The sequence below is a fragment of the Carex rostrata genome, chromosome 9 (assembly GCF_964058835.1).
Source record: "Carex rostrata chromosome 9, lpCarRost1.2, whole genome shotgun sequence".
NCBI classification, from domain to species: domain Eukaryota; kingdom Viridiplantae; phylum Streptophyta; class Magnoliopsida; order Poales; family Cyperaceae; genus Carex; species Carex rostrata.
The window spans coordinates 13,294,417-13,366,505 of NC_135926.1; the positions used below are offsets into that span (position 1 = coordinate 13,294,417).

General features: G+C 33.6%; 5 protein-coding genes and 2 long non-coding RNA genes across 10 annotated transcripts in view; 5 read left to right on the forward strand and 2 right to left on the reverse strand.

The window, feature by feature from the left end:
- Positions 1 to 6,391: 6,391 nt before the first annotated feature.
- LOC144559598 (uncharacterized) lies at positions 6,392 to 11,834 on the forward strand. The gene is made up of 3 exons (XM_078308667.1): positions 6,392 to 6,693; positions 7,131 to 7,415; positions 11,279 to 11,834. Exons 1-3 carry the CDS (start codon positions 6,434 to 6,436, stop codon positions 11,445 to 11,447), a joined length of 714 nt encoding a protein of 237 aa, XP_078164793.1. The 5' UTR covers positions 6,392 to 6,433; the 3' UTR covers positions 11,448 to 11,834.
- Positions 11,835 to 24,815: 12,981 nt separating this feature from the next.
- Positions 24,816 to 33,334, forward strand: GI (gigantea protein (GI)). 4 transcript variants are annotated; one of them, XM_078308070.1, is made up of 16 exons: positions 24,816 to 25,009; positions 25,341 to 25,416; positions 25,517 to 25,621; positions 25,791 to 25,862; positions 26,080 to 26,134; positions 26,229 to 26,371; positions 26,980 to 27,260; positions 27,408 to 27,466; positions 28,065 to 28,305; positions 28,438 to 28,588; positions 28,892 to 29,101; positions 29,575 to 31,152; positions 31,436 to 31,504; positions 32,075 to 32,293; positions 32,688 to 32,780; positions 32,933 to 33,334. In XM_078308070.1, the coding sequence occupies exons 3-16, from the start codon at positions 25,535 to 25,537 to the stop codon at positions 33,218 to 33,220; spliced, it is 3,546 nt and encodes a 1,181-aa protein (XP_078164196.1). In that variant the 5' UTR covers positions 24,816 to 25,009; positions 25,341 to 25,416; positions 25,517 to 25,534; the 3' UTR covers positions 33,221 to 33,334. The 4 variants fall into 4 exon arrangements, 3 of the variants coding, with proteins under 3 accessions (XP_078164196.1, XP_078164195.1, XP_078164197.1); XM_078308069.1 differs by lacking the exon at positions 25,341 to 25,416; XR_013513092.1 differs by having other exon boundaries at positions 24,817 to 25,009; positions 25,341 to 25,621; positions 31,415 to 31,504.
- Positions 33,335 to 36,764: 3,430 nt separating this feature from the next.
- Positions 36,765 to 41,582, forward strand: LOC144559120 (TSL-kinase interacting protein 1-like). The gene is made up of 8 exons (XM_078308072.1): positions 36,765 to 37,029; positions 37,685 to 37,851; positions 37,933 to 38,078; positions 38,203 to 38,447; positions 38,825 to 39,011; positions 39,561 to 39,899; positions 40,548 to 40,655; positions 41,184 to 41,582. Exons 2-8 carry the CDS (start codon positions 37,728 to 37,730, stop codon positions 41,313 to 41,315), a joined length of 1,281 nt encoding a protein of 426 aa, XP_078164198.1. The 5' UTR covers positions 36,765 to 37,029; positions 37,685 to 37,727; the 3' UTR covers positions 41,316 to 41,582.
- Positions 41,583 to 45,229: 3,647 nt separating this feature from the next.
- On the forward strand, positions 45,230 to 45,565 carry LOC144559978 (uncharacterized). Its single transcript, XM_078309143.1, has one exon. It carries the CDS (start codon positions 45,230 to 45,232, stop codon positions 45,563 to 45,565), a length of 336 nt encoding a protein of 111 aa, XP_078165269.1.
- A 7,650-nt stretch (positions 45,566 to 53,215) lies between these two features.
- On the reverse strand, positions 53,216 to 54,298 carry LOC144559022 (uncharacterized). Its single transcript, XR_013513076.1, has 3 exons — positions 54,133 to 54,298; positions 53,954 to 54,047; positions 53,216 to 53,295 (listed from the first exon to the last, which is right to left on the reverse strand). It is a non-coding gene; the product is annotated as an uncharacterized LOC144559022 (long non-coding RNA).
- Positions 54,299 to 56,959: 2,661 nt separating this feature from the next.
- Positions 56,960 to 59,270, forward strand: LOC144559572 (FRIGIDA-like protein 4b). Its single transcript, XM_078308635.1, has 3 exons — positions 56,960 to 57,823; positions 58,256 to 58,431; positions 58,752 to 59,270. Exons 1-3 carry the CDS (start codon positions 56,980 to 56,982, stop codon positions 59,106 to 59,108), a joined length of 1,377 nt encoding a protein of 458 aa, XP_078164761.1. The 5' UTR covers positions 56,960 to 56,979; the 3' UTR covers positions 59,109 to 59,270.
- A 9,642-nt stretch (positions 59,271 to 68,912) lies between these two features.
- Positions 68,913 to 72,089, reverse strand: part of LOC144559724 (uncharacterized) — a 3,551-nt gene continuing 374 nt past the window's right edge. Inside the window, exons 2-3 of the long non-coding RNA XR_013513215.1 lie at positions 70,328 to 70,436; positions 68,913 to 69,175 (exon numbers count right to left, since the gene is read on the reverse strand). This is a non-coding gene — a long non-coding RNA (uncharacterized LOC144559724). The remainder of the gene's footprint in view (positions 69,176 to 70,327; positions 70,437 to 72,089) is intronic.

A 72,089-nucleotide genomic window follows, 5' to 3' on the forward strand; every position in this document is an offset into this window, starting at 1 on the left:
CAATAAGCAACACAAATCATGCAATCACACGAATAATAAAATCAACAAGAACAAGCATGCAAGCAGACAATCATCATAAAGAAAAATATCCAACTAAGGTAGATTTTAACATAAGTTCATGCTTAAAGCCTAAGTCCCTAGAGAGTAAATCTAGCTTCTCATGAGTGCGTTAACATCCAAGAGAAATACAAAAATAAACATGATAAAAACTAAGAAAAACAAGAAAGTAAATAGAATACACCCTTCTTCTTGCTCGCTACCTCTTGTCTTCACTTTGTTCGCTCGAGCAACCTTCAATCCTTCGCTCCAATCGCCTTGAATCACTTGGAGAAGATAGAAAAGATGATAGAAAGATGTGTAGAATAAAAGCTAAGTTAAAAGATGTGAATGAATCATGAATAATGGATAAATCCCTACTCTTAGTGCCTCCTCCTTCATTTATAGCAATTTTTGTGACTTTGGGAGTAAGCAAACAAGATCTGGAAGTGAATTGGCAAAGATTGCGTCAATTTGGCAATAAAATCTCTCCAAATCTAGGTTGGTGCGGCTGTACAAAATTCTACATTCCAAATTTGGACTTGTTTCCTTCATGAAAGTTGTAGATCTTTTTGTCCTGGTTCCGTCAAGCTTTCATAGGGATTGAAGCCTATATATAATTGAGGCTTATCACCTTGCTACAAGTATAGGGATTAAAGTCTATGTATCCATCATGGAAACTATCAGTGTAGACCCTATCGGTCCTTCAAATCACAAGAAAAAATTAAATTCAATTGAGAAGTAAGATATATTTTTTTATTCAAATCCCAAAATCTAGCAATAGCCAAGATTTTTGTCCCTAAAACATGAATATTCCGTACTTGCCCCCCTTTAAAAATAATTCTATCTTTGTCAAGCCATAAATTTCATAACACAACCCCTCTAATAATTTCAACAATATTAGATTTTTTTTAATGGAATACAATAATCTAACTTCCAAAGGTCACCTATAGAAACACCATCAAAACAAAAAAAAATTATACTGAACTATCCATCGCCAAATTGCTTGAGCAAATTGACAATTCGCAAAAAAGATGATCACCTGATTCCAGTTGAGAACAATATACACACTTTCTGCCACGTGTCCAACCCCTCTTACTCAACCTATTCCTAGTTAGTACTTTTTTTTTACCTTACCAACCATAAAAAAATTAATCTTCAATGGAATTTTAGCCTTCCAAATGCTTTTAAATGGATTATCAGGAACACCTCCAAACTCTAAAAATTTATACAGACAATTAACAGTAAAGTTCCCATGTGGGGTCCACCTCCATAATATTTGGTCTAAATTAGAAGTCAACATTACATTAGATAAACGAGTAACTAAAGCAACCCATTCCATCAGATAGGTACCTGTTAATTGTCTAGACAATTGAATATTTAACCTATTATCATGAAAAGCAACAACTACGATAATACCCCTATCATAAACAATCTCAAACAGATTAAGGAAATCAACACAGGATAATAAATCGCCACACCACCTATCTAACCAAAATATGACATTATCATTATTACCTAGCTGCCATGTGGTACTTACCTGTCCAATAGATCTGAATATTAATATGTCATTCCACAAGGTAGACTTTATTCTCCTTTAACCTGTAGAAGAGTATTTCTCAATAATAATATCTTTCTAAGTACTTGTTACTCTATTATCATAAAATCTAAAGAGCCATTTAGCTAGAAGAGAATTATTCATACTTTGAATATCTAAAATCTCCAAGCCACTTTGAGTCTTACTTTTGCATACTTTATATATCCCAAGCAATTGGTGAAGGTTTTTCTCCTAACCTTATTGCCACCTAACCACAAAAACTTACGTCTTAGCCTATCAAATTTATATCTGATCTTATAAGGCATTTTGTAAAGAGACGGCCAATATAATTGCTGAAACAACAACGTTTAACAATGTTACTTTCCCACCTAATTAGTGACATTAATTTATCTTTTCATATTTGTAACCGATTTTCTAACTTTTCTATTAAAGGCAACCAATCTGCTTTACTTAATTTTCTCTAATGTAATGGAACCCTAAATACCATTGTTTAATTTATTTCTCTTTTGTTTACCATTGTTTGATTTATTTATTTTCCATAATTAATTGTTTATCTTAACTATAGTCACATCGTCCATTTATTTTACTTGATTCTATCTAAAAAAATCAATCAAGTGTGGCAATTTAGATAAAAAGTTATTATACTTAATTGATTACATCTGCGTTTGTAGCAATGATTCAGTTGACAAGAGATGTAAAAAAAATAATGAAACAAAGAATCAATCATTCACAATATCTCGTTATTATAATAAATAGTTAAATACTGACAAAATAGATATAAAGGTTGGCAGAAATCTCATCTTGGGTTTCAGACTTGAGGCTTTCTCTGGAAACTGGAAAGGACTGATGAATATAATTAATAATCAATTAGCACATGCTTGCATGATTAACGGAACCATTTGATTATAATTGATTCATGCACGCAACGTGATTAAGGAAATCAGATCATGCATGGACGTGCCATAATGCCATGAACTAATTTGCTCCAAGTGGCCATGCAGGAACTAAAATTGAACATTTATAATCTTCTTCTTTGTCTAGCTAATTAATAAACATTAATTATTTTACTCTGTTTTAATTTCTCCAAGGAAACAGCTCAAATAAAAAAAGGCCGGTAGGGTGTAAACAGAGCGGATAATGCTAATACCATATTCGTATTCATCTTTCAATGAGCGGATACAGATACGGATATTAAATGCATATCAAAATTTAAAACTAAATTCGCCTTAAATAGATACGGATACTAAGTGAATAATTTACGAATATGGATATGAAACAAATAATTGTCGGATAATTGAGTTATACACTTTAAGATACAAAAGAGTGTCTTGTTGTTGTCTTGAAACAATGGTTAAAACCAATTTAAAAGAGACTAAAAGCATACTACATTTACAGGCTAAAGAATTCAATGGGAAATAATGGAGAGTGAAGAAATGAAGATAAAGAAAAAAGAAAATAGCGCTATTGTAGCACCATCACCAGCGAAAAAGAGATTAAATTGAAAAACGGATCGTATTATCATTTATCTCACAATCAAAACTGAAATGAATATAGGATAATTACATAATAACTTATATCCGGAGCAGTAAAGTTGGAGCCGGTTAGGAGCAATTTCGGATCTGAATAATTACGAATACGGATATTCATCTTCATGAAATTATCCGTATTCATATCTGCTATTATTTCACCGTATGCAAAAAAATATCTGTATCCGTATCAATAGGCAATTATCCGTATCCGTTTACACCATGGGTTTTTAAGAATAAATATATCTAAATATTAAAAAGAATCAAACATTCAAGTTTCAACCATACCATGATATCATCACTGCCAGATTTTACATGTTAAACTTTTAACTGTATAATTCTACTAGCATTTAATTTCCGGTCAAGATGCTCTCCTGGCATATCATGTTTATTCCTTCTGGCTTCTCCTATGACTGAGTAGCTAGAATAATGTCATTCACCAAGATTCAATATGATTGCTGTATATCTCACATTGGTCGTGCAGCATGTATATATGATATTTTTTTGAAAATAAAAAATATTAAAACAGAAGAGAGAAATAGAAAGAGAGTACATATAATTTTTCATTAGTAGAAACATCGTTAGAATTTTACCGATTCAAAAGTTTAAATCGGCAGAATTCCTACTGATCTAAATCCATTTATTTTTCTCTATTAAAATATAAAAGTTTTTAGAAAAATAAATAAAGTGTATTATAATTTAGATATACAAGAAAGACTCTATCTATGTTATAATTTTTTATATTTTAATAGAGAAAAGAAATTAATTAAAATTCCTACCAATCTTAACTTTTGAATTGATATATTTATCAATGGAAAACCACAGTTAGACTCTATTCCAATTGGGGGTACGCTGAGAGAAGGGAAGAGAAAAACATTGTGCGAAGGTGAGCTTTACCTCAAACTGAAGTTGACCGACGATTTCACCTGCTCTATAAGAGGGAAAAGAGAGAGAGAGAGAGAGAGTGGAGGTGAACAAACACTACGAAGGAGAGGCAAGATTAATGTTGTGTTGATTTTTGACGAAAACCTTCACTCCCAAATCAGGGTGTAATATTACTGTACAGATGAGAGCTTTCACCCCCGTCTCCTCCCTTCCCCTTCCATTAATGAGGTTTCACTATGTGTTTGTGGAGCACAACCTTACTCTTGGGAAGTAAATCAGCTGTGATTCCGAAGAATTACAGGAACTCTGCAATTCCCAATCTAACCATTCATTTCTCTTCATGTACGAATCTTAAAAACAAATAATTTACATGCACGAATCTCAAAATAGATGAATGAGTGGATTAGGAATTACAGATCCCTGTGATTATTTACTTTAGAATCACAGCAGATTTATTTCCTACTCTTGCTATAATTCTCTTTTTTTCACTAAAGAAAAAAAGTTCCTTGTATATATGATTAAATAATTTACCTTCCTATAGGTCTCAAGTCTGAACTAGTAATTGCCTGTAGATGCATGATTGCTTATGATCTGAATATTGACCAAATGTCTGAACCTCCTCACATGATTTGATCCAATCCACAACCTATATATATATATGAATGAAAGTATAATGATCCTCTACAATCATGTAATTATTTATTCATGACGACAGAAACAATTGGATTTGATGCTGCCATCAAATGCATCAACTTCGGTGCCTCTAGGGTTGCTTTTGAGAAATTTTAATAATTACATATCAAATCCAAAAGATAGTGAACTAATTTGATTGAATTGATTTTGTTATACTTCCTTGCCTTCAATATGCACACAAATAAATCTCCAAACTTTCAATTTAAAATGTCGACAGATTCAAAAATAAAATTAAAATGGCCCCTCATACCATACCTTCGGATAAAATAATCGTCATATTATTTTTTATCAAAATTGAAATGCTGATGCTGAAAATAGGCTTAAACGCTTAAAATTAACTTCCATAAAAAAATAAAAAATATATTACCACATAATTTGTAAATATACTTTGATTAAAAAATAGAATAATTATTTTAGTACTCACGCTACAGTACTCACACTTAGAGAAATGATATATTATGGTCCCACTAATTATTATTATAAAAATATATTTTATAGTTTCCACTAATTATTATTCTAAAATTCCAACAACACCCTTTCTCTGTGGTCCCTCTTTCATAGTTTCTGCACTCGTCTCCGCGTCAATCTTTCTTTAACAAAAATAGTTGACCTCATAGGAATAAATACTGCAGTGCTTAGATATAAATACTTTCAATATTTAGATATTAATACTTTCAGTGACATATATAAAAAATACTTAGATATTTATACCTTTGTAGATATAAATACTTAGAAGATAAGATATTAACACTTAAAAAAATATTAATACTTTCATGCGTTACTTGTTATGAATACTTCAAGACTTGTAAAAATTATTAATAGCTATGCACTGAAGTATTTCTCTAACAAAAATTGTTTACCTTATAGGTATAAATACTTCAGTGCATAAGTATAAATACTTTCAAGACTTAGTTATTAATAATTTCAGTGTCATATATAAAAAATACTTGCAAGTATAGGTATCAATACTTGTACGACGAGATATAAATACTTGCGTGATGACGAGCCTGAAAGTACGTCATCATGGATCTCATTTGAAAAAGAAAATTACATAGGTATTAATACTTTAGAAAAAAAAATTCAAATTGTGGAGTTTTTGCGGTCCCCGCAGGAAGTTATATTTCTGCATTTAATTTTCGGTTGTCCCTCGCGGGTACAGTGCGGATATTGTACTGTGGGTACTGTAATCTTCGTGTTACAGTACCCACGCAATAAATAATTGTTCATATCATAGGTATAAATATACTTACGTACATAGGGATAAATACTTTCGTTCATAGGTATTAATATTTTAGGAAAAAAAATTGAATTGTGGAGTTTTTGCGATCTCCGCAGAAAGTTATACTTTTACATTTAATTTTTTTTTTTTTTTGATAACTGGGCAGTAGCTGCCGAGTGGTACATTTAATTTTTTATAATTCCTTTTGCAAATATAGTGCAGATATTGTAGCGCGAGTACTCCCTAAAAAATAATCACAAGCCAATTAAAAAATATTATAACTTTACATACATTGGTCAGAAAATCTACACTAGTATATAGTATCTATATATCTAGAAAAACAAATTAAAGTACACATACCGAGGACAGTTTGGCAATTAATATTTAGTATTTTATTTTTAAAAGAGAATTATCTCTTTCATTATAAAGGCCTTTAATAAGATCTGTTCATCATATGATGACTTTCACCAAATTCCTCGGATCGATCCCATAGAAAAAGAGAGAGAGAGAGATATCATGTATCCCTTTACCTCAAGAGGAGGAGATCATCGTGGGAATGGGATAAACCATGGAGGTAATTTGGCCGAGAGTAGTCAAGATAATACCAACCAAAATCCAAACATGAATTCTCTTAGCTTCCGTACTTCTCCTTCTCTCTCCTCTCTCTCTCTTCCAACCTTTCCGCCATTAAATTATTTGAGAGATTGCACTAGCATAAGCATAGATCCGCTCAGACCTTGTTCTTCACAAACACACAGATCCATCAGTAATCCCTGGTAAATATTCATTATAATGCTACCTAGCTCTTTCTAATTCATTAATTCAACTACTTGTAACCAGATTCATTATATATCTTTTTCTAACCTAGATATAATAATTAGCATGTGTTTTCTCTCTGGTTTACTTGACTTCCTTTTCTAATTAAATTGCTCTTCAATTAAGTAAATATGATCAAGTAATATTGAGTACCTCTTTTCCTCTCTAAAAAGGAAAAAATATTTTGTTTTTCAAATTTTATTGAGTTAAAAGTTAAAACCTTGCAACTTCAAATGCATATATATACACACATGAACTTCATTGTGAGTTTGTGACCAAGAATACTATATCTCAGAAATTAACACAAATTACAGTATCTGAGGTATATATATTTACATAAAATTCTCAGTTTATAATTTATTTTCATTTGGATACCACAAATCTTAATTATATATAGGCCAAGAGATGATGAAGATAACAGCATTACAGTCCATACAAAAAGCTTATCCCCAGAAAGAGATCAAGTGCACCACATGAGCAACAACAGTACTAGTAGTGGCATGATCAATGTTGGTAGCACCTCTCTCTCCATGGGAGCTGTCAGAATGAAGAAAAAGGCGAGAAGGAAGGTGAGAGAGCCGAGATTTTGCTTCAAGACTCTAAGCGATGTAGATGTCTTAGATGACGGCTATAAATGGCGCAAGTATGGTCAGAAGGTCGTCAAGAACACTCAACACCCGAGGTACGTATGCATGCTCTATATATACATATACATTTCATGTAATTATTTTCAGCAAATGTATCTTGGAGCAAAGGATCATTGATAAATTGTTAAGACCATTTTGTTTTTCTCTTGTTTGTGTGACTTTGTGATATATATAGTATCTTTATTATATATTCAACATCTAGTATATATGTACATTGGTTAATTTGGTTCCCTGCGGTTTGGCATTATCAGCCTATCACTTATTTTTTTTATGGTATATGAACATTTAAGAAATAAGTGCACCGGATCATATTCGGTTTTGATATATAAATTAAGTTAATGTGCAAATAGACATATTCTTATCATTTCAACTTAGCGTAAGTCTAAATGTTAAAATCCTAAAAACTGTAATCTTTGTATGTGCACAATTAAACAGATTTATGCACAATTTTGTATCTGCATTTTAAAGACAAACATCGAAAGGGGGGTATTTGGGCATATAGATTGATGCATCAATTTTATCAAGATTCAAAAGTTAAATATAATTAAATCCTTAATTATGTGGCAAATGCTCTTTCTTCCCATTTTCTAAGCATCAAGATTTTAAATGATCTGTATACAACAAGAATGAGACACCTTTCGCGAGAATAAAAAAGTGACTTTTTGCGACGGACTACTCTCATTCTTCAATTTTTTCTTTTTGCGACGGTTTAGGGTAACAATTCTAGTCATTACTATGTTTTCCATCACACTAGTTCTTAATTAGTGTTACTTCTTCTGTTCTTGTAGTCACACTTTATGATATGTCTAATCCAAAGGAGCTTTTACCTGAATGTTTAGGTTTCACCAATAACATAGAAATCATTTCCCTTCAATCTTCAAATGCCTTTCTTTAGAAAAACTTAGGCTTAAAGTCAAAAGTCCTGCTGTCAAAACAAACTTTGATTGGACCAAAAGTTTATCAGGAGCAAGGAAAATGACTAGAAATAAACAGTTGATTTAATGATTTCTTTAAAATTTGTCAAAAGTCCTTCTGTCAAAACAAATTAAGTTATCAGGAGCTAGAAATGACTAGAATTCAAGATATAATATGGGCAACATAAAAGAAGGAAAGAACAAGTCAGCATAAACCACTTCCATGTTGAAGAAGTATCTAAGCTTTCCCTATTTTATAATTAATACTGATAAAATTTGATTTTTTGCCCATGTATATCAAGTAAAATTGTTTTTCCTTTTTTCAAAACTTCATGTTCCTTACCTCAAAAGAAGGGAACCTGATCATGTTTCTCAAGTAAAATTATTTTTTTCCTTTTCAAAACTTCATGTTCCTTACCTCAAAAGAAGGGAACCTGATCATGTTTCTCAAGTAAAATTATTTTTTCCTTTTCAAATACTTTGATATCTGTTCCAATTTTGGTCCATAGCCTATATAGAGAAAAGTTGTTTTTGTCCTACTTTTACTTTTTCTCTGTACCAGATGTATAATTGCATTCTTTTTTCAGAAAAAGCCAGTATAATTAGAAGCTTTCAGTCTTTCACAGTGTAAGTTAAGGAATTCATTTTTATCATAACACAAAGCGTGCAACACTTTAAGAACCCTCTAGACCTTTTTACTGTTAAATAAAAAGAGGCAAGATAGTTATCAGGATTTCTGTAGTGATGCTGCAAAGTGAGTGACTATCAAAACTGTTACACAAGATTTGCAAAGCTTAGAAAAGTTCATTTTAATTGCAATATTATATACTTGGATATTATTTTTATTTGAGTACTATTAATCATCAAATCTGATTTTTGTAAGCTCCAAATTAAATAGTAACAATAATGCACTTTTTATCATTCTCCAATATAATATTATCATCCAATGGTATTGCAAATGTTTCATATCAAGGAAAAGTAGAAAAAGGTAGGGTATAAGGTAGTTAGTTGGAAATTTAATATCTGTATTGAAGTGATATGAAGACAAGAAAAACAAAGAGGACATTGCCTAGTTTAAAAGAGCTATTTAGTGCAAGCTCCTTTAGCAAAGAAAAAAAAGGTTATTATCATATGATCAGCTTTGTAAGCCCTCTATTAAGTACTCGTTCTTTTTGAGTTAGATCTATAACCCCTTTAAAAAGGCAAGTGGTTGTTTTGTTTTGTTAGATCTCAAGCAAATCTAAAGCAAACGCAATAAGCGATGGTGACACCTTTGATCTAACGCGTAATAAAACAAACATATATATCACTTTCACCACCAATATAATAACAAGAGATGCACCTTCCATATATATATACACATGACAATTGAGTAATTGACATGTCCATTTTTTGAAAAGAAATTAAGGCTAGTATAGTATAGTATAGTATTTAGTATTGTTGAAGATGTAGTTTAACCTGGCCTGGCCTGGTGTAATTTTCAAGGGGTGTATGATTGGGGCCCCCATAGTGGGCACACAAAAGGACCATAGATGAGACACTGTCCCAGCCCTCAGTCTTATCTGATGGCTGAAGCATAAGTGCTCTCTCTGTTGTTAAGCCATTCATCATTTCTCTGGCCCCTTTTGCTGCCTCTCCACTACCTACTACTTCTATAGAGACCACTAGCTGACCATATATATCCTATGCATGCAATTTATCTACATTTCAGGACCTTGTAATTTTTTATTCTATATATAGCATTATAGCGAGCGTGAGCGTGACATATAATTAATTTTGGTGTTGGTGTAACAATAAGTTATGAGATACGTATTGGATGCATCTTTTAAATAAATGGGGAAGGCGGAAAATCAATGTACATATATTATATATAAAGTTTCTAAGAGATTAATCAGTTTTAAAATTTAAAAATAATTAACATGTCAAATATTATATATATATATATTGAATGTGGATTTCATATATATATATAGAGTAAGGCTTGGGTGCTATGGATAGCATAGAGGGCTACGGTGCTACGGCTCAATATTCGAGTTTTCAAAATCCTAACGGTTGATCCGAACCGTTCATCTTGTTCTCCATATTAATATGTGTTTGGAGACCAAATTTTACATTTTTTGAAAAAAATTTTACTATTTTTTTAGATAGGTAGAAAATCAAATATCTGAATAGTGCAGAATTTGTTAGATCAAGTGATTTTCTACCTAGCTAAAAAAATAGTAAATTTTTTTTAAAAAATGTAAAATTTGGTCTCCAAATACATATTAATATGGAGAACAAGATGAACGGTTCGGATTGACCGTTAGGATTTTAAAAACGCGAATATTGAGCCGTAGCACCGTAGTCCTCTATGCTATCCATAGCACCCAAGCCTTACTCTATATATATATATATATATATGTTGGGTCAGAAAAAACAAAGTGCACTAAGCAAGTAAAATTAAGATTTAAATATATATATATAAAAATTGCAAAGCGTGCAATTGTTGACAAGTGGGAGAGGAGAGGAGGAGAGGATTGAGACTTATGAAAGAAAGGTGGATTTGATGGCCTTGCAATCATGCACTTCTCTTCTTCCTGGGCCCCTTGCACTGTAATTTGAGTATGAGTGAGACCTCTTTTCATTTCACTTTTGCAAAGGGGTGGGGTGAGGGACATGATTTGATTCTAGTAACTTTTTGAGAATCTTACTGTAACAAGGACTTTCAAATAAGGTTTCATCATTATGAGATTCACAGGTAGATTTCAAGGGGCCGTTATATATATATATATATATATATATATATATATATATATATATTAGAGAAATATATATATAGAAGAAGAAAAAGAAAAAGAAAAAAAAACTTATTAATTACCTCTATGTTCATCATGATTTCCATTACCATTGGCACGACATTGCTACATGGAAAAGCAACTTGGTTGTATTCAAATCAATTACTTGGCTAGGTTATTATATATATTTTACTTTTTATGGATCATCAGGAGCTATTATCGGTGCACACAAGACAATTGCAGGGTGAAGAAGCGCATCGAAAGATTGGCAGAAGACCCACGAATGGTGATTACGACATACGAGGGACGACATGCTCATTCGCCATCACACGACGAGGAAGAGCCACAAACTTCTTCACAGATGAACTTCTTGTGGTAGCAGCCTCCAGCTAGCTAGCCAGTGTGTGTATGCACCAAATTTGGTTCATGTGTAAATGTTGACTCCATATATATGAATATGACCAAGGATCCATTCTCATGCATGTGGTATTATCAGTTACAACTTACAACACATGAACTTAATTGGTGCTATAAATACTGAGGTAGCATTCAAATTCTATCTCAGAGGCCAGTGCGGATATATATATTTTAATTTGCATGTGCATGTGTAATCTTGTAGATGTCCGTAGGTGAATTTTTTTTTTTTTTTGTTTAGGTGTGTCCGTAGGTGAAATTCTATGGAAATCGTTTAATTAATTTGGGTGTTTTTTATTTAGGTTAGCGGCTGTTGTCTTCTTATAATATAATAATAGTTGAATTATAAATATATTTGTGGCATTTATTATTATCTCTAACTAGTGTGTAAGTTGGACTTTTCTCAACATATATATATATATAGGAATATGTTAGCATGCTATGCATAGCATAGAGCCCCTCCGTGCAACGGCTCAATATTCGATTTTTCAAAAACCTAACGGTCGATCCGAACCATTCATCTTGTTCTCCATATTGATATGTGTTTGGAGACCAAATTTTACATTTTTTGGAATTTTTTTACTATTTTTTTAGATTTATTGAAAATCGTTGTTTTCAGCAAATCTGGACCATAACAAAAACATCGATTTTCAATAAATCTAAAGAAATAGTAAAAAAATTTCAAAAAATATAAAATTTGGTCTCCAAACACATATTAATATGGAGAACAAGATGAACGGTTCAGATCGACCATTAGGATTTTGAAAACTCGAAATCCGAGCCGTTGCACGGAGGGGCTCTATGCTATGCATAGCATGCTAGCATATTCATATATATATATAGAGAGAGAGAGAGAGAGATAGGCTAATATGCTTTCGGTAGCATATGGGCCGAAATACACACGGTCAAAATTTGAAATTTCGAAATCCAAAAAGTCGATCTGAACCATTCATCTTGTTCTCCATATTAATATATGCTTGGAGACCAAATTTTACATTTTTCTGAATTTTTTTACTATTTATTAAGCCACTTTGAAAATCGTTGATCCAACGGTTTTACTGTTTTGTTAAGCCACCGTTAAGATTTAATTTCAAACTGTAAAGTGAGAGTGATCCTCTGCAATACCTGAGAGGATACGAATTCGTGGCACAGGTACCTCCAAGAAAGAAATACGAATCAACTAATCTCTTTTTTTTTCAAAAAAATTATGTTTATATTTGATTTTCTATATAATTTCAAGTAAATGCTACAATTGATGGAGATCAATTGGCAGCATGGAAATCCGATCATTTCACAATGTGCCTCAAACGGAGATTTCCGACATGCAAGGTGTACAATCATTTCCTTCAACCTTGTTTTTCCCAACAATCAACTTTTTCCTTTTCCTATAAAACCCTAAGACGAGGACTATTTTTGTAAGTTCGATATATATGATGGATAATTTTTCTCTTTTCGATAACAAATTTACTCGTCGATATATATTTTCAATCCAACAATTTTAAATTAAAATCATCTTTAAATTCACTTTTTTAATGAAACTTCTGAATTTTTTATTTGTAGCATTTTGAAAAATTAGAAACTCGAAAGTAGTATGTTTTGGTCACTAGACAAGAGACACGTAGACTTAGTCTATTCAAAAGTGTTACACAGATTAAGAGTGTGCTTCAATGGAGGGGGAAAAATTATCATTAAAGGGAAGGAAGGGGGCATCGATGGAGGGAGGCGAACCCTTTGCACAGTAAATTTACACTCCATATCATAAGGTACATATGTTTCACACAGTACGCATACCCTCCGCTCCCTCTTTGATTCTCAGTTACATGCAGTCTAACGTCGTCGTAACTTCCGCACAATATCCTCTTCTTCCCCTCCCTCCGCGTACCCTGTTTTGGAACTTAATTAGTCTACAATGCCCCCATAGAGATGCGCAGACCGAATATATGTCTCTCTTTTATTTAAGTGGGGAGGGGGGGGTGCTCCAAAATATATTTCTTTACTTGTACTGCATCAACGTGTGTGTTTTTTTTACTGACGATATGCTTCAATATGATGTGTCAAGGTTAGTATTTTTTTTAACTAGTATCGTGTTCATGCGTTGCAATAGAGACATATTACAAGAGAATAAAAAATATCTCATACAAAATGACATACTTTCATAAAATAAAAATAGAGTAAATAACAAATAATATTTCTAAAATGATATCTACACATAAAGAACATTTCTTAAACAACATATTAAATAATATATTAGATGACATTTTTTTTATTTTTTGACATATTTTTATAAAAAAATATTCCAAACAAAATGACATATTAAATGACAAATAACATTCCTTAAATGATATATAAAATATAAAGAAATGGGGATATGACCAATTAATTATTAATAAATTAAAAAAAACTTAAATGACATTTAAAAAATAGAAAGAAATCATGACCAATTAAAAAGATGATACAATTTGCATGTGGTAAGTACATGTGGCGAGTACTTGTCTAAATAAATTTAGACTTTTACACGTAAACAAATATAAAAAAGATGCATAAAATCATAATATTTGATCGGATAGTTAATATTCAATCTAAAATCTAATATTTTAATCAAAATCGTTGGTGGATCAGAACTACTTATAGATGCTTATTGTAAGAATGGAGAAATGAAGATATTTGTAGGCCTATTTGTAAACTATAATTTGGGTATCTAGGATAAATTAAACTTATAGTTGTAGTTAAATTTAGTATTATGTTAGAAAACATTGAGACCAATTGTCCGCCCAAAATGTGTAATTGTAGACCAGTGATAGTTATCAGGGTTCTAAATAGCGCGCTACAGCATTGTTATAGTATTTTTGAACTATAAAAGCTATAGCGCGTTATAGCGACGCAATATGGTAATAACACTGTTTTTTCGACCGTTATGTTATGACACAATAAACATTATTTAAACCTTTGCTTCTTATACAACAAAACAATAGTAGCCAAAATTTAGGTATAAATATGCATCAATTGTAAACCCAAATTGTACACGAATTGAATCAAAATGCTACCAAAATTGTATACAAATTGCACCAAAATGGTATCCAACTTGCACCAAAATACAACCTAATTGAACCAAAATTCTATAGCAAAACTATAGCAAAATGTAAAAAAAATTGTATCAAAATACTTTCAAAATGGTATAAAAAATGTTGAAAGGCTTCATATGCTATATACAAAAACTACCCATTGATAAAAATATGTGTAAGGTTTAAAGGCTTGAGAAACAAAATTTTAAGTGTCTACGGATTTTTACTGTAAAAAAAAAAAAGATAAGGTACATGTAAGATCTAAATGCTTGACACAAGTACTTTAAAGAATTGTAAACATAAGTTTTAAGACTTGAGAAACAAAATTTAAAGAGCCTACATGCTTTTTATGTTTTAAAAAATTGTTAAGTTATGTGTAAGATTTAAAAACTTGACACAAATACTTTAAAGGGGTTGTAGACATATCTTTAAAGGATTGAGAAACAAAATTTACAGTGTTCACGGGTTTCACTGTAAAAAAAAATTGGTGCGATGAGGATATCGGCAATTTTGAATGTTTTAATGGGCATACAAACAATTATCCCTACAAAAAAACAATAAAAAAGAGTACCTTTAAATTTTGAAATTTTAGAAGTGCTACAAACAAAAAAATTGGATTATTTGCCATGCTCAAGTATTTGGAATGGGAGGGCATAGTTGATTAATTCCTGCAATGCATTAATTAAAAAGACATGGAAAAGGTTTTGAATAATGACAAAAGGCCAAGTTGGTTGGAAAGGTCATGGGTCCGAAAACTTGTTCTCAGCGAAATACGATAGAATGTAATCGATACATCGAATGAGGCCGACAAAAGCGAAACGGGCCCATAAATATCCCAACGACAGATCTCATCTAAGTATCTAAACCTTCGCCCATGTTTGCTTGTGGCCTAAACCTACTATAGAGGTCTAAATGATTATTTCAACTTAGGTCGGTCTAAATTATTAATATTTGATTGAAGTTTAAAGTTAAATTATAGCTTAAAGTATTCCTTATTTGGTTCGGATTGGTCGTTTAAATTTTTAAAATAAAAATATAGTGCTATGAAACACCAACGCGTTTTACTCCATGGAGTAGCGTAGCTCATCTCTTAATATATTAACAATATAACATATTAATTATATAATTACATATTAATAATAATTATGAATAAGAAAATACTAATTATATAATATTAATATATTATTATAATTATTATTTAATATATTAACTATATATTATTAATAAGATACTAATTATATAATATTAATATATTAATAATAACTATAAAATATTATAATATTATTATAATTATTATTTAATATATTAACACTGTAGCATATTAATCAGTGTTATTAAAACCGGACCGGACCGGACGGTTGGACCGAAATAAACCGGAACCGGACCTCTTTCCGGTTTGGTTTGTATAGAAGACCGTTTGTGCTATTGAACCAGTAAAAGCAGGTTTATTTTTCCGATTTTCTAGAAAATCGATAGCTAATTCTTTAAAAAAAATCGGGTTTTTACATGAGTTCAAATTTTTTGTACTTTTTCTTGCTTTAAATGAGAGAAGCTTAGGAATGACTATTAGCTAGTACCTAGGCTCTGAGATCCGTACCTTGCAACATGTGAAATTGTGAAGTCACAAATTTAATCTATTTTATAATAAAACATTTACATATAAGTCCTCAAGATTTAAGATATTCTAAAAGAACTAATTATGTATAGTATAAAGAGTTAAAATTATACGTATTTTGTGTATTTTTTTTTTGCAAAATAACATTTGTTATTATTGTTTATTTATTATTATTATTATTGTTATTTTTTGTTGAAGCACTCTTTTTTTTATTAAAAACATAATTTATTGTAATTATAATATAACGTTTAGATAATTATTAGATAAAAAATATTTTGGTTGTTATATTCTTCAACTTATTGAAAAACATTTAGTTATTTAATAAATTTAGTTAGAGGATACATATGAAATATATTTATAAATTTGATCTCACATTATATTATTGAACATGTAGATGAAAATTCACGAATAAAATATATTATTCGTGAATATATTTCATTTGTATGTGAGTATTTAAATAAACCAGTAATTGAACCGGTTGAACTATTGGTTCGACCAGTAAACCGTCAAATCGAAGCTTTACCGGTTTGATGTTCGGTCTGGTTCTGAAAACATTGATATTAATTATATAGTTATATATCGTTAATAAGATACTAATTGCATAATATTAACATATTAATAATAACTATAATGTGAGGTGGAATAAAATTAAACCGTCATGTGAGGTGGTTTAATTTAGGCCGGTTTAAAGATCGGCTTATGCCATCTTATTCCGTCTCAATTAATGCTCGTTTAGTGGAATAACGAGGCCTAAACTCCTTATTCTACCTTTAGGCCACAACCAAACATGGTTACATAATGATAGAAAATTACACATATGCTACTTATTTGTATCAGAATATTTAGATGTAATAGAAAATTATCAGATTAGTCCCTAAATATTCAGATTATTGTAAATTTGTCATTCTAAATCAGTTAGAGGATATAATTTAATTCAACACAGATTATTAAGAGTAAAGAATTCAATTGTATATATAATTTTCAGTTTGGCACATATTCTAAATCATTGTAACTGGGCTACAATTCCAACCAAAGAAAAACAATAAATATGTCCAATCTATCGTCCTTCTAAATTCAGACTATGTTCAGTAAATTTTGAAACACAAATAGTGACTGAAATGTTTTCTGAAACATAATAAAACACTTTGGATCTATAAGAAAAAAAATGATTCTAAAGTTCGGATCCATCTATGACATCGAAAAACATAGATACTCTTTTTGGGTTTTTTAATATTTAATAATAGTTTTTATAAAAAAAAAAAAAACCCTCTTGAAAGGCTCCTGATAAAATTCAGAAGTTTTGACATTATATGTGCACCCAAAATACAAAAAAATTTATATAACGCATGGCATAACTACAAATTACCCCTCCGATCTCCTATCTGGAATCAAATCTCATGCTCCTGTGTAGGCAGGAAATTCCTACACACAGGATCCATCCATCCATCTATTTGATATTTTTCTTTGATCTGAACGGTTATAATTAAAAAATAAAAAACATTTGAGTTTTGAAAAAATACAATTAATATTTAAATATGACCGTTTAGATAGATGAAATTAAGTATGAAATTGATGAATGAAATTAAATTTCCTGCCTGAGGACTGAGGAGGCAGTGATTTGATTCCCTGGTCCCTGTAGAATTTTGGGATACATGCACAAGGGCCAAGGCCATATAAAGCTCGTTTGAACTTTGAATGATTAAAACCTTTTATTAATAAAAATTAGGTAGGATATTTTGCTGAATAGTTGCCACTTGCCACTTGTCTTCTCAAATTATTGGATCTAGACCTGATTAATTTCTGCTTTTCATCCCTGCATCCTGCAGAATTCGTATCCTCTGAGATATCTCAAACTTTGCGTGACATTATGGAAAATCTCAACTGTTTAAATACGTTATACACGAATCTCAAAGTACACATAATACTGACCCCCTACATCACCCCCGAATAGGCACCGGACACGTCGGTCACGCAAAAGTTGAGATATCTCAGAGGATACGCACCCCATCCTCCATGCATAAAGCATAGTTCTTCGATACATATCTGTGAAGTAAGCGATGTATTCTTTTGTGTAACGAATTACAGCATAATTTATTTTCTAACTAGAAAAACACTATATTGGAACAAATTTAACAATCGTGATATTAATAATTTAATGGCATACTTCACATTTAAAATACATTGAAAACATAAAAAAATTCTCAGCAAAGAGAGAATCATCTTGAGTACAATATATTTCGGTTGTGAATCAGCGGGGCACGTTCGGTATATTGTTGCAGTGTATCTCTGACTAGCGTTTTCAAAAACTTGACACGACGAAAACAGACTGAACAAACTACGGGAGGGCTTAAAAAGACTAGACATAAAGATAAAATTGCTTTCCGTTGTGATAATTCTGATATTGAATTTTCTTACTATTTATTCTTTCTAACAATTTATAATTGAAAATTGATTTTAATTCCCAGATAAATTTAATTACTTTAAAAAAATTGCGTTAAATTGGTAATAAATGTCGATGAAACCAAAGTTTAGGAAATAGGGAACTCTCAGCATCAACTTTGTTAAAAGTGGAAATATATATATTCCTATACCCAAAAAGGAAAAGGAAAAGGAAAAGGAAAAGGAAAGAAAATAATAATTTATATTGTGCATCCACTCTATAGGTCAAGCCAAACAAACTACTCCATTTGCTCAAGAAAAAAAAAAAAAAATTGTTGGTTACACGATCAGTGCGGCATGACAGAAAAACAAAAATCACATGAAAATGGCCTCAAAGCTGTAATTTATTTATGGCGTATTTGGTCGCCGCATAATCGAATAAGATGGATAAAATCTTGTGCAAAGGGCTATTATATATTCCGATATTTTTTTTAATATCCAACATTAAATAAAAAATATCAAATATATTTAGATTTGATGGGTATTTTTAAAAAATGCCGACACCGGCCAAACAGGTAATTTTTTTTCTTAAACCAACTATAAAAATCGACAGTCATCAAATCAGATTTGAACCAATATATATATTTTAATAATTGACATCTGTAGATTTGTTATTTATTTTAATTTCTCAATGCTTTACATGTGTATAGAGTGAATTACATACATGAAGATCTGATGAATCCAAGATTCACGTAGTAGCCCGTTCTTGTCCCAACCTACGAATATTTCATCGTTACAAAGGCTGCACACATTTTTATTACAAAAAATATTTTAAAAGATATAAAATTTAGTGAAATGAAATCAGCTCAAGGTGTTGTAAAAAAGAACGAAAAGAAAAAAAATATAAGACTCGCCAAAAATAGTAAACGTAAGCTGCATTTCTAACAGGAGAGGGTCCTTTTAGAAAATTTGCCCCCGTTTAATTCCCTAACCCGCCATTCGAATATAATTTTACATTTTTTATGGACCTGTTGGCATTTTCGAAACGGAAAATAAGAAAATTCATTCAAAAACACCGTCAGTAGTTGTCGTGACCCATGACAAATTCCAAACTGCACAAAGGGTAAACTCGTCAAAACACACGCTCCTCTTCCGTGTCGCTTAACGGTTAAAGAACGTGGTCCCCACTCGCCAGTGAAACGCCAAATCTGCATCCATGCTATAATACCTACACCATGCGCACATGATCCATATCATGGCACTGAACGGTGGGACCCACAGCTTACCGTGTCCGATTTGCATCGCTAGTCTTCTTCTTGGGGCAACGAGAAGATATATTCCTCGCACGCCAGTGCGCCACGTTTATCTCTCGCAAATATCTATTACTGGCTCGTAATAGGCTCTCTCCTCTACCACGTCTACGTGGCACCAAAAAATCTCTTCCTACTGCTCGGATATTATTTCTAGGATTATTTATTTTTATAATTGTATAACTATTCGTGCGTGCATCTGAATGGAGCATATTAGCATAACGCAACTACGCAAGGATAAACCACTCGCTACACACACAGATTATAAATTATGGTTTATATCAAAACAAATTTGTTCATCTCGCTCTACGACAAATAATCGGAAACATGGCCGGGAGACTTTCGGCTGAATCCATATCCTCTGAGGTAACAAAATATTTCTGTTATAATTACGGCCGTCTGATCTGAGATAAAACTCACGAAGCTGCTTTAATAATCGTGCAGATGATGATTGGACAGTCCAGATTTGAACAGAAATATTATGTTACCTTAGGAGATACGAATTCCTTTCGGCCGTCCATGGTGTATTGTCGAAGGATATTCTTCTTTCCAAAAACGGTCTAAATTTTTCAATTTTTATTTTTTTAGTAAGAATTATTATTATTATTCTTTTTAGGTGACCTGATCTCACCAAAATTAAAATTGCTGGGATTCAGTTAAATACTGATTGAAGGTCGCCTTGTATAATAAGTTTGGTAAATGTTCTTAAAATGAAAATTACTCTTAAATTTTGAGGCGCCATGTGAAAATTGGTGTATTGGTAATGTATGAACCAAGTCTGATTAATCGCGTAGGCCGTAGGGTAAGAATAAAGATATTTAAAATATCTGATGCGGCTAAGTTTCAACGGCTAGGATTGCTCCGCGTTACCATTCTGTGGTCCCTGTTTTGTGGACAGCTGGACATCACTTCAAAAGTTGTGCCTAATTTTCATTAAAGAAATCTCAGTTGTTTCATTGTGCTATAAGCCTATAATGCTATTACTTTTATTAACTAATTACTTTTAGTAATTGATATATTATAAAAATTAAAGAATACTCACAAAGTCAAAATGATTTGACTTTAAATACAGAGGCTGCATCTCTTGAGAATAAAAAAAGAGAAAGAACTTACAAAGGAGGGAGAGGTAGAAACATGAAGATGCCATGCCACCATGAATTGATTCCAGAAACTTCTGTAATCACAATCACAATCACACAAAGTAATTTCATAAGCCAAAATTAAATAGGTCAAATCAAGACCACGCTTCTCACTGTCCGTTGCAAATTGTTCGGATTTAGTGCAGCTCTTTTCATGTTATTATTCTCCGAATTTTTTATTAATATTCAAAAAAATTCAAAATTTCAAAATCTGCATCTAATTTTAAATTATTTTCATATCTGTCTAAACCGAAAAATTATTTTTAAGGTTCAGCGTTTCTTTTTCAAATAAATTATCTGGATTCAAAAATTCTTATTTCGGAAAATAACTCTCAGGTTATAGATTTTTGTTAATTAACTATAAAATGTTATGATTTATTTATTTTTGTATTGAAATATTAGAAATATATTTATATTTCTTTGAAAATATATAGAATACTATATAATTTAATTTATTAGAAAAACTGCGACAAACAATCCGGATTAATACTTTTCATGTCATAATTTTTTTACGACTGTAAAAAAAAAGTAAAATATTTCTTTGTATTATATTAGAAAAAATAAAAATATTTTGAATATAAATTACTGATTCCGGTTTAAAATTACTTGTAAATAAAAATAAAAATTATCATGATCATTTTTATGTTCAGAATAAAAGTCACTTGTAACTAATTAGTAATTGATATAATCACCGCCATAATCACAATCACAAACAATAATTTCATAAGCGAAAATTAAATAGGTAACAAATCAAGACCCGGCTTCTCACGGTCGGTTGCAGATTGTTCGGCTTCAGATGTCATTATTCTCCGAAATTTATACGGCCCTGATAATTGTCTCCTCACTCTCATCTGCTATTATCTTCTCAATTTTATTTATTCAATCTTATCCACATTTCTCACAATCTATAAGAAATTTTGTGAATATAAAACCACGAACGTCTTTTACATAATTTTATCTTTCAAATGAGATCTATGATGACATATTTCTGAGCTCGTCGTCACACAAGTATTTAGAGCATCTACATCCCCGAAACTCTTGGAGTTTCTAAATAACTGTTAACCAATTTTTAGAAACTTTATCTCTGAAAGTTTATAAACCCTCACATCCCTGAAACTCAAAATTAGAGTTTCTTAATTGCCACATCAGCAAATAAATTACAAGAGAAAAGAATTTCAGCGAATTATTTGGCCACGTCAGAGTTTATAAACGGTTTCTTATTAAGAAACTTTGGAGCAAAGTTGCTAAATAAGAAACTCATCTGCATCCCTGAAACTGGTTTAGAAACTGCCACATCAGATTAGAAACTCAAATAGTTTCAGGGATGTAGATGATCTTATACCTAGTATTTTACACATATGACGCTGCTGACATTTAAAAGTATTAATATCAAATATTACAAGTATTTATACCAATGCATTACAGTATCTATACCTACGTGGTCAATTATTTTTGTTAGATAAATGTTGATGTAGAGACGATTGGAGAAGGTTGATGCGGAGATGCGGGGTCCACGATTGGAGAAGATAAATACTTACAAGTATAGGTATAAATATTTGCACGATAAGGTATAAATACTTGTGTGACGATGAGTCCGAAAGTATGTCATTATGGATCTCATTTGAAAGATAAAATTGCGTAGAATATGCTCGTGGTTTTAGATTTGCAAAATTTCTCGTAGATCATGAGAAATATGGACGACATTGAAAAAAGAAAAAAAAATCACATCTAAAAACATGCATTTGCTTTTCCAAATATTTATACCTATGAATTTAATTAAACTTGGAAGACCACAGTATTTTGAATAAATTTAATTGAACTAGTTAGTTAAGTTAGTTTATGGAAGTTGAACACGATTGGGGAAGATAAATACTTACAAGTATAAATATAAATATTTGCACGATGATGTATAAATACTTGTGTGATGATGAGGCCGAAAGTATGTCATCGTAGATCTCATTTGAAAGATAAAATTGCGTAGAATACGTTCGTGATTTTAGATTTGCAAAATTCCTTATAGACCGTGAAAAATGTGGACGACATTGAAAAATGAAAAAAAAAAAACACATCTCTAAAAACGTGTCTGGGGAATGATGGGAGGATGGATATAATTATTCAAATTTATATTAATATTAAAAAAAATTAAAATTTAAAAATTTGCATCCATTTTCACCCATTTCAACTATTTTCAGATCTGTTCAAATAATTTTCCGAATTCAACCTCTCTTTCTTAAAAATAATTCTCTTAATTTCAAAATTATTTTTCCGGAATAACTCTCCGGTTATAAGTTTTTTGTTTTTATTTTAATTTTTTTAATTAAATATGAGATGTTATGATTTATTTATGCTTTATTGAAATATTACAAATATTTTTATAGTTCTTTGAGTATAAATGAAATATTATATAATTGAATATATTAGAAAGACTGCAAAAAATAACTCGGATCAATATTTTTTAGGTCAAATTTTTTGCTCCTCTAAGAAAAATTAAAATATTTGTCTGTATGTTATTAGAAAAACAAAATTGAATATGAATTGATCCATGTTCGAAAGTCACTTCTAAGTAAAATACATATTTTATGTCTCTCATATTACTTGAACTTTACGACAAATACAAATTGCATGAAAATTGATATGCAACTAATCCACGGAGCAAAACATTTTTTTATATAAGTATTATTCTATAATGACTATAAAAGTAAAACTGTTAAAATTATGAAGGGTAGGATTATGTACTATTAGTTTTGTGTTTCGATCATGTTTTATATTTTTTTTTCATTTTCAAAATTCAAACAATTAATCTGAATCTCTCGATACGATATTCATATGAAAATGTGTTTGGAGACCAAATTTTATGTTTTTTGGAATTATTTTATTATATTTTAGATAGTTACAAAATTAATATTTTTGGATGGTCGAAAATCTTTTGTGAACTGTGATTTTATGGAATTCGGATCCTTTCAGGTACTGTAAAGGGGATTCTTTTAGAATTAATGGATCCGGACCATTCTTTTAACTTTGCACGGATCTCAAAGCACATAATACTAGCCCTCGTGCTATAAAAAAACAAAAAAGTTTCCTAAAAAAGAAAAATGAATTTGGTCTCCAAGACTCCAACTACATTAATACAAGAGATATGTTGATTGATTGTTTGGATTTTGAAACGGAGATAAAAAATATGGAAGATAATCAGAGCATTAAACTAATAATGCATTTTCAATTATTACTAATATAAAATTAAACTGTTGTTAATGAATCTCAGCCTGATAAAAATAATTAACTTAGGGGACAAATATGGGTGCAATAATATATTTTTTAAAATAAAAAAAGCGTGAAATTTAGTGACCACTTAGAAATTTGACTGTAAAAAGTAGCAATGAAAGAATTGAAAGAGACATTTTAACGTTTTGTACAAGGGGGGTCATTGGGTCAATAAGTGCTTAACCGACCCCACCAATATGCAAAATGTTAATTCGTTGAGATAACAAGGTGGTGCACCTCACCGCCGTCCAATCACCTTCACCCGTCCATCTTCCACCGTCCGCGGTACGTCAACTTGTTTTGGTGACGCTGTCCACCTAATCTTCCCACACGTGTCCTCTGTGAAAACAGGGCCATTTTCGTCATTCTACCTCATGTATGTTCCATGAGACCATGATGATGATTCCATGCGGAATGTATAAAAAAAAGTAGAAAGTTTGCTGTTTCCGGAGCACAAGTGAGAAAAACACCTGAAAGCAATTGACAATGGACGGTTCTGTGAACCGGGATCAGGGAATGAGATACGGATGCCGAAAATATCAAGGCCACATCAGCAGGAGGGAGATCAGAAGCAAGAAGCATAGCCTTCCAAACGAGCACCCCGGATCGACCAAAGTATCTCTCTCGCTCTCCACCCATATTATTTCTTCACATAAAATTAAATAAAAATCTTCTCTCTCCCCAAAAATCTCCTCTCCTCTCCTCTCTCTAGAATTAGGGTAGCTTAGAAAATCTACCTGCTTGTCGAGGGGCTGATCTAGGTAATGCCTGATTTATGAATCCAATCTAAAATTATGGACGTCAAACAAATTATTGCTGTTTTTGTCAATTCGCGGTTTTTTTAAAATAAATTTCCTTTGTTTTTGCGGGATATTTTTGGAGCGTTCCGTTTTCTTCTCGCTGCTCGAATTGAAGGAAAAAAAACTGTAAAATTTGGTGACAACTTTTCCAATTTTGGATGAGTGTTATTTTAGGATTTAGCTGAAAGTATGGTGATTACGACAATTGTACTGGAGAAATCTGTTACAGTTAGAAGCAAAATTTGAATCTAAATGTTCACTGGTTGTGTTTACTTGTGACTTGTCATTGCAGTGTTGAATAATTTAGAAAGCTCAGAGATGGGTTAAAACGGAAGCGTCAACTTTTCCAACTTTTACCAATATTAGCGGTATAGAGCAAATAATTGATGAGGCGGATGAAACTGAGTTTCTTTTATCTAGATAATAGATTGCAATTTCTAAATTGGGCTGTATCTTGAGGTAAAACAGGTGGAAACTTAGAATATTATGTCTGAATCGAATGAGAAATGGATAGATGGGCTCCAGTATTCGTCCCTTTTTTGGCCCCCGCCACACGATGAAACTCAGAGACAGGTACAATTAATTTCCTATTTTGTTTTCACTTTATTACCGGTTGAGTCTAGTACTGGCATGAACCAAACTATAATTAACAGCATTTTTTATATTCATATTTTGAAATAGAAACTTAATATGAGTTTCAGGATTTTGGTGATTTAATTTCAATTTTGGTAATTTTGTGAAGGCACAAATTTTGGCTTATGTGGAGTATTTTGGCCAGTTCACCTCGGACCAATTTCCAGATGATATAGCTCAGGTAGATAACCTTGTCAGACTCTTTCTGGATTTTTCTCTATATAAGCTGTTGGCGAAGTTTGTTATTTTTTTCTTTTTTTTTCTTTCTTTATTTATTTATCAGCCTGATCCATCTCATAAGAAGATATTGTATATTTATTGTCATTTATCATTACTCTATTTGGAATAGAAAAACCAAGTAGGAAAATTCTGACATTTTTGGGGGTTTCTTTACACAGCTAATTCAGAGCTACTATCCATCTAAAGAGAGACGCCTGATAGATGAAGTTCTAGGTAAATTGAATGTTGTATGATTACTAAATAAAGACCCTCTTGCAAAAGATCTCCAGAGGATTAATTTTTATTTATTTATTTGTGAACAAAACAGCTACATTTGTTCTTCACCATCCAGAGCATGGCCATGCTATCACACATCCCATTCTTTCAAGAATAATTGATGGAACGTTAACTTATGACCGTAATGGCGCTCCATTTAACTCTTTCATTGCTCTCTTCAGCCAAACAACTGAGGTAACTATTGGTAATGGGATAATTCTAAATCATTTATTCTCATTTTATTAAAACTTGACAATTTTGCCCTCAGGATTCTCTTTTACCTAAGTGTATAGTGAGCTGAAACCAAGCTTAACTGAAATTATATGACATCAGAGATTTCAATGGACTTCTTACCAGTTTTTGCATCTTTTATTTTGCCCTAGCCTGTATTAGTCAATCTTTACCAAAGCCTAACTGCATTCAGTGTCGGGTCTTACCTTGCATAATGGTTTGATTACATTCCTATTGAAGATGTAAGGGTAGTTTTGTCAGTTTCTGCTACCCTCCCACAACTTATTAAAATAAATGCAGTGTCATATGTGAGGACTTAGTTTTAACCCAAAGATGCGAATTTAATTTAAAATATTTTGCATTTTTGGGTCATTAATGTGATATTGCAATTTGGGTGGAGCAAATGACTGTTGGAGATGTATACGTGAAATTGATCCATTTTTTTTTTATAATTTAGTGTAGCGTCGAAATTATACAAATGTTAGGGGATGTATTTGCTTCACGGTAAAGCACTGGGAAAACTTACAAAAAAACTTATAATTATTCATGAAAAAACCTTCCTTTAATTTCAGAAAGAGTACTCAGAGCAGTGGGCTCTGGCATGTGGAGAGATCTTGCGGGTTTTGACCCACTACAATCGGCCGATTTACAAAACCGAACATCAAAACAGCAATGAAGGAGAGAGCAGCACCAGCAGTTCTAACCATGCCTCTACAAGCGGTTCAAAAGGAAAAGAAACTGACCAATCTTCTCCCAGTGAAAATGAAAGAAAGCCCTTCCGGCCTTTATCTCCTTGGATCACAGATATACTGCTAGCTGCACCTCTTGGCATCAGAAGTGACTATTTCCGATGGTACGTCAGCGTAAACATACAAAAAAGGGATAAATATATAAATTACCTGTTGGTGATGAAATGTTGGGTCATAACACTTTGTATTGATTTTGTAAAAGTTTTATGTTATATTGCACTGTTTTGAAAGAAGCTTCTTTGTGGGATCAGGTGTGGTGGGGTCATGGGGAAATATGCTGCTGGAGGGGAATTAAAGCCTCCGACGACAGGTTAGTTTTTTTTTTCTCTTTCTTTCTTTCTTTCTTTCTTTCTTTCTGTTTTTTACAGCAAGGGACAAGATTGTCTAAGCAGTAGTTTTGGTATTGATATTTGTTTGATACTTTGATTAGTAACAGTTTTCCTTTTTGTATGTTGCACTGCAACATTTATAATGAGTTTTTCAGTACTGTATCTGTACTAGCGTAACATTATTTGCTACCTGAATCAATCGAGAAAGCCCAGTAGAATCACAGATACCTGAATGACCCCAACTTAACACCAAGCTACAACCCAAACTGACCTGAACCTAATTCTGCACGACTCAACAACACACCAATGACTATGAGACCTGAAAACTCAGCAGTTTCTCCTAGTCATTTTTTCTTGTACTACCTGAATTGATTTCAGAAATTAGCCCAAACCTGGAGGTCACATGAATGTAGTGATCTCGGCCCGGAATAAAACCATCTTAAGACTGGATTTAACCTGACCTAAAGCTGTCCAAATCCCCAAATTAACTGTTACAGAATAGTTTACTTGAATCTGTTCAAATCTTCATGTTACTGGAACCCCAAAATTTCGGACTAAATATTATTTTTGCAATATCAGCTTGTAGCCGTGGGTCAGGGAAGCATCCCCAGTTGATGCCGTCAACTCCAAGATGGGCAGTGGCAAATGGCGCTGGAGTAATTTTAAGTGTGTGTGATGAGGAGGTGGCTCGATACGAAACTGCAAATCTGACAGCAGCTGCTGTTCCAGCACTTCTACTTCCACCCCCCACAACTCCTTTGGACGAGCATCTTGTGGCAGGGTTGCCTCCTCTTGAGCCATATGCTCGCTTATTTCATAGGTCAGTATATCTACACATTCAGCTTTCTAGGATATGGATGTTTGACGGCCTTTATAGTTGTTTTTTCTGCTAGTATTTTTTAGTTATGTTTTCTTGTAAATTTTCTTATACTGTTGGTTTCCAATCTGACAGATACTATGCGATTGCTACTCCAAGTGCAACACAGAGGCTACTGCTTGGGCTCCTTGAGGCCCCCCCTTCATGGGCCCCAGACGCTCTTGATGCAGCTGTGCAACTTGTTGAACTCCTCAGAGCAGCTGAAGATTACGCGAATGGCATGAGGGTATGGAATGATTCTCGAAACTTTTTGTAGTTCTAATATTGCACTTGTAAAATGTGTTATTCTGGTCTGGGTTTTTATGACTGTTCAATTTGCATTATGTGTATGAACCAACTTTCTAGGATTTAGAAGAAAATTTCTGAAAATCTCTCTATGAGTGCCTCATGGCAATAATTTCCTGCTCTTTTTCCTAAAATCTAATAACCCATGTTACCTTACTGGAACCAGAATTTTGTCTTGGCCAAGCTAGCACTCTCAAAGGTCATCATACCCTGACTAAAGTTTATATTATTGTATTTTCTCCAGTTGCCGAGAAACTGGATGCATTTGCATTTTCTACGTGCGATTGGGACTGCAATGTCAATGAGATCTGGCATTGCCGCAGATGCTGCTGCCGCTCTCCTTTTCCGTATTCTTTCTCAGCCAACCTTGCTATTCCCTCCCCTGAGGCTTGCCGAAGGCATTGAGGTGCAGCATGAACCACTAGGCGGTTATATTTCATCTTACAGAAAGCAGGTAAGAAGGATGCTGACGATTAATTTTAAATTGTAATTTTTCATTTATTATTCTGTCACATTGCTGGTTACTTCAGAGGGCTTGTCAGATTTATCTAATAATTGCAACTAACACCCAGCCTTGTAATATTTCTTTGTACCTGCTGGATTTTTTTGTTTGAAAAAAAAAGCTTAGTTGAGTAGGAGATAACTTAGTGATTCTACCTTAACTCTGATGTCAATAATCACTTCCTACAAATTAGTAACTTGCAATCTAAAATCAGCTCATCTCTTTGCTTATTTTTTTTTCTATTCAAACTCAGAGGTTAAATACTGTTAAATGCAAGGGCCACATTGTTTATAACTAGTGGACCTACATCCCAACACGTATCAAGTATGAGAAATGTAATGTCGATTTAGGTTAACAAGAAGAAAACATACGGGAATAAGCCTATACTTAACTAGTACCTCTTGATGTCAATTTAATCTGAACAGCTAGAAGTTCCAGCATCAGAAGCCACAATTGACTCCACGGCACAAGGTATAGCCTCCTTGCTATGTGCACATGGCCCTGAAGTTGAATGGCGAATTTGCACGATATGGGAAGCTGCTTATGGCCTTCTCCCTCTCAGTTCCTCTGCAATTGACTTACCAGAAATTATAGTGGCAACTCCACTTCAACCTCCCACTCTTTCCTGGAGCCTTTATTTACCACTTTTAAAAGTGTTGGAGTACCTTCCGCGTGGTAGCCCGTCAGAAGCGTGTCTCATAAGAATCTTTGTGGCAACGGTTGAAGCCATACTCAGACGTACCTTCCCAATAGAAACCTCCAGAGAACACTCTACAAAGTCGAAGGGGAGCATGCGGTCATCCACCAAGAATCTAGCTGCATCTGAGCTTCGTACCATGATCCATTCTCTGTTTCTAGAGTCGTGTGCTTCTATGGATCTTGCTTCTAGATTATTATTTGTTGTGTTGACCGTCTCTGTCAGTCATGAGACTTTGCCTGGGGGGAGCAAAAAACCAACTGGAGTTGATTTCGATTCCTCTGATGAATCTGCCAATGGGTTGAATTTAAATAATGGGACCTCATTGGCTAGAAGCAGAAACAAGAAGAGGCATGGTCCTGTTGCCACTTTTGATTCCTATGTTCTTGCAGCAGTTTTTGCACTCTCTTGTGAACTTCAGCTCTTTCCTCTGATTTCCAAAAATGGAAACCATTTAAATTCTAAAACTTCTGTAAATGTTACAAAATCTGGAAATGGGAAGAATGGAATTACTGGAAATGGGAAGATTGGAATTACTGGAAATGGGAAGAATGGAATTATTGGAAATGGGAAAAATGGAATTACCGCAGAGCTACAAACCAGCATTGGCTGTGCAATAATGCATACACGTCGAATGCTAGGGATTCTAGAGGCCCTTTTCTCATTGAAACCCTCATCAGTCGGTACCTCATGGAACTATAGTTCTGATGAGATAGTAGCTGCAGCCATGGTTGCGGCCCATGTGTCAGAACTGTTTCGCAGGTCCAAAGCATGCATGAATGCGTTGTCAAGCTTAATGCGGTGCAAATGGGATCCTGAGATTTCTACCAGATCATCTTCTCTCTACCATTTAATCGACCTACATGGAAAAACAGTTTCCTCCATTGTAAATAAGGTCGAGCCACTGGAAGCAACCTTAGTTCTGGCACCGCTGAAAAGAGATGATCCATCATGCACCGAATCTAGGCATAGAAGTGATAGTTTGCTAGGAAAAGGGGACACAGCCACCTCGTCCGAGCACAAGGGGAATTGCCCAGCAGCATTCTTGCAATGCAATGATGCGGCAAGCACATCAGGAAAGGCGATATCAAGTCTACCAATGGAGGCATCAGATCTGGCTAACTTCCTGACAATGGATAGAAACGGGGGTTACAATTGTCGGTCCCTGGCTTTCTTGAGATCTATTCTAGCTGAGAAACAGGAGCTATGCTTTTCTGTGGTTTCCCTGTTGTGGCACAAATTGATTGCAGCTCCTGAAACAAAAATGTGTGCTGAGAGTACATCAGCGCACCAGGGTTGGAGGAAGGTAGCATTTTACTTTTTGTCCTTTTCTAATTGGGAAATACTCTTTGCACCAACCAATTGGTACAGTTGGGTAGTTTTGTTAGGATACCTGCCAATTGTGGATATACTTTACTACTGTTTGTCTAGTCAACTGTATATGGTGTACCTATGCATAAAGTAGTATTTATCTTGGTGTATAATATGGTAGCTTTAGTTACTATTATAAAGTTGTATGAGTTTCATACTCCTGTATAAGTAATAATACTAGTTGTATTAACTTACAGTTAAAATGATGAATTGGTTAGGTGGTAGATGCAATATGTGACGTGGTTTCAGCTTCACCAGCAAAAGCATCAACAGCTATTGTTTTACAGGTCAAGATTTTGTCTTTAACTTTCTATTTAGACATTTACATTTGAATGGTCTGGTACGGTACCTAGAAATTAAGTCTATCATTGCCTGTCATTTCTATATGAACCCACACCATACCTTCTAAACTGAACCTGGGAGGTTGAGAATTTATGGTCAGGCCACACTTGTAGCAGACCTTTTATGACATAACAAACTGGCTGGATGTACCAATTCTTCAATTACACTTTTTTTTTTTTGTGATGAAAGTGAATTTTATGAATCATCGGTTTGCATTTCTTTAGGGAAATCATAAAGCACATAACAAAATACAAAGTGTTTTTAGGAAAAAGAAAAACGACAACCTAGAAGCCCCATAAACCACTAGCTAGACCCATGACCATAATAATTATAAACACTAGTTGCGCATTTCTATATGAAATTCTGTTACTTTATTAATTATATACCTATTAACAGTTATACATTTTCCTTAGAATCTCTTCTAAGCTGTTATATTTTTATAAACTGAAACCAAACAAAAATGTAAAATATTATGAACTCAATCATAATCTCTCTTGATTGCATGTGTGCCATAGGCAGAGAAAGACCTACAACCATGGATAGCGAGGGATGATGAGCAGGGTCAGAGCATGTGGCGGGTCAACCAACGGATAGTTAAATTAATTGTTGAGCTGATGAGAATTCCCGACAGTCCAGAGGCGTTGATCATTCTGGCAAGTGCTTCAGATCTCCTACTTCGGGCCACTGACGGGATGCTGGTAGATGGTGAAGCATGTACTCTCCCTCAATTAGAGGTAAAGTGAAGTTCCAGGAGATGTTGGTGAAAGAAAACCATAAAAATTTAAGTGCAATGCAAAAATGAATTACATTAATGGAGAAGGCTCACGAGTCTAATGTCCATTTTTTTGCTTATGGGGCTTAAACACACGGCTTTTTGGAAGGCATTCTTGTAATTCACTACTTGAGTTACATGTTCATTTGCAAAATATATAATATTTGTAAAGGTCCCTTCGTCGTTGATGAAACATAGTGAATGTAACTGTGCAAGGTATATGAAGATACTTTATACTTGTGCAGGGTTGAAATATATTTGATACCTTTTCTTCCTTTTAAATGAGTACAGATGCAATTTTCTAATTTATAAAGCAGTATTACATTTTCTGTACTAATTAAGTGCCTTGTGAGCAGTTATTAGAAGTGACGGCTCGAGCAGTGCATCTTGTGGTAGAATGGGGGGAAGCTGGTATAGCTGTTGCTGATGGCCTCTCCAATCTTTTAAAGGTAAGTCATTAGCCTTTACATAATGGCGTTTAAGCCTCCACTTGCCTTTTAGGTAGCAGGGATTAAGCAATTAAGCTCTGGGGATGGGCCAAATTAGCCAATCAGATATAAAGAACAGTTCTGACTTAGATTTCTTTTATATGATGATACAGTGTCGTCTGTCAGCCACAATACGGTGCCTTTCACACCCCAGTGCACATGTTCGTGCTCTTAGTATGTCACTTATCCGTGACATTATGCATAAAGGTCCCGTGAAAACGGGGAAATTACGTAATGGAAATGGCATAAATGGGTCGTCTTCATACAAATGCCTTGTCATCAATTGGCAAAAGGATATTGAGAGGTGCATTGATTGGGAGGCGCGTAGCAGACGAGCCACTGGGTTGACACTCTCTTTCCTTGATGAAGCTGCTAAACAATTAGGGTTTTTTCTAGGTTAAATTTAATTTCTGCCATTGTATGCAAAGTTGTGTAGTAAACTTCCATCAGCTAATTATCTTGGCGAAACATCGAGCATTTGTTGTAAGGGTTTGATTTAATTGTTGATGTTGTGAGAGTGGTAAGAATTAGACCTAATTGTGTGGACAAGGTAGGTGCAAAGGCCTGGTCCTGGTCTTTCCTTTTGTAGATACCACTTATGAAGCCACTTTTTATTCTTATTGAATAAAAAAAAACTTTTAAATAATACGATATTAATTTGGTGAAACAACACTGAACCAAGTCAAGGTCTATATATATATCACTGTTTGTGCAAACACAGCATAAAAGGATTCAGTATTAAATCCTACAGCGTACACTAAATAGTAAATACGATTGAAAAGGATTATAATGACAACACAATGGTGTTGAAAAGGAAAATTAACTATTCGGCAGCCAGCACAAAAGCTATTGGTGCATCGAAAAGACGATGCAAAAGAAAAACATAACAATGACAAAATTAGCCGGGCTACATCACAGATTGTGCCTAAAATTTATTTTCATGTAATGTGATGTGATTAAAATAGAAGAGGACAATCACATCATATAAATAGCGATCACATGTGACATGATCAAACATGACGTGACTAAAATATAAAAACTATTACAAAATAAATTATAATTAAGAAATAATATTGAAAAATCAATCACGTGACATGACTGAGTTAATTTATGTGATGTGACATGACTAAGATGGTAAAAGACAGTCATGCCATGTGATCGACACACGTGACGTAACTGGTAACGATATAGTATGGATGTACTAGACAATAGATTGAAGCCACAAGTAGAAATAACGGAAATAAAAAGTTAGCTTATGTGATTAATTATTATTTTAGAATAATAAATTTTATATATATTAAAATTGTATTGATAAATATGCGAGTTATTGAAATTTAGAATGATAAATTGTATTGATCATCTGAAATGAGGGATTTGTTATAGAAAAAAAAGTTATTTACAAAAACAAAAAGTAAATATTTACAAGGATTCTAAAATAAAAGTTTTGCTCGACTACAAGTTTCTATGTCAATCTGAAAACTCTAACGCAGTGTGGTTGACTAGATCTAGGACTATCTTGCTCTTTCCTGTAAAAAAACACCTCTGTTTCGCTCACGCTATAGCACCCAACACCTCAGTGAGGGGTTTGTTTTTGAGATTCATACCACAATTAAATAACTATTAAATTTAGAAATTTAATAATTGAATGTGTGGTACTGGCATGATCCGAATTCTGAAATTTTCCATTTATGTTTATACTTCCTGATACCACACAGTCACGCACACATGAAGAGAGTTGAATTATGAACTAATAATCTTTAATCAGTTTCTAATATTGTCAAAATCTTGAAAAAAAATCAGCTGTGCTACATTAAGAAATAAGAACATGAAGAACATAATTTCTTAAATAAAAGTGGAGATACGGAATCTCCCAGCCTAAGTCACTTTCTTTATCTGTAATATTAACCAAATTATTCGTTTAGCCTGTATCCACTTTACGCTCGAGCCTCATCGTTGAAGTACAAATTCATTTTAAAACAACCGTGATAACTCAATTGTTATTGTTAATATATAATCTCAAATCAATATAATTAATAGAGAATAGGAACACAAATATCAAATAAAATGAACTCAATTTCTAATAAGTAATAAATCTGATACAACGGCAAAGCTGTGAAATGAAAAAGAGGTAAAAAGGAAAATTGAAAGAACTGGATTCATCAACGTAAAAATCAAATCCATAAACTAATTGCTTATATATAGGTGATGCACCGTCAAAAGAGAAACTAAGATTATTCCTTTTATCGCTCAATTAATTTATAGAACAACACGTCAGTTAGCGCTTAGGACCATTTGACAAACTCGGACAAAATAATATATGTTGCTAGCTACAATCGCCTTCTTCGGTAACGACTTTATGAGTGTCATCTCATAAAGACGCATATATTTAATAGAAAACTTAAATTTGAAACTTTAGATTTCCACCAATAACTCATTGCATACTTGTGTCTAAAATAAAATAAATTAATTCATCCTAATAACCTAATTTCGAAATTTCATGTGCAAACGAAAAGTATTATATTACTTAATTTGCTGTGCATATACGCAAGGCTAGCTGTGAATGTGAAGATATATATATTAAGAAACAATCTCGCAAAAGACTAGACATTCGTTTTCCATTTTCCCGTCCGTCGAGAATCCATCTTTCACGCGTTTTTAATCCATGATTTGTTTTTTTTTTTTTATATCTCTTCGCTATTTTTGATTGAATGACTTGTATCAGTTTCATCTCTCTTCATTTAAAAGGTATGCTAATCACGTTGTTTATCATTATATGGAAATAAATCTGCTGCGATTCTTTGGAATCGTAGGTCCCTACAATTCTAAATTTCACCATCTATGTTTTATTGGAAAGTACAAATCTCAAGAGTAGTTATTTTTTCAGCACGAATCTCAAAACAAATAAAAGGGTGGATGTGAAATTGTAGGGTCCCTACGATTCCAAAGAATCGCACCAGATTTATTTCCATCATCGTATGTCTTCAAGGTTTGAAAAATTTATTGATTTGCCTTCAAAATTTTCTGAAAGTAAAATATTATAAAAATTATTTTATTTTAAATTAAAATTTATTTAATATATATTTTTTTTCGAACTGAAGTCTAAAGCAGTGTTGTAAAAAGACCATCTAGACCCATTAGTCGGCTAATTAGTTGTTAACAGCGACCAATACGTTATGGATTTTCCCGACTATCGGCCGATTATTTCCGATTATTCCCGATTAATCTCTTGACATTATCTTGTTTGTCACATGAACACATACCATTTTTTACAACACTGGTATGAAGAATAATTCTTAATTTAATAAAAATTAAAAGAGAGAGAGAGTACGTAGAATTGACAAGTGTTTTTTTAAAAATTATATTTGTTTTTATAATAAATTAAAGCAAAGAAAACAATAGCAGATGGAACTGACAAGCCTAAGAATTGATAATTGATTTTGAATGGTTGTAAACTTGGAATGAACTTAAATTATTCCAAATTAAAATCAACGTAGTTAAATTCTTGGTCAAATTTGTGCCAAATCTATTATTAAATTTTACGCAAAACATGGTTAAATCGTCTGTCAATTGTATTATAAAAATCGATTATTAAATATTTAAATTCGAGGAGTTGATTGGTCAATTTTTTGACTGGTCAAAGTAGTAACAGTAATAACAGATTAACAGTATTGCAGTAATGTCATTGATATGTCAGCCCAAATTACAAAATTACCCGGCCCAAGAAATTTCAAAGTTACCCGGCCCAAACTCCAAAGGATAGGAAGCCTGTCGGTCAGTAGCAAGCAACACTTGGCCATGTATGGTGGCCGCAACAGCGAATCCTCATCCAATGACAAAAACCCGCACCCTTTCCATTAGGGGATGTAATTAATATGTATATCCATTATCCAATCCAAATCCAATTACAGAAGTCAAGAAATCACTCAAGGCGGCAATTCAAGAAATCACTGAAAAATTGAACACGACATTTCCATTGGCGCCTCTTTCCCCCCTCCCTCGCTCAAATTGTATCTCGTATTCCACTCGGAGATCGATCTCGATCCCACAAAGTACTTCAATTCCTCCCTTCTTTCTATCTTTGGATTCTCCTGTGCGTTTCTTGATCTACAGACTACAGCTCGTCTTCTCCGTGGCTCCAGCTGGCTGCTTTAGTGCGTCTGTTCGAATCTAGGGTTTCTGATCGTGGATTAGGTGTTCGATCTCAGAGAAGGTATAGCTATGTTGTTTTTTAATTTATAATCAGATACATCTAATTTATGTTATACTGTACGAATTGTTTTGTAGTCTGCTCCCAAATTTGTAAAACAGTGGAAGGAAGTTTAAGGAGAAGGGGAGGAAGAGTTTTGTTACCCTTGCTCCTAAGTTGTAATTTCAGTAGATGAATTGATTTTAATGGAGGGGAATGGGAAGAATCATTTTGCATGTTTCTGCAATTTGGCGTGACCAAATTCACTCCTACCATTTTCTTCCCTTCCCTTCCCTTCTCTTCCCTTTTCCTTCTCAAATTGCGGTGATTGAGGTGTTTTCATGGTTTCATTATATCAGTTGTGTTAATTCACAACTTTAGTTCTTATTGTGATTCTACTTCATGCTGATTAGTATCGCAGGAGATGGATTATTCTGCAATTGAAAAATTTCCTTTTATTTGGGTGGAGTTTCATTAATAAAAAAAAAAAACCTTGAGGGAATCAGTTTGGTAAACTTTAAATTTTATTTTGCCCAAAACTACTGTACTCTCAGTAGATACCAATACCAGGTGCCAGTGCTATATTCTCAAAAGTTCATAAAAAGAAAAGATGGCGTATCCTTGTCATAATTCTTCATATTTTGATATCTTTTGTTTATTTTATTTCCCTTTGTTGTAGGAATTTGAATTGCCTGGAAGTCGTCTATCTTTTAGGAAATCAGATGAAAGAAAAGAACATGGAAGCTGCACTGAATGGATGTAAAACTGCAACTGATGTGGTTGAAAAAACCAAGCATTCTAAGGCAGATATACCAAAACCTAGCAAGCGTAAATTTAAAGCCTCAGGTAGATTTTCTCGGTATATATTTTAGACAAACTGCCTGTTGCATTGTGCTTAGAAAACTTAACAAAAATTTTAAATTCCAGGAAAAGCCAGTAACGAATCCAATAAGAAGTTAATTTCATTGGCAGCTGAACCTAGCTGTATGCCAATTCCATCTTCTACAGGTTCCAGAAAATTCAAGCTCCAACTTTTTCCTATCGACTGTGAAACTAAAAACATACTAGAGCAGGTTGATATACTAATTTACCTACTGTAAAAGCTTTAAAGTATTGTGCATTATTGCTTATAAAGCTAAACTGTATTACTTTCAGAGCTTCATGAACTTTTCCTTTCTCGTTACTTACTATTTACAGAAGGACCATAACCCATTCCTGGAATTGACTCTCGCAACCAATAAGAAAATATCTTCAGTTGTGAAGCACCTGGCAGAGAAATGGAGAGACAGCTTCGGTGCTACAGCTGGGGGTATTATGCTCTTTCCTTATAATGCGAGGTCTGACAATTTGGTTGGAGTTCATAGATGGACTTTGAATGATATCCATATAACAGCAGCTGATGTATATAATACGATCGGTACCCCATCTGTTTTTCGCCTAAGGTTAGAAAAGACTTTCTCATTTGGTACCTTTTCTTTTTAAAACCTCAAAATATTCTTTATATTTAGAATTTGGATTAAAGTGCATTATTCCCTGTAATTTTGGAAGTGGCCTAATTATTCATCCTCCATATGACGAGCTAGATGGTGAAGCTTGGTAAATTTATAGATTTACTAGAAAGGGCTTTAAAGGGTTCCATGTTTTATAGGGTGTATATTTCCTGTAAATAGACACAGGTGCAGGTTCTGTATTTTGTTGTTCTGTAAAGGATGTTTCTTGTCATGTATTGGTTATATTACATTTCTATGCAGTGCTCAAAATATTTTCCTCTCTTCACATTCTTTACAACTTCCATAACTTTGGTGGTTTCTATTCACAGATATGGTTTTTTATCAAACCCCGAATCTGTTTCCAATAAGAGGCTGCCACCTCAGCTTGAAGAGAATTTCCATTTTAAAAGGAGAGTGACTGAGACAAACCTCTCTTCACTTCCTGATTCGAAAAGAGAAAAGGGATCTTGTAGTCTGAAAGAGCTATCATTTGACAACACTGCTGGTTCACAACAGGTACATATACTAATTATCTGTTATTAAATATTGGTAGAGAAAAGTATCAGCTACTTTTGGGAAAAGCTTGATGTTATGCCGAAACGGATAACATATCGTATTCCCTTATAACACATATTAACATATATCTTCTAGCCTTTCCAATTGTTCATTTAAGTACCGAAATTAATCCTCCTCTGTCCATAATTTATTGCCTTATTGGGGATAGAAAATGAGGAGTATTTTTGGACTCGTTTGACGCAAGTAATATGTCAGCAGTGCAAGAATTATTTCTTCATTTTCTGGAAAATCATATATTTTCTAGGGGTATTCTATGCGCATGATATATCTCATTTTGCTTTGTTATATGAGATGTGATACTGTGAGATTTTTCAATCTTACACAAGATTCACCTTTTGCCCATGACTTCTTGTTTAATAATCAATTTAATAATTGTTACAGAAGTTATGCCTCTTAAATGTCTTTGACACGTTTTGCACGGCCTTTTTTGGCAACATATTTCTCAAGTGCTGACTGATCTTTGTGCCACTTTTGACATCTGTGGAGCAGAATAATATTTCAAGTAAACCAGCACCACTTCCTTCATGGCTTGATTCTATTTCCAACGTGAGCTTTGGTACCTTGTTGTCCGAGGCATCGCCATATCTAGAGGGAGGAAATCCTTCTTCACAAAACAAGAACTTGCAAGTGCTCCAGGCTTCCATCACTTGTGACTCATTCGATGCTGCCATTGGTGCCCTGATTGCACACCAGCAGCCATTAGATAATCATGTGGGAGCACCAAAGGCTACAAATCACCCTTCCATATGGGATGGTGAAGAAACATGCCATGCATTTGCCGTTCAGAAGTCAGCTCCTTTGGCCGGGACTGAACATCTTTGCCGCAAGGTATTAATATATTTTCTTCCAAATAAATTTCGTTGTCTAAAGCAATATTTTAATTGAGTTTATTTTTGTTGTTTCCATATTTGATTTTTGTTTGGTACTCAAAAATTGGATTCGAATTTAGCTGTGATTTCAATTTTTGGCATTGTTTTCTTCATCAACCAATTTTTATGAGGGTTTCTCCCAAACCGTTGTGAAATTATAGTTAATTAAAATTAAGGTCATTTTTAAGGGATTTGTTGAGGAACTGCAAATGGTCCCTTGAATTTGGGTCAAAGAAATCGCTTAGACCTGGACTATTTGAACACGTTGAACCTTTTTTTCAGTAAGATGTAGACAAAAAGAGATGTAAACTGTATCCGAAATTGCAAACTTTCAAAGTAACTACACTGAACCTTTTCTTGGTTCGCAGACCTTGTCTACGATCATGTTTCCTTGTTGTCAAATGTTATCCTGTGTAAGAAAAGGAGGTAGTAAATAAAACATGAAGTGTGCACACCAAAAGAAAGGTTTACAGACAATGGTCACAAATTTTACCGTTTGGATTCCTGCTTGTCCTAATTGTTGTTTTCATATTACTAAACCACAAAAATTTGGGCTGTTTGTGGTAGTTTTTTTGCTAGAGGGCTGATTTGCAAACATTAAATGCAGGAGGTGGCTAATTTGCAAACTGTTGATACTGACAATGCAGAAAGGAAGAATGAGATGATGCCTCCAAAAGAAGAGAGCAATCTTCTCACCAATTTGGACCTCTCTTTGGTACTTGAATCAGTCTTAGATACTTCTATTTTAGACCCTCTGACAAGCTTATTTACATTCTTATCCTATGCAAGTTACTAGTTTACATGTGCATACTCTTTGAGCCCATGTAGCGCCATGTAATCCAATGGTAATGTTGTGGTGTTCAACCTAGAATGGCAATATGGGCTTGTACATGATGTTACCTGACCTCAATTGAAGTGTAGTTGTAGTAGTTGGTATCTTTCCATTTTCAATTGTTTGCCAAAATTTGATGATTAAACAACAATGGAGCTGTTGGCTAGACTTAATATTTATTTCAGAATGGAGGAATTAGGTTGAATCTGTGTGAGAAGTGAAATTAATTTTATAGTATGCTTGCACTGGAATGAAGTAAAGCAGCATTGAATCCCCAGATTTTCTTGCACCCCCCAAGTTTCTAGTTCATGAAAGACCAGAGAAGTACCCAATGTACCTGCAGAATGTTCAGTTATTTTGAAATAGTAACATGGTTCTTTTATTTATTTATTTTTTTTCTGCATATATCAGTCAGAGCCTGTGGGCCCCTTTGAGAATGTGGTCCCTTGTTCTAGACCATCAGGTGGTGGCACTGACAGCATAGGCTTTAGTGGATTGCTTTCCACCAGTTTGGATGCTTTCCAAAACTTCTCGGTTTTCTAACAAAAGAGCAAGGTAAAAAAAAAAAAAACTTAGATTTCTTTTTTGTGTACTAGCAACCAAGTGGAGAAGCCTAATTTACTCTAAAGTAGAACCAAGCTGTTGTATTTCTTCTGTTGTAAAGCACCATTTAGGATCCCGAGGGAAGAAATACTTGGTTTGCCTCAGGATTAATGTTTGTTTGCTTTTGTATTGTATAGAGCTTACTGGCTTCTTTTCTAGCAACAAATTGGAGAACCCTAATTTACTAGTAGAACTAAGCTGTTGTATTTCTTCTGTTGTAATTGCAAATTATAGCTGGCTAATAAAGCACCATTTAGGATCCTGAGGGAAGAAATACTTGGTTTGCCTCCGGATTAATGTTTGTTTGCTTTTGTATTTGTATAGAGGTTTACTGGCTTTTGACATGAAATGACAACTCTTGATATCATTTAGAATTGTGATTTTCTTTTAGTTAATTTTACTTGAGCTTTGACAGAAAAAAATAATCTAGACATGTCCTTGCATTAATAGTAAAGAGTAAGGCTTGGGTGCTACGGTCTCAAAAACCTATCGTATAAACTTCAAACTTTGATTTAAGTAGCTCAGTAAATTGGTTATATAATGAACTTGTTGAATACCAATTTTTACTATATTTGATTTTTTTTTTTTTTTACTATTTTGTATGATTTATGAAAGATAGAAAAAATGACTTAAAAATAAAAGAAAATTGTCAATATTTTAGATTATTTTTTGCTATCTTTCATAAATCATACAAAATAGTAAAAAAAAAAAAAAAAATCAGATATAGTAAAATTGGTATTCAACAAGTTTGAAATTTATACAATAAGTTTTTAAGACCGTAGCACGGATGACCTTATGCTATCCATAGTACCCAAGCTTTACTCGATAGTAAATTGATTAGTATAATTCCAACTGACTATACTGTATCATCTTATCAATTCAGAGGGAAGCATATGGCTTTTGTAGTAAAATGATCAAATTAATTGTTATTTTAATTAATTATCGGAATAATTGCTTAAAGAGCCTTTGTTTATTAACTATTCCCTAGCAGTCCTTTCCGCTTTGTGTTATTGCAAATTGTTGTGCGGACTATTCTAACTTCAGCAAGTACTCCTGTGAAATATGAAGTCCCGTATACGTATTATAAAAACAGTGTGGTAGAGCCACATGTTAATATCTATATATTTTTTTTCCCCCTTCAAAGCATATTCCTGGTACAGTGGCACCAAGTTGTAATGTCAGACGTGTAGATCCATCAATCACTTTGCATATCTTATTGAATAGCAACAGATAATTGTCAGTACTGATGCCACTCTGGCAAAATTAGATCATGTTTCCCACTTCACTTTGTGACTTCCTTTCGTTTCGTATATCTAAAGTAACTACTAGGGAAACAGCCAACTGAAAAAGCTTCTTTTCAATATTAAATGACTAAAATCTACCACTGTGATGTCTGATCACAACTTTTAGCAATTAGCTGAGACAAGAAATATGGAAGTCTTAATCAGATCCAGCGCATATTTGGTCTAAACGGAAGAATGGTGTTCAATATTTAGTGTTTTGTTATCATATTTGGATATCTATAGTTTATTTGAAAGTGCAGAATTTTTGACCAATTTAAGCTCTTGGAAAAAACATAATATATCTCTGTATGAATGATGAATCCATTAGGTTAAGTCACGGTGAATGTCAATGAAATTCCTTTGAAGCATTGGAAGATGTAGATCTGGGAAGTGGGCCCTGTTTTTGACAATAATAGAAAATGGGCCTAAATAAAAAGTAGTAGGGAAATCTTTTCCATGGACTACACATCACATCATTAAAGGTATTTATCACTTTAGGACCATTAACGCCGCCCCATTAAACTATTCAATAATCATGGTACCTAGTACATAATTAGATTTTCTGTTGCCTTATTTATGGTTATGGATAATAACATTATGTATCCAGTTGATGATAATAATTTGAGAGACTCAGCACAGGCACAGCAATGAATGATAATAGGGTTTAGATAGATTTCGAATGCTAACCGTGTCACCTCGTCACGTCTCCCTCCAACCAAATCACTTCATTAATATAATAAATATTTATTGTCCTTTTGAGAAATGTCTACTGTCACCAGAAGACGCACCACCCAATTGCAAACTGTTAGGCACAGCACTCTTAAATTTATACCAAACCTAGAACCGATCGAGATGAACCCCACGGGCCACGGCCAGCTAGCAGAAATGAACGGTCCAGACACGCTCGCTAATATTACAATATCTATATAATATAGGTAGGTCCGTAGGTATATATATATCCGAACCGAAAGAAGTAAATCTTTTCTTTTTAAAAGAGACACAATTAATGGTCAATGCATCTCCAAAACCTATTTATACATAGAGACTAGAGAGAATCATTTTGCCTCAATTAAAGTCAAAGATGATTGATTTTATAACAATATAAATAACACAATGGTTGAATATCGCTCATTTCAGCTGTCTTATTGCAAATTGTTGTGCAGACTATATATATATTCTAACTTTTGAGAAATACTGTCTACTGTCACCACCAAAACTGTTTGAATTTGCTAGTGTTCTATATCATTCTTTGAATTTGCTAGTGCTGCCCCTCTTATTATTTTCACCGTATTATAGATAGCATCCTTTAAAGAAATACAATAATAATTAATATCTTTACTTTTAAAAATCAAAATATATATTAATTCTAAAACGAACTTTAAACAATAACAATAACTAATCCAATCCAACAGTCAAGATTTGAGCGCGTTTAGAGGGGAAAGCAGTCTTGAAATGAACGGCCCAGATACGCTCGCTACTTTATGATATTACAATTAGAGGTGATTAATGAGCGAGTTAGGGTATGCTCATGCTCGCTCATTAAGTAAATGAGCGAGTTTAAATGAGCGGATAAATGAGCGAGTTGTAAATGAGTAAGTTTTTAATGAACGAGTTATGAGCGGCTCACGAGTTATGAACGATTTACTCACCCCTAATTACAATAATAGGTAGGTATATATATATATATATATATATATATATATATCCGAATTCCGAACCGAAAGGAGGATTTGGAAGTGAATATATCTTTTCTTTTTAAGATACCACGCACCACTATCTAATGCAATACGCAATAAGTGAAGAAAAGAATTATATATTCTAGCATGTATCCAACCCAATTTTTATGATCTAAGAATATATCTTAAAAGACAATTTTTTTTATGGTTAATTGTGGTGTAATTTCTATTAAAAGAGTAAATATTGTTAAACAAAATGTTTCATTGAAATTCTAAACTAAATCGTCATGCATCTCCAAAACCTATTTATATACAGAGAAAACCATTTTTCCTTAAAGTCGAAGAGAAAACCATTTTTCCTCACTTTATAGTTTGAGATTAACTCCTAGCAGCTTTGAGATTCGGGTTAGCATAGGGATAGTATTATTAGGCTTTGAGATTCATGCCAAGTTAAAAATAACGGTCTAGATCCACTAATTGTAAAAGATTCTCTATTAGAGTACGGGGAGGACCTAAATTTAGAGATTTGAAAGTGTGTTAGTTGTGCTTGATCTCCAACCTATGATTTAAATTTTTTTTTTTTAATATTAAATACAATATGATAAGGTCACTATTCCGTTGCGTTCCAAACAGTTGACACATTTTTTTTAGAAAAAAGTAGCGCAAAAGGCAATTTCACAATCAGCTAGCTTTGACCTCTATGGATAAACTCACTTTCTTATCCTAATATACATTTTTTTAACCATACCAAAACCATCTTTCACACCTCCTCTCCTCTATATAAAGCCTCTCCATTCCAATATCATACCTCCCCCTGTTTTAATTAAGCCCTCCAAAGAGAGAGAGATAGCATCTTTTAAACCTCAACCTTAATCAACCTCCAAACAATTCTCCAATGGATTACAGCCCTCGGATTCAACGGCAGGGATCATGTCGGTGCAGCAACTTTGGGATTCGAAACGGCTATGAAGAGTTGGATCAATTTGGTGATGTCTTGACCCGACCAGCTAGAAGCAGCAAGTTTTGTGGCCTTTGGAGAAAGATAGTGAGAGAGAAGAGAAGAACACAAAGGAAACCCGGCAATGCCGTGTTAGTGCCGTATGATCCGTATAGCTATGCGCAAAATTTTGACGATGGGCCCACATGGGAGGAACCGGATAACTTGGCGAGGTCGTTCTCAGCTAGATTCGCAGTTCCGGCAAGAGTTTTTGAAGAGATTCAAGTGAATTAATCATTTTGGGGCTTTTTTGCAATTTTTTTTTTGGGTATTTTGGGGATGGATTTTAGGTGAAGGGGATAAAATGTATGAAGCGTTTGAGTTGATTGTTTGTAAATATCATTTTGATAATTGATTAATGCTGCATGGCATCTCCTTAATTCATTTTGTTATTTTTTTTTTAAATCATTAGATACCAGCAATGTTTTTTAATTCCATGGCCTACTGTCACATCATTTTTTTTGTAGTTTAAAAAAAAACACACACACTGAATTACTGCATTAATTGAAAATTTAAATGTGAAAAGAATCTTTTAGTCATCTATGATATAATCAATTTGGGAAATCTATCAAAAGAGAAATGACCAATTCTCTGAAAAGCCTGACATCCTTTTTTTCTGAATCAATCTTATAATTGCATAACTAATTCCTATAATTGCATTTATTTTGATCACTGCTGTCAAATCCTACAACCCTCCAACCTAAAATAGACTCTGATTGGATATACTTGAATTGAGAAAAGTGACATATTATTAGCTCAATGAGTGTGAACAAACCTGATAATTGAAGCATACATTAAGCAAATGAATAAAAAAAATAAAAATAAAAATAAAATGTTATTAGTCCTTGCAACTTGCAAGCATAGGCATCTTAGGTAGAAGGTGATCACATCTTGGATTTGACCCCATTTCTCTTCATGTTCCTTAAAAAAATAAAATTAACAGATTCTCCATGTTACAATAACATTTCAATTTGGTTAGCCACATGTGAGAGCAGATATATTTGACTAATATTAGTTGCATAGTTAGAGAGAGTCAGAGATAGATCTATTCGATCTGTAGCCTTTTGAATTTTTTTCCTCTTCTCTCACCATCCCATTTGTGAGCTGTTGCTCTCCATTTTATAACCAACTGACAACTGTTTGTTGCTATTGCCTTTGAAACTAAACATTGTCTCATTTTTGGATTAAAATGTACTTTGCCTGAATTGGGTTTGAAGCCAGAATGAATTAATGAGTTTTCCCTGCATTATAATATTTTTTTTATTAAACAAAGAAATTTTAAAATCTCGTGTACATACAAGTTTGAACCATTGTTATAAATAACAGCATGTGGTTATCAAATGGATAGGATGTCGCCAAGCAATTAATCAGAAATAATCGGTCATAATCAGAAATAATAGGTAGATTAATCAGAAAAATCTATGACAATTTAATTACTGCCAATGACTAATTGGCCAATTAATCGGTCTAAACGGACTTTTTTGACAACACTGGTTTGAGCAGCCTTATGGCTTTTTTTGGTTACTGCTAACGACTAATCGGCCGATTAATCGGTCTAAACGGATATTTTTTTTACAACACTGGTTTGAGCAGCCTAATGACCTTTTTTTTTGTAGTTTCATATTTATTGTTTCTTGTTTATTCCAATTAGAAAATAGGTTTAAATAAATAGGTGGTACGACTATATATGATGGAAGTAACATTAATTAATTAATTGTGGCAGTTCAGATGGATGCATGTACTTGTTTACGGCATCGATATCTTTGGTGACTGCTCATCTGATATATAATGATTGACCTAATTAAACATTTCTTATTTTTTCGGATGGTGGTCTTAATTATAATTAAGAATAACTAATCGTTTGTAAAATAATTTGGACTGGCTAAATAATTGTTTGTAACTGATCAATAGTCAAAACCTTTACAATGTAACATATATATATTGCTTCTGTTATGCTAATTTATTTAATTATTATCATACTTTGTTTATTTTTTAAAGTCCTTGAATAATCTATTGAAGAAAACTTGATATAAGGGACCAACTTTATTATTTTGATAATATCATAACTTTTATGGTATGAAAATGCTACAACAGCGCTATTTAGAACCTTGTTTATAACCAAACAAAAAAAAAAAAAGAAAAATCCATTATAACATGAAATGGAGAGGACATCAACATTGATTCTTTTATTTAAATGGGAGCATACTTCTATGACAAGGTAGGTACAAATTAATTTATTGTTGGTCCTGGTTGGAGGAATCTCATAGCCCTTTTTAACCGTTGGTTGGTTTTATACCAGTCCCAGTCGCAGTCAATCATAGATGTTTAATTACTTAATTGTTTAATCTCTCTCTTTAGTAAACCAAAGTGGCATTTGAGTCATTACTGATTTGGCATAACACCAAAATTTCACATGCTGACCTCTTTCACCTTTTTAAAGGGACATTAATTAATTAATGTAGTGTTATCTTTTCAATCATTTTGTGGATGTGGATACCAACTACAAACTACAAAGTGCTATTTTGTGGATGTGTTCTCTTTTAGTTAATTCTGTAATTTTTTTTATTTTTTATTTTGTGTTATTCTTATTGGTTGGTGGTTCGTACATGCCATGCATTAAATTCCAAACAATTTTTGATAAAACAAAAATTTTTGATACTGTGCTATTAAATGCCAGTGTTCCCTATTAAAGAATTGTTTCTCTAACAATAATAAGAGGAAAAAAAAAACAATAACTAAAAATCAAGGAGCTAGTACCATGATTTAAAAAAAAAATAAAAAAAAATAAAGGAGGTCATTAATATGAGCAGTGTTGAAAACAGTATCAAAAGGACGAACCAGAAGCATCCAAAGATGCACCATCACTGCATGCTATAATTCACATGGTTTCTTGGTTTGTTTAATTCATAACAGATAAAATTATACAAGTACTGGTACTGTTATGTGACAGTCACGTAATACATATTATGTGATCAATTTTTTCAACATTATTTTTTTATTATAGTGTTTTTTTTTTTTTTTGTAATAGTTTGTTATTTGTTTTATATATATTTATTGTTATTTTTAATAGAATAACTTAAAATCTGAAAAAAAAAGTTCATCATAATTAGTCACATCATGTTTGATCACGTAACGTGTGGTCACTAACACGTAACATGATTGTTTTTCATTATTATAAACACATCACAATATGTTAATCACACGTCACGTTTTTTTCTTTCACTAATAAAAATCAATGCTGCTCCTTAGTCGATGTGGTTTCCATGTTGGAAAATCATACAAATCGACAGTTTTTTTTGTAATTAAAATCAATTCCAGTCAATGAAATGGGCATTTGCCTCTCTTTTTTAAAAAAAAAAAGAAAAGAAAAGGAAAGAAAAGAAAAGAATCAATGCTTTATTTATGACGTGAAATTTGGTTGTTTGAAAGAAGTAAAATTTTGGTAAGATATGTAAAATTGAATGAGTGTGAATGGTCAATCAGATTAAAAAGGATAGGTTGAAATCAGATATAGAAAATAGACCCCTCCATGTGATTCCTCTTAAAAAAGCTGAAAAATGAAAAGAAGATTGATGAAATCAAGTGGTTTACCACTTCAGTTTCAGTATAAAAAATGTTTTGGAACAGAGCACTTTTTATATATTTATTTATTTATTTATTTATATTTTTTGTGAAATGCTGAACCACATGATGAGGGAGGCAGGGACCAATCGACCACTATATATCCACACTTCTTCAAAATTAAATTTAGACTATGATGTTTAACTGCTTTGCTTTTAGCATGGATGATATTTCACTTTCAATGCAGACGAGTTCTAAATTAATCGACAACCTCGATCTTCTCTTGTATAGAAGATAATATCTTAGTAGAGTGCAGGGGCGGATTCAGGATTTCGGTCAAGGGTAGGCACAAAATGCACACATTTTCAAATTTGAAATTTATACATGAAAAAAAATAGTTATCTATATGAAACTGACATAAAAAATAGACACAATTATTTATATTTAGTTTTAAAAACATAACGTAATTATTTATGTTAAAATTTATTTAAAATCCATATTTTAAAATAAGTTTTATATATTTTCTTGTAAACACACAAGATATTACAGACATGGTTTGTAGAAGTTTGTTTTGAACTACAAAAAATAGAAAAAAAATTGATAAAAAAAATAATTTGTCAAAAATAATGTTAAGACAAATTATTACACTCAACAAATTGGTCTATTCTATGAGGTAGTGCCCTGTGGTTGTTCTCATGTACTGATTGATTGTCTCGAATTTTTCGAAAAAAAATATGTTTTGTTTTAGAAAAATAAGAAATGATTTATATAATTTTAATTTAATAATACAAAGGACAAGACTCAAATATTTACTAATATAAATAATGTAGAATTAAAATTAAACTACAATATTTTATATGAATGAATAAAAACTAATTCTAATGCAATGTGCCTCTAAATTGTTGAGCCCCAAGGACTTGCGCCCAGATCAAAATTGAAACACAACATTTAAAATAAACATTAAATTAGATATGGCCCAATATAAAAATCAAAAGGTGGCCCATTAAATTAAATTGTAAATATTGGTCCCACATGTCATATTCTTCTATTTCCTTTTGTCTTCTTTCTTTTAATGAACAAACAATGTATTCTTCTTCATTTTCCCCCAAATTCTTCCTTTTTCCCCTGATTTTTCCCCCATTCACGGTGCAAATCTCAGCTGGACCGTGTTTCTTTTTTCCTTCTGAATCAGGGGTAGGCACTAACATATAATGCTAGTATATCTCCAAAAAAATTCATAATCCAGAGGTATATAGGCACTTGCCTACCCCTGGACCTCTTTGGATCCACCCCTGGTAGAGTGTAAACAGAGCCAATTCGGAGAGGATGACGTTAATACTAAATTTGTATCCGTTTTTCAATGATTGGATACGAATACAAGGAAAAAAATTTAGAAAATATAAATAAAAAATAATTATTTATCAAACCAACTTTTAGTTGATTGCTTTGCTTTTTAAAAAATCATAAGAAAGCGAAACTCAAGTGCTCAACACATTAATTAGTCCCAAAAGATAGAAATGTTTATAATATACACCTCTCGGTCCGAAGGGTTAAAACTTTTTACATTTTGGATAAAGTTTTATATTCGCGTCGTTTACGCATCAAAAAATTGAACCGTTTCCGAATTTGTATCTTTTCTTCATATATTTAATAAATATTCAGGTAATAAGCGGATCGTAGCGGATTCGAACTGATATTACCCGCTCCGTTTAAAAAATGTTTTAACTGGATGACTCCATGCATGCACATAAATGATAAATTTAACGGTGCATGCGTGAGGTAGACACAAGAAGTTGCTGGTGACATTATATATATATATATGGACATACATTAATTATGTTGACAAGGATGTGATATTCATAATTACATCAACCATCCATTAGATTATGAAAAAGACAATATATATATAGCGTAACTTGACTGGAATAAATTAAAAAAATTCAAATGATGGAATTCTTTATAAAATAAACAAAAGAAATTCAGTGATCTCAGAAAGAATGGTACTGGCCTGTTGAACCTCCCCCCTGTACTTTTCTTGTTGAAATTATATATGCGCGCGACGAATTGATATGAAAGTTAGCAAATATATTTGAAGCAATATGAATTAGTGGTTTGCTAACGGGTAGGGTACGGGTACCTCGGGTATACCCGGGTCGGGTAGTCGGGTAGGGCAGGTACGGGTAGGACGGGTAGTCGGGTAGACGGGTACGGGTAGGTCGGGTAGGTTTTTAAAAGAGTGTACCCTACCCGTTTCAAACCCGTGCCCGTCTCGGGTAACGGGTACGGGTACCTCGGGTACGGGTAGTCGGGTAGGGCGGGTAGGTTTTTAATATTGTTTTTTCTGTTTTTTAGTTTTTTTTTTTTCTGTTTTTAATACTATTTTTTTTGGCGGCAAAATAATTTTGAATTTTGAATTTTAAAAAAACGGGTAAACGGGTAAAGGTACACGGGTAAACGGGTAAAGTTGGTCGGGTAAACGGGTGCGGGTAGGCGGGTTTCGGGTACGGGTAAGACGGGTACGGATTGGGCGGGTTTTTTTTCCGAATCCTTGAGTCCAGTCCATCTCAAACCCGTACCCGTGTACCCGCCTATACCCGGGCACGGGTACCTCGGGTAACAGGTACGGGTCGGGTAAACGGGTCATACCCGTTCGGGTTTTAGCAATTGTTATTATGAATGCATGAAGCATGTGCCAATGGAGCTAACTTTAAGGTACAGTTAATTACTATATATGGACGACCAAGCAAGTTATGAACCCAAGGTTCTTAATTATACTCTCCCTATAACTCTGTTTATTTTTCTATTTCTTTGTCGCTTTTAATGGTTCATACTTAATGATTATACACGGTGATATATGTGCATACGTTTAATTTATATATAAATGTGCATACGTTGGGATTGACTATTTGAATTTTGAACTTTATAATTAGAAATATAAGTGGAAGGTAAAACACTATTTTTTATTTCTCAAAGCATCGTAGTCTCTCTCTCGCTCTCTCTCTCTATATATATTTATAGCAAAGCTAGGGTGTGATGTGCTCACCAAGAGGGTTTGGTGAGCACAACTCCAAAAATATATAAAATATATCATATCGGCTTTAAACGACAAATTCAAGCCGTTGAAATCCATGTGCTTCATGAGTGATGCATGTACATGTAAGATTTTGAAAGTTTCGAATTCATTTGCTTCATTTCTTTGATCGCTTGATCTTGTAGCAAATAAATTCGAAACTTTCAAAATTTTGCATGTACATGCATCACTCATGAAGTACATAGATTTCAACGGTTTGGAATTGTCGTTTGAAGCCGATTCGATATACTTTTTGAGTTGTGCTCACCAAACCCTCTTGGTGAGCACATCACACCCTAGCTTTGCTCTCTCTCTCTCTCTCTCTCTCTATATATATATATAGAGTTAGGCTGGGGTGCTATGGATAGCATAGTGGCCTCTATGCTACGGCTCAATATTCGAGTTTTCAAAATCCAAACGGTCGATCCGAACCGTTCATCTTATTCTCCATATTAATATCTGCTTGGAGACCAAATTTTATAATTTTCTAAATTTTTTTACTATTTATTAAGCCACTTTGAAAATCGCTAATCCAACGGTTTTACTGTTTTGTGCAGCCACCGTTGGATCAACAATTTGTAAAATACTTAATAAATAGTAAAAAAATTCAGAAAAATGTAAAATTTGGTCTCCAAGCAGATATTAATATGGAGAATAAGATGAACGGTTCGGATCGACCGTTTGGATTTTGAAAACTCGAATATTGAGCCGTAGCATAGAGGCCACTATGCTATCCATATAGGGATGGCAATGGGCCGAACCCACAGGTTTTTGTCAATCCCAGGCCTGACCTGCCTGTTAAAAATTAACGGCCCGCCTGCCTGGCCTGATTTGACGGGCCTGAAAATTGAGGCCCGGCCCGCCCATGGGCTTCCCCATCATTCCTGTGCCTGCCTGCACCTGCCTGTCTGCGCCAATGGGCCGCCTTACCCGGCCCGGCCCGGCCTGCCTGATCCCAATTTACACAGCATACAAAGCAATTTACACAGCATACACAGCAAATCGATACAAGTGCAGAATACGAGTTAACACTAAAACACATACACAGCAAATTATAATTTAACACTAAAATTCATACAAACAGTGATAAAATAGAGAATACGAGTTAGCAAATACAAAACAAATACAAACAGTGCAGAATACGAGTTAACACTAAAATCCATACAAACAAAATAGGGGAAGAGTTTGCTTCCTCTTGATACCGGTGTCGGTGTTGCAGCACTTGCTACCGGTGTTGCAGCAGAGCACTCTCTAGGGGAAGAGTTTGCTTCCTCTTGATTAGTGGGTTCTTGCAAAGTTTCCATTACAATATCTTGTGGGGTTTCCATTTTTCCTATCAAAATAGAAGTATTTGATCAGTTGCTGCTGAACATTAATAAAAAAAAAATTCAGATAAGCAATTTCATTCAAATTAGTCACTGCCTTACTATCTAAAATAACATGATCCTATATTGTCTTAACATTTCAGAATAAAACAATAGTAAAAAAATAACTTATAACAGATTACTACTATGTAAAACTTAACAAATAAGAAAACTATACAACAAATATTATTAAACTAACTATATATGTTTACCTAAGCTCTCACTACTACATATAAAGATGACATTTGATATCATAGAATTGTGCAATTTGAAAATTAGTTGTTTGAGACAGTAAGGCAGTGACTAATTAATTCAGCAAACATTAATCTCCTCTAATCAAAGTATAAATTCACCCTTATTAACCATCTAATATTTCAGATATCAAATTAATATTCACACTACAATATTTAGTATATGAACAAATTTAACAAGTCACAACATTTACATTTTAAATAATTAAAAATAACTATGAACACAACATTTACATTTACATTTTACTAATTTATTTTCCCTGTTCTTACTTTTAGCGAGTTTATTTTTCTTTTATTGCAGTATAGTTTTATGTGCCAGAAAATATAGCAAATAAAGCTAAAAAAAATATAAAAGTAACAAAGCTAGAAAACCAACCTGATTGCAATCAACGACTCCAGATAAATGTTGATAAACCTCTGTATATTGTAATCTTTGGATAGCTCAGATAGTACTTCAAAATATTGAATCCCTTTAGAAAAAGAAAAAGCGAAACCCTATTAGAATGCCAATGGTGATTAGGAGCGAGGGGGCAGAGTTGGGAATAGAGCAAATACCTAATTTCTTGTAGAACTGTAACAGTCTTCTTAGGGAAAATTTGGGAGCCGTGGAGGAAGAACCGTGGCGGAGACTAATGGCGGGGCAGATCGGTGGTATTTGATCGATGATGAAGCTTGTCGGAGAAAGGCGCAGCCGCGCAGATCGGTAGTTTTTGATCGACTGTGGTGGACCTGGTGGTCGCCGTGGAGGAACCGAGGAAGAGCGGCTAGGTTTAGGAGATGGCTTTTGATTTTCGGAAAGAGAGAAAGAGCGGCTAGGTTTAGGAATTAGGAGACTCAGTAAGGCTACGCTAAAATTTTTGGGTAAGGGTAATGAATTGGGCTGTGCTAAAAATTTTGGAAGACATATTATAAAAGAAAGGCCCGTCAGGCAGCCTTTGGGCTTTGATAAAATCCTAAGCCTGGCCTGGCCTGTTTCGAAGCCTGGCCTTACCTGGCCCATTACAGTGTCGGGCTGACCAGGTAATGGGCGGGACAGGCAGGTATGACCGGGCCGCCGGGCCGAACGGGCTTTTTTGCCATCCCTATATCCATAGCACCCCAGCCTAACTCTATATATATATATATATATATATATATATATATATATATATATGAGATGAGCTACGCTACTCCATGGAGTAAAACGTGTTTGTACTCCACGCCGTATTTTCATTTTGAAAGTCCAAACGACCGATCCGAACTATTAGATGTGATCTCCATATTGAAATGTGCTTGGAGACCAAATTTTACATTTTTTGTAATTTTTTTACTATTTATTAAGCAATTTTGAAAATTGTTGTGAACAGTAAAAACAGTAAAAATTTCTGAACCATCGGATCATCGATTTTCAAAATTGCTTAATAAATAGTAAAAAAAATTCCAAAAAATGTAAAATTTGGTCTCCAAGCACATTTCAATATGGAGATCATGTTGAGTGGTTCGAATCGGTCGTTTGGATTTTCAAAATAAAAATATAGTTCCATGGAGCACCAACGCGTTTACTCCATGGAGTAGCGTAGCTCATCTCATATATATATATATATGAAGAGGGTTCAAATGCTTTCATTTTTTGTGTCTCCATCATATCTCCATTTTTAAAAACTTTAATAACTCAAAATTTAAAACTTAAAAGTCAACATAAAACCGTTGGATATGATCTACATCATTTTATCTATGCATGTGTAAATGATTACATTTCAACTTTGTTTTGGTTGTCATCAAGAGCTTGTGAAAATGTAATAATGTTGATAATTTCTAGACGTTGATTTTTTAACTTATTGATTCATATATAAACAAAACCGAAATGTGATAATTTTTTATGAGCACATAGAGAAAATAACATCGATCACATCTAACGTTTTATTTTTGAAGTTTATGTTTAAATTTTGAGTTATTAACGTTTTAAAAATAGAGAATTGGTGGAGGCACAAAAAATGAAGGCATTTAAACCCTCTTTTCTCTATCACACACACTAGGGCTGCAAACGAATCGAACCAAATCGAATTTGTCCTAGTTCGAATTCGAATTCGAAATTATTTCAAACCGAACGCAGTTCAAAATTGAAATAGATTTCAAACCTAAAAAGCTAGTTCGAATTCGGTTCGGTATAATTCGAACTAGTTTGATTTGATTCGAAATTGAAAGCTTAAAGGGAAAGAAAAAGCTTAAAGCAGCATAAAGGGAAAGCTTAGTTCGAATTGCATTAAAATTTTCGAATTCATGAAAGTAGAGGAGGGGATAAAAAATTTTTGGGCTTGTAACTTCAGGAAGAAGGCGTGAGAGGAAGAAGAGGTGGGGAGTGGGGACCATTACTCCACAGGAAATAAATCTGCTGTTATTCTAGAAGAATAACAGGAACCTGTTATTGCAATTTCAACGATTGATCTTCATTGAGATTCGTGCATAAAAAACATTCTTTCTTAGGATTCGTATATGAAAAGATTTGAACGATTGAGATCAGAATAACAGGTTCTTGTTATTCCTTTAGAATAATAGCAGATTTATTTCTTACTCCACAAGCGTGCGTGCCTTGGTTTTCGAATCGAACTGGACCACACAAAATCGAACTGGGCCTGGGCCAATTTATTGCGAAAATCCTCACGCCAATTCAGTATAAATCGAATTGGGCCAGATTCGCGAACCACACGAATCGAACTGGTTTGAATTGGGCCTGGGCCAATTTTTTTTTCAAATTTTTTCGAATCAAACTCAAATCGAATCACGAATCTCGAATTTTTTGTGCACCCCCTAACACACACAATTAAGAAAATGAGTTATTAGTCTTCATAATCAGTTTAAAATAAATTTAATAGTTTCCCTATAATGCACATTTTTATTTTTGAATAAATAATGAAATGTATATTTTATAAATAAAATGAGTTATAATAGATCGAACAATAAATTTGAATAATTTTGATGTTATGAATTTTAGAAGAAGAATTACGTAATTTTGATATATATATTTTAGAGATATACATGAAATACCTTCTTTATTTGAACACAAGCTATTAAATCATGTTAACCTAATATTTTTAAATGTGTGCGACTTCTATGCAGTACATGTGAATTTTTAAGCAGACTTATATATACGTATTTTAAAATAAGAATTGAAATATGTATAAATAAATATACAGTAATATGCAATAAAGTACGGTATCCTACAAACAACCATGGCCGCATTGAACGAATTTTAATAAAGTGTATTAACCCAGTTAACCTTAAATAACATGGGCCTTTAAATGCGGCTTACTAATTAACAGGCTTGATTTAGCCCAGTTTTAAAATCCAAACCCATTAAAGACTGAACAAGAGAGAACCAGATAGATAATAGGGCTTTCTTTGTCACTGAACAGAGAAGCAACAATGGCGACTGAGGTACCCGTTCCAGAGGCAATCCAAACCCTAATTGCCAACCTTGAAACCCATAGAAACCTCATCACTACTCTCTCCACCATCACCAAAACCCTAACTGAGCACTTCAACTCAGTCGAGAAAACCCTCTCCACGCGCGCCAACTCACTCGATGTATCCTTACAAACCCTCGAGTCAGATACTCATCAAGCCCTCCAATCCCTCGACGAAAGGGAGGCGTCCATTCCCAATACCGAGGCGGCAGCGGCCGTTGATCTCCAGTCCCGTCGAGACGCCATCGTAGCTGAGATAGAGTCTCAGACTGCTCCGGCATGTACGGATGTCCGTACGGACCTGAGCTGGATCTGTCGGAGAATGGACGCCTCTACACTGTGGAGGTACTGCTCGGAGAATAGAAGGGAGATATATGCGATCAGACAAGATATAACGGGTGCACTGGAGGAGGCGCTGGATCCGGCAAGGCTTGTTGTCGATTCAATTGATGATTTTGTGTCGAGTGAAGTGGAGAGAGATACAGAAAACTGTTGGATCTTTGCCATGATGCTGAGGCAATTGTACGACAAAGAGGTGGCAAGTTGTGTCAGAGAGAAAGCTGCTGAGGTGGCATTGAAATGGAGGATGCGGTTTGGTGAGAGAATGACGAGGGAGATTGAAGGTGACGGGGAAGGAGAACCAGGTCGGCCAGAAGGACAACTGTTTCTGACAATGGTCGGTGTATTTCAGGCTCAGACTAGGTTTGAAAAGGAATATTTGGAGAAGGTTTTCTTGATTCATGGGAAAAGGAGAGAGGTTGCAAAGTATGCTCATGTGCTTGGTGTGACAGATAAAGTTGGAGGTAATTGTATAGGTTTCATATTTTGTGGTGTTATAATTATTGTTCTGTACACTTGATAAACTTGTTTATAGATATTGTGCTGTAATTTAGGAATTTCACAGTGGATGATTGTCAATTAAACTTGAATTATTATAATAACACAATACAAGAGCTCTACCATTGATTATTTTTTTCAGTACAACAACTAATTGTCATGATATCTGTAAAACTTATACATGCCTCTGAAAAAATTAAAAATTAGAAACATATATATGTCTGTGCAAATCCATATGCATTGTCCCACATTGAAAAAGAGGAAAATGGGAGCTGCAGCACATAATCCTTGTAAAATATGATACACACATATATGAGTTTCCATGCTTATTAGTGCTTTATAAAATAGTTGCCTTAAGGTATAATTTTCTTTCTCTTTTTTTTTTCCTTTGAATGCAGAAGTAGTTGCCAAGATGGCAAATGCAGGAAAAGAGATCGAGGCAATATATGTTGCACATGAGGCCGGCATGTTAGAACAGATTTCACCGGCTGATCTGCTCAAGTCGTATCTCCAAAAAGCAAAAGAAAAGGCTAATGCCTTTTTGAAAGCAGGAAAAGGTTCCGCTGCCTCTGTTGTAAGTTTTTTTCTTTATTAAATTTTTAATATCTGAATTCCTTAACTTGTCATTTACTACCATGATCAGTACTGGTTGTATACTATTGTTTCATACTAAATCAGTCATTTGCACACAAAAATTACATTTCTTCATGAATGTTGCCAAGTAAAAGAAAGATCAAATGAAAGGGATCACTTTTGTATTTTAATTTGAAATAACAGAAGCAAATTTAACATGTTAATCGAAAGCAATTTCATGTTAGAACCAATTATTGAAGTTATTTTTCTTGCACACATCTTGTTCAAAGAAGATTTTTAATATCTATATTTTTTTTTCAGGAATCTGCAAATAACCTAGAAAACAACTGCTTCAAGGCCGTGATAAAATGTGTAGAAACATGTAAGCTCGAGTCAAAATTCAATATTGTGAACATTAAAAGAAAGGTGGCCATAAATGAAAGAGAGAGAGAAGAGAAAAAGAAATTTGCGGCATTAAATCCATATGGCAAGGGTTTTGTACCACCAAATGGCCCACCCAAGGGAAAGAGGTCTGGGCCCACAGCTGTTTATCCACCCGCGCCATATCCTAATGGGTCGGGTGCACGGCGGTTTGGGGATTATGGGTCTTACAAGGGATCTGGATCTAATTATGGGGCACAATCATCTTATTATGGGCGTGGCTCATACCCCTACTAGAACAAATTAGTTAGGTCTTTTCTCCTTTCTTTGCTCCCCCCCCCCCTCTATTTTTTGGTGGTTTTTTTTACAAGTCATGGTATTTTACTAATAGTATAACTCAGTTGCTTCTCTATGTTGATTTATTTGTTGTATATCATCTGCATCTATTTATTTGCTTCTTGTGTTCCCCTTCATGTTTAAACTTAAAAATTATATAAATATTCTAATTTTAAGAGGCACTGATAAATCCCACCAAAGTAAGAATTCACATCCTCTCCAATACCTGATAAGGAAATCTTTTACAATTACTAGATCTGAACCGTTCTTTTTAACTTGGCACGAATCTCAAAACCCAAAAATACTGCCTCCTATTGAATACCAAATCGGTTGAAATTTAATCTCAAACAATAACTCCTATTGAATACCAAATCGGTTGAAATTTAATCTCAAACAATAAAGTGAGGGTAATCCTCTGCAATACCGGAGAGGATATGAATTCCCAAAGTATTGAATTCATTGCACAATTAACTTAGAGGCATTACCTTTATACAGAACAATTATTCAATTCATATATTCAATTCATATACTAACAATTTAATGACCGTTATATTATGTGAAAAATGGTAAATTCAGTGAACACTTAGCATGATCTATCCATTTCCAGCTTCGAAAACACGTGATGAATTGATGATTTTGAAAAAAAAACGCGGACAAGTCACGAGTCAAGCCTTGGAACTTTCCAAGTTTAAATCATCATCATTGATTGCGACTTTGCGAGTCAGCAACGATCAAAAATCCCCCCCCTCATTCAAAAAAATAAAAGAGAAGAGAAGATTTCGGATCCTCTGTGGTAGGTGCCGGCCTTGTGGCGGTGAAGCGAATCATCAAAACTGAACTTCTCTAATCCCTCCAATTTAGAAACCTTTCTCACTCAAATTATAATTTTTTTTTTAACAATATCGTCCCCTTTTAAAAAAATAATATCATAAAATTATGTCTGAAATTTTCACTACATGTTTAAAAATATTCCTAACATATTTATTCAGAACTAAAAATGTTCATCATTTGTAATTATTCGAGATTTATGTGGGCCACAAATCTAATTTTATCAGGCTTCTAAATAGCTAGCTATAGCGGCGCTATAGCTTTTCCAGACCATAAACGCTAAGCTATGAGATAAAATTGCGCTAACTCAGCTACGACCGCTATGGCTATAATAGCTGACCGCTACTACCGCTATATGAGACCCGCTATAGCTACCGCTATGCTACATGTTTTTTTTTGCAATTTATATGAACTTATGTACTTCTATTCTTATTTCTAATGCTACATGGTCTTCTACGATAAGTATACTAAACCAAACTATATGCTTCTATTTTTATTTGTGATTTATTATATCATTCTATATCGAGAAATATTCAAATACTAATTATTCATTTTGATTACTCTTTTTATAGTATTCGTTTGTAAAATTATTATCGTTCGTTTCAATTGAAAGCTGATTTTGATTATTATTATAATTATAAAATGTTTAAATATGTATATTTACTTCATTTACCTTATAAAATTAATTGCTCTTTGTCTATTATAATATGTAATACCATGAAGTATAAACTATTAAATAATGTTACTTTTTAGATTTTTTTCATTCTTATTTGCGTAATTGATAAAAAGTATAGACTTAGATTAGTTGTCATTTAGTTGTTACATCAATTCTCTAATATTGATTATGTTGATAATTAGTAGAAATATAGAATATAAAATTTGAAAAGGGAAAATCGCTATGTGTGATAGCTTCCGCTATAGCTACGCTAATCGCAATAGCTTTTTTTTTTTTGTCTCCCCGCTATGTGATGTTTTTCAGTAATTCTGAGATAATAGAATTGAGAGAAAAATTCTGTATATTATTAATATTGGCTGAGTTGTTACAATGGGTATTTATATGGTCAAAAGTGAAAAAGGGCTGTTGGAAAGAAAAGTAACGGTAACTTTTTGTAAAGGAAAAAAGGTTGAGTAACTTTATAATTAGTTGCTCCCTTTATTGCCTTAATTTAGCCTATGATGATTATACCCTAAAAAAGGGTCCGCTGAGGCTAATCGAGTCCCTAATCCTATCTAATCCTATTTATTATTTTCAACACTTATTCTATTTATTTTCAACACCCCCCCTCAAGTTAGGCGTATAAATATCAATTAACCCTAACTTGTCTATATTTTGTTGAAATGGTTTAGGATCTAAACCCTTCGTAAAGACATCCGCTAATTGGTCTCCACTTCTTACAAATGGAGTCTCAATTTCTTTTGATTGAATCTTCTCTCTAATGAAATGGCAATCAACTTCAATGTGTTTAGTTCTCTCATGAAACACCGGGTTGGATGCAATATGCCGAGCCGATTGATTGTCACAAAACATTTGCATTGGCAATTGAGCTTGAATTCCAACATCCGAAAGTAATTGTTTGATCCATGTTAATTCACTTGCGGTAGATGCCATGACACGATATTCCGCTTCGGCACTTGATCTTGCTACCACATTTTGCTTCTTGCTTTTCCATGTGACTAAATTTCTGAATACAAAGGTGCAAAAATCGGTTGTCGATTTTCTATCGAAGCTTCCGGCCCAATCTGCATCGGAATAGCCACACACTTCATTAGAATTATTGCATTTCATAAAAATTCCCTTGCCGGGGGTTCCTTTTAAATATTTTAATATTCTCTCAATGGCCTCTAAGTGTGGTGTTCTTGGATTATGCATGAATTTGCTAATTTGACTTACGGAATATGAAATATCCGGACGAGTTACCGTAAGATAAATTAATTTTCCTACAAGTCGTTGGAATTGGTTTATGTCTTCTAATGGTTCACCATCCTCGGTATTTAGTTTGTATTTGCCATCTATTGGTATGGAGGCCGGTTTACTACCCAATTTACCGGTTTCTTCTAACAAATCTAAGGTGTATTTCCTTTGCGAGATAAATAGCCCTTGAATTGAATATGCTATTTCTATTCCCAAAAAATATTTTAAATAACCTAAATCTTTGATGTCAAATTTTTCTTTTAATTGCAATTTTATTCTTTTAATTTCTTCTTGATTATTTCCGGTGATTATAAGGTCGTCAACATATACTAGTACAACAGTAGTGTTAGTACCTATAATTTTAACAAATAAGGAATGATCGGCATTACTCATCTTAAAATTACAAGAAATTAAATAGGAGCTTAGTTTTCCATACCATGCCCCTGGAGATTGTTTTAATCCATAAATTGACTTGTTTAACTTGCAAACTAAGCTCTTATCATCTCCTTTTTCATGGCCGGGTGGTAAGTTCATGTATACCTCTTCTTCAAGACTTCCTTGAAGAAAGACATTCTTGACATCCATTTGGTATAGTTTCCAATTTTGATTTACCGCAATTGAAAATAAAATTCGTACGGTATTCATTTTGGCAACGGGTGCAAACGTCTCATAGTAGTCTATACCGTAGGTTTGTGTGTATCCTTTGGCCACCAAGCGAGCCTTGTACCGTTCTATGGTTCCATTACTATTATATTTAATCTTATATACCCATTTACACCCTACGGGTTTTTTATTTTGTGGTAATTGTACGATTACCCATGTTTCATTTTTTTTCAAGAGCTTTTAGCTCTTCTTTCATAGCTTTGATCCAAACCGGGTTATTAACGGCTTCAAGATAATCATTTGGTTCTTGTTCTTTTTCAATTGAGGTCAAGAAGGCTTTATGGTTGGAGGAGACATTACCATACGAAATAAATTTTTGTATAGGGTATTGTACCTTGTACGTTATAAAATCTCTTAGCCTTGTTGGAGGATTCTTTGTTCGGACGGACCTTCTCAAAGGTGTTCCTTCTATATTTTGACCTTCTTCACTTGATGAAATTTCTTCTAATTCCTCCTCATTTTCACTTTCATTGTCATTTTCATTTTCATTTTCATTTTCATTTTCGGTTGTGGTTCCAATTTCAATTGGTCTTACCTCTTCTATCAAAGGATTGGATTGGGGTAAAATATTCTCTTCGAAAGATTCTCTAATAGGCTCCTCATGTATTTTTTCTTTGTAATATAGCTCATTTTCTACAAAAGTTACATCTCTTGAAATGTATAATTTTTTGTTCTTAGGGTCATAGCATTTGTATCCCTTTTTTTGTGATGAATAACCCAAAAAAATGGTCTTAATTGAGGTGTGATCCAACTTGTCTTGTTTATTATTTTTGTGTACATAGCATGTACAACCAAAAATTTTCAAATGCTCTATATTAAGTTTTCTTTGGTAAAGGATTTCTAATGGGCTTTTGTATTCTAAGTTAACACTTGGCAATCTATTTATTAAATATGTAGCGGTAAGAACAGCATCCGACCAATAAGTTTTTGGAACATTATTTTGAAATAAGAGTACTCTAGTCATTTCAAGTAAATGTCTATTTTTTCTCTCGGAAACACCATTTTGTTGAGGTGTGTAAACGCATGTTGTTTGATGTGCAATTCCTTTTTCTTTAAAGAATTTTGAAAAATTTTGATTTACAAATTCCGTTCCATTATCGGATCTAAAAATCTTAAGTTTAGCTTCATATTGATTTTCTATGAATTTATAAAAATCTAAGAATTGTGAGAATACTTCACTTTTATCTTTCAAAAAATATAACCAAGTTATTTTAGAGAAATCATCAATAAATATGACAAAATGTTTGTATCCATTATAAGAGTTAATTGGGGCGGGTCCCCATACATCCGAGTGGACTAAATCAAATGGTTTCCCGCTTTTACAACTTGATAATTTAAAAGGCAATCTAGTATGCTTTCCTAGCTTACAAGTCTCACAATTACTATTATCTATTTTTGAAAAATTAAAAACATTCTTTAAAATCTTGTCGGAAGGATGCCCAATTCTTCTATGCCAAAGTACGCCTAATTCTTCATTTTTGGTAGTATTAAGATTGAATTTTTCTTCATTCAAATAATAAAGCCCATTTTCTAGAAATCTTTCACCAATCATAATCTTGGTTATCCGATCCTGAAAAATCACATTTTTTGTCAAAAAAATGAGTTCACAATTTAACTCATTTGTGATTTTACTAATGGATAATAAATTGGATGAGCAATTTTTTAAATACAAGACATTTGGTATTATTTTTGAGAAAATAATTATTGAGCCTTCTCCAATAATTTCCATTTCATCACCATTTGCCACAGTTACAAATTTTTTGGTTTCGTATTTCCTAAAAGAGGATAATAATTTCTTATTTCCGGTCATGTGATCTGTGGCACCCGAATCCAATATCCATTTAGAATTATTTGAAAAATAAGTTAGATTTGTAACACAAACCATACCAGAGGTATTTTGTTTTTCCTGTTTTTGATCTAGCAACATGGAGAGCTGCTGGATCAAATGCCTCATGGGATCCCGTGGGTCTGAAGCTGTGGTGATTTCAGCGGACGGTCCAGATCTCCCAGCGACACATTCGCTCCCTTCTCCATCCGCTAAAAACCCTCTCTTCTCTCTTTCGCCTATGCCCCGTTCCCAGCCGCCTCTTTCCCCTTTTCGATCTCCGGCTCCGCCTTTCTTGTGCCACTTGGGTCGGAGGTGAGGGTAGAGATACCAGCATCGGTCCTTGCTATGTCCCTCTCTTCGGCAATGATCGCACCTCACCGGTGCTTGGTCTCCTCTTACCTCCGACCTGTGGCTAGGGTTTGGTCTCGCCATTACTGAGAATGCCTTGGTTTCAATTTTTTCGGGAGATTGAACCACCATGACAGCCCTTCTCGTTTCTTCCCTATCTACCATGGCTGCCACCTCATCTGGGGTTGGTAATTCGGCTAGTAAAAGAATTTGAGACCTCACTGCCTCATATGTGGAATCGAGGCTTGCTAGGAACTGAAAAATATCATCTTGCTCTTCTCGCTTTTGAATTTCAGCGAGATCGGTTGTGGGAGGCCGGTATACCCTAAGTTCATCTTTCTTCTTTTGAAGGTAACCGTATAATTCCATTGTTGGTTGCCCTTGTTGCTGTTTTGCTTGTTGGTAATCACGTTGAATTTGGTAGATATGTGAGTAATTTTTTCTATGGCCATATAGTTGTTCGGCTCTTTGCCATATCTCTAATGCCGTATCTTTAAAAGAGAGCAACTCAGATACCTTTGGTTCCATTGTTGCAAGTAACCAAGTGATGACGGTATGATCGCTCACTTTCCATCTTGCAAGTGCTCTCTTTTCGGGTTCAGTTGGGGGATTTGATTGTTTAGGAGCCTTGCCCTCAGGATCTATATGCTCACTCTTTTCTCGGCCACTTAAGGAGAAAATTACTTGCCTTGCCCACACATGGTAATTTCTGCCATCTAGCATTACCCCTGTGAGTTTCTCATGACTTTGTGACATTGTGATTTTCGGTTTACAGCCACTGGTGCTGTTGCTGGTATTGATTTACAGCTGCTTGTGCTGTTGCGAGAATTTTGATTTCGGAAATTTTGATTTACAGCTGCTTGTGCTGTTGCTGATTTTTCTCTCTTGAGTCGGGATTTTAATCCTGCTCTGATACCATGATGTTTTTCAGTAATTCTGAGATAATAGAATTGAGAGAAAAATTCTGTATATTATTAATATTGGCTGAGTTGTTACAATGGGTATTTATATGGTCAAAAGTGAAAAAGGGCTGTTGGAAAGAAAAGTAACGGTAACTTTTTGTAAAGGAAAAAAGGTTGAGTAACTTTATAATTAGTTGCTCCCTTTATTGCCTTAATTTAGTCTATGATGATTATACCCTAAAAAAGGGTCCGCTGAGGCTAATCGAGTCCCTAATCCTATCTAATCCTATTTATTATTTTCAACACTTATTCTATTTATTTTCAACACTATGCCGCTATAATCGCTATTTAGAATCTTGAATTTTATTCATCCAAATATGCTTCTGATATGAATACGGAATCACAGATAATTTTGCAAATTCGGATCCGGATATTTCTTAAATAAGAAGAAGGAAAATATATATTAAAATATGAATAATTTGATTAATATCCAAACAGGTCAGATATACGATATTATGCGTAACTCAAATTCTAATAGGCCGGCTACTCTCGTTTCTCTCTCATTTCTCTCTGATTTTTTTTATGCAAAATACTTATATATATATATATATATATATATATATATATATATATATATATATATATTAATAAGCTTTTGTTACAATATCAATTGTAAGAGTAAATAAGTTAAAAAGATATAAATTGCCACAGGGAATCCAAATTCTAAATTTGAAAACAACTTTAGAACGATACCACGGAGAAGAGAAGAGAAGAGAAAAGAGAAGGAAAAGCAGAATTGATGAATGCGTGGTGACAATTGCAGCTGTAGATGCTTCGCATCGCCATCTGCCCAGCTTCCTCCGTCTCACATCAAAGCATTTGTTTTGATTTTTCTTTCTTCTTTCCAGAAGCAAATCAAAATCACATAAAATAATATAGTATACCGCTCGGGTAGGTAAATATTTTAACAGACTAGTTTTCACTTTATGCAGCGCACGAACAGTATGCAGTGCTGTTTTTATTTTATTGTCCATGCGCTGCATGAAGCTAAAACCTCTCTGTTAAAATATTTACCCTCTCCCCTTTAGTGGGCTCCACGTTTCCTACGTCAAACTACGGAAGCTAAATTATCGCTTCGCTTGGACCCTCTGACCATTCCAATTTGGATTTCCTCTGCAATTATAATTGTAGGCTCAATTCAGTACATTTTGTTATTGAACGCCGGCCTATAAGAAATAAAATGTTTCCTTAATTTAACTTCAGAGTATAAATTATATCTTGTATCTTATATCATACATTTGGGAACACCTAGCTTGGATTCTACAAGGTAAAATTGTTAGAATTGTAGAGGTTTGACTCGTACCAATATATTCTTCTTTCCTTCCAAGTAGTCAAAGGCAGGCGGTCTTTTACTTTTCTAGGCTTCTAACAATAACACATAAAACATCCCTATATAAAGTTAAAAAATATCGTTACACTTATTCCTATATAAGTACCACATCCCCTTTTAAATTCTTCCTCCTAGTCACACAACACATTTCTCTTTCTTTCAAGTTCAAAACTACAATTTCTAAAGCTAGCTAGCTAGTTTCTCTCAAGTCTTAGATTGAAGATGAGTTCTGTAAGAGCATCAACCATGCTTTTGTTTACCTTCTTCCTTTCCGGTCTCGCATGGCTAGCGCAAGGCCAGACGAGTACTACGTCGAGCCGTCACATTGATGGAAGCGCAATTGATCAAGGAATAGCTTATGTTCTCATGCTTGTAGCACTCTTGGTTACCTACTTCGTTCATTAGTTTTTCTTGCTTATCATTCTTTTCTTAAATTTGAGAATATGCCAACTCTTTTGAGTTATTGATTTATTCATGTGTAAGTTGTGATACTAAAAAATCACTACATTTTAGTATTCATTCATGTGTAATTAATTAAGTTGTGATTACTAAAAAATCACATCATTTTTTATTGATTTATTCATGCGTGAGTTGTGATTACTAGAAAATCACTTGATCAAAGATGATTAGGGGTGTCAATGGGTACAATACGAGTCGGGTAGAAGCATTTTCATACCCATGCCCACTAAGAATGACCTTATCCATATTCTATTCTTACCAATTAAAAATTGATATTATCTTACCCTACTCTTACCCGTTAAAATTATCAGATAATGAAACGGTAGAGGGTGATTAACAAATAATACTAGTATAATAATTAATTTTATTATATTTTACAAATAGAACATCAAAACTCATTTATTTCGCACATATACAATGACATTACTAATAAAAATAAAAATAAAATAAATGTGTAATCAATTTCAACTAAATTGTATTTTTTATAAAACAAAAGAATTCAAAAACAAGAATATATCTTCCTACAAATTCAATTATTTAATTAAAGAACAAGACATGCAAATAAAAGTAATATGTTTAATATTTTTCTTACAACAAAAATAATACACTAAATAACCTTATATAATTATTGCTCAAACATTACCATATTATTATATTTTATATAATTACCCTATAGGGTAACGGGTACGAAATAGTCTTTACTCGTACCCTTAGCCGTTTAGCTAATGAAAAAAAATCATTACCTATACCCAATAAGCTAACAAAAAAAAACCCTTACCCATACCCGCCTTATCAAATATGGTACGGGTTGGGTAAACGGTTAAAAGGGTATCATTGACACCCCTAAAGATAATGGACCATCTAATAATTGTGATTTTCTACTTATCTAGAAAAATAGTAAAAATTCTAAAAAAATCAAGGTTCTAAATAGCGATTATAGCGGCATAGCGGGGAGACCAAAAAAAAAAGCTATTGCGAATAGCGTAGCTATAGCGGAAGCTATCACACATAGCGATTTTCCCTTTTCAAACTTTATATTCTATATTTCTACTAATTATCAACATAATCAATATTAGAGAATTGATGTAACAACTAAATGACAACTAATCTAAGTCTATACTTTTTATCAATTACGCAAATAAGAATGAAAAAAAATCTAAAAAGTAACATTATTTAATAGTTTATACTTCATGGTATTACATATTACAATAGACAAAGAGCAATTAATTTTATAAGGTAAATGAAGTCAATATACATATTTAAACATTTTATAATTATAATAATAATCAAAATCAACTTTCAATTGAAACGAACGATAATAATTGTCACACCCCAAACCAAGAATTCTGGATTAAGATGTGATCAACCTCGCCTCGTGCTTAATTAATCATTAAGCACGCAAGGCTAACCATAAATAATAAATCAAACAGCAGCGGAAGCAAAAATAATATAAATATCAAGCATCAGTCACATAGCAAATAAATAAACATACACATACATAACATATAATTCGATCCATCTCGGATCCAAATAACACCATCTATAGAAGGGGATACATGATCTATCGAGCTCGTATATATAACACAGGAAATACGAGACTCGTAAACCTGATCAAAAGTCTAACTCTAGCTAATCAAACGGTGGGGCCATCGGGGACAACTCTTGACAACTCCTGCTGCGGATCGCCAGATGCTGTACCTAAAACCCACGAAACAACTTGTGGGTGAGCGACGAATCGCCCAGTATGTGACCCAGAATTATCCCCTCAGGGATCCTCTACGGTCAAAGCACTTTTATTTATAAAATGAATGCAATTAAAAATATGCACATGTGTGAACTTATATTAATAGCTAATAGAATTTGCAATACTTTTGAATGATGCCATGATGCGATTAATCTATTATGCCAACATGCGAAATAAACCCAAAATAAAATCAAGGTGTAATATCGGATATAAATCAAGTCGGAATCCAGTACTCCTTGCACTGTGTGCCCAAATACAATAATAATAATATGGATAAAGAAATCACCCCGTGCCGTGCCAATAGGATCAAAAAGATCCAAACAATATAATCCAAGGACTGTGATCAGAGTGCAATGATACACGTTGCCTAGTGACATCGAGCATTGCTCCACAAGATAATAGCACACTAGCCGATGGTTATATCAAATCCAATGTGTCATCTCGCCTAACGATTCGTCACCCAAACATATCCAATAGGAGAAATCATACAATGCAGGTCGTAAAAAGTTAATCTCCTTCCTCATGAGCAGAAGAGAACTCTACCGTCTGGCCAGTCCAATAGGTACGCCACGCATGATTCCACAAGGCTCGAGACCGGCTGAGACCGGCTGAGTCCGGCTATGAGTCCGGCTATGAGTCCGGTCATTGGGTCCGGCTTGAGCCCGGCACAACCGTAGGCTCCCGTTGACCCCCGTTGACTCCCGTAGACTCCCGTAGCTCCCGTAGGCTCCCGTAGCTCGACCTTGGAATCCCGTTCTAGGCAAAGTAGCTCCTAATGTAGGGAGGGAACAAATCCCGAATCGTATCGTGCCACAGAACTCGCATGCGTATGCACGTAATAATAATATAGTCTTTTACGAGAAGAAGACAGCTAATAGCCTAATATTCTAATAAGATACATATATAATATTATTTAATTACTCTACTCTTAAAATACAGTAAATTCGAGTTTTTCAGGGTTCATGCAATTCTACCTACAGTGCAGAAAGGATAAACATGCTCTACAGTTTTAAGGCAACTACTTAAAAATAAAGTGCGGATGTCAGGTCAGATGGATCGACTGGTAAGAGTACGCCCACGAAAAGAATAATTCAGATATCCCACACCTGTAGGGCTGGAGTCTCTGTCGCTAATAATCAACGTGCTCCGCGTATGCTCCGAACTGCGGGTCAGTCGGATCGATCCACGGATCAGACTCGTACGGAGTCGACTGATCTGAAATCACGAAATTACACTAATTAAAATCTACGCTAAATTATTCTAACCCTCGCCCCAGTTAATATGTAAATTAAATTATCAATTATTTCGATTTTATAAAGGTTATCGATTCAGTCAGCCCGACTGAACCAGTTAGTCGGATATTAATTATTTACTTTGATTTAAATTATCCAAATTTTAATTCTAAATAATTTATAGTTTTAATAATTTAATTTGAAGATAAGTTGCTTATAAAAAAAAAAAAAATTCTAAAGTCGAAATATTCGTAAAATTATTATTCGTGAGTTACATAAATCTTTTACATGTTCTTACCTAATTAGTATATCCTAATTACTTAGCTATTTGCTTTATTCTAACTTAACTATAATTATTCTAACCAATTGAATTGCATTTTCGAAGAATTAATTTATTATTAAAAATTCCTAATATTACTATTCTTATAAAAGTGCATAACTTATGTAATTATTACTAAACTAATAAGTATTATAATATGTCTTTAGTTATAGTAAAATTTAGATACGTAAACTTGTTTTACGAAAATTTTAGAAAAGAAATGTTTACCTACTTTACGTGTTTTGCTAATTATTTCTAAGTCGAGCAGTTCGTTATTTTATAACTAATCTAATTCTACGTATAATTAGTCGTTTCGAATCTAAGTCAGACATAATATTTTTCTGTTACTAATTAATCGTCATTTATTAATTAGCAATGAGTTTTCGTACAAGTTTGAAAATGTTTAAAAGGAATGTTTTAATTTTAAAAACCTCTTATGAAACTTTTATTTTTATTTTAATGTGTTGGGTGTTTTAGTTGGGTTTGTTTCGGGATCATACAGGTGTCCAATCGGGTTATTATAGTATCTGCTTAAATTATGTTATGAGTCATCATCGAGGCATCAGACCCTGGACGGTATAATCATTTCCCGAGCTAGTTCAAGTTTACGTAAGCATTCGATTTTAATTCGATTCCTCATAAAACTTAAACTTAAAAAGCCACGTTTTAAATCCGACAATTACGCTTTTTGGAAAAATTCCAAATACCATAATTATTAATAAAGCCAAGCCCACATTCTTTTATTTAATTTCTGCATAGGCCCATAAAGAAAGCCCAAGCTTTCCTCAATTTATTAATAACTTGATTTCGGCCCAGCAGAAACCATAGGCCCATAAGGCCCCCTTTTATTATTTGTTTTACAAGGGCCCAATTCCAATTTCATACATATTTTCAAAACAATCCCTTCTTAAATTTCAATTATCACAAGGACCTACATTATGCGTAAACAACCCCCACAATTCAGAACATCACGAAAGGGGTCCCTGTCAGATCAATATTGGTTACCAGTAATTACACTAGGTCTGTACCGACTGGTACCAGTACCAGAACTCAAGCAAAATAGCACAACCAGGCTGCACGGAACAGAGGTCAAACAGCACCAGATAGGGAAAACAACAAGCAACCAGCATCACAGCAGATAGGAAAAAAAACAGAACTGGTACGATTCAGTACCAGTTACCAATCAATACAACAATGCAGGGGGGGTAAGTGCATCATACAACAATTCACAAGGGTAGTAGCAAAGCACAAGCCAAGCAACATAACACACTGACAAGGCAGCAGCAAGGCGTAAATTAACACAGCCCCCAGGTCAAA

What these genes read in the sequence shown, in the direction of transcription:
- LOC144559598 (XM_078308667.1), top strand. Translation starts at nt 6,434, where the DNA reads ATGTATCCCTTTACCTCAAGAGGAGGAGATCATCGTGGGAATGGGATA. An exon ending in AGATCCATCAGTAATCCCTG is followed by an intron (nt 6,694 to 7,130) that starts GTAAATATTCAT and finishes AATTATATATAG; the next exon opens with GCCAAGAGATGATGAAGATA. An exon ending in AAGAACACTCAACACCCGAG is followed by an intron (nt 7,416 to 11,278) that starts GTACGTATGCAT and finishes ATGGATCATCAG; the next exon opens with GAGCTATTATCGGTGCACAC.
- LOC144559978 (XM_078309143.1), top strand. Translation starts at nt 45,230, where the DNA reads ATGGATTACAGCCCTCGGATTCAACGGCAGGGATCATGTCGGTGCAGC.
- LOC144559572 (XM_078308635.1), top strand. Translation starts at nt 56,980, where the DNA reads ATGGCGACTGAGGTACCCGTTCCAGAGGCAATCCAAACCCTAATTGCC. An exon ending in TGTGACAGATAAAGTTGGAG is followed by an intron (nt 57,824 to 58,255) that starts GTAATTGTATAG and finishes CTTTGAATGCAG; the next exon opens with AAGTAGTTGCCAAGATGGCA. An exon ending in AAGGTTCCGCTGCCTCTGTT is followed by an intron (nt 58,432 to 58,751) that starts GTAAGTTTTTTT and finishes TTTTTTTTTCAG; the next exon opens with GAATCTGCAAATAACCTAGA.
- LOC144559120 (XM_078308072.1), top strand. Translation starts at nt 37,728, where the DNA reads ATGAAAGAAAAGAACATGGAAGCTGCACTGAATGGATGTAAAACTGCA. An exon ending in CCATCTGTTTTTCGCCTAAG is followed by an intron (nt 38,448 to 38,824) that starts GTTAGAAAAGAC and finishes TTCTATTCACAG; the next exon opens with ATATGGTTTTTTATCAAACC. An exon ending in CCAATTTGGACCTCTCTTTG is followed by an intron (nt 40,656 to 41,183) that starts GTACTTGAATCA and finishes TGCATATATCAG; the next exon opens with TCAGAGCCTGTGGGCCCCTT.
- GI (XM_078308070.1), top strand. Translation starts at nt 25,535, where the DNA reads ATGTCTGAATCGAATGAGAAATGGATAGATGGGCTCCAGTATTCGTCC. An exon ending in CCTGATAGATGAAGTTCTAG is followed by an intron (nt 26,135 to 26,228) that starts GTAAATTGAATG and finishes TGAACAAAACAG; the next exon opens with CTACATTTGTTCTTCACCAT. An exon ending in TATGCTCGCTTATTTCATAG is followed by an intron (nt 28,306 to 28,437) that starts GTCAGTATATCT and finishes CCAATCTGACAG; the next exon opens with ATACTATGCGATTGCTACTC.